The 72,089-nt window shown below is 34.2% G+C and overlaps 3 protein-coding genes across 4 annotated transcripts; all 3 read left to right on the forward strand.

Moving 5' to 3' along the window:
* The first annotated feature begins 2,448 nt into the window (after nucleotides 1–2,448).
* Nucleotides 2,449–2,766, forward strand: LOC148205022 (uncharacterized). Its single transcript, XM_088099385.1, has one exon. It carries the CDS (start codon nucleotides 2,449–2,451, stop codon nucleotides 2,764–2,766), a length of 318 nt encoding a protein of 105 aa, XP_087955511.1.
* Nucleotides 2,767–21,510: 18,744 nt separating this feature from the next.
* LOC124820362 (senescence-induced receptor-like serine/threonine-protein kinase) lies at nucleotides 21,511–38,392 on the forward strand. 2 transcript variants are annotated; one of them, XM_088102088.1, is made up of 13 exons: nucleotides 21,511–21,712; nucleotides 22,211–22,757; nucleotides 24,742–25,226; nucleotides 25,458–25,593; nucleotides 30,024–30,098; nucleotides 30,213–30,284; nucleotides 30,366–30,446; nucleotides 30,754–30,914; nucleotides 31,532–31,749; nucleotides 31,864–31,990; nucleotides 32,104–32,166; nucleotides 32,266–32,455; nucleotides 37,805–38,392. In XM_088102088.1, the coding sequence occupies exons 1-13, from the start codon at nucleotides 21,595–21,597 to the stop codon at nucleotides 38,193–38,195; spliced, it is 2,664 nt and encodes an 887-aa protein (XP_087958214.1). In that variant the 5' UTR covers nucleotides 21,511–21,594; the 3' UTR covers nucleotides 38,196–38,392. The 2 variants fall into 2 exon arrangements, with proteins under 2 accessions (XP_087958214.1, XP_047147987.1); XM_047292031.2 differs by having other exon boundaries at nucleotides 30,027–30,098.
* A 15,325-nt stretch (nucleotides 38,393–53,717) lies between these two features.
* LOC124820361 (WAT1-related protein At4g08290) lies at nucleotides 53,718–57,124 on the forward strand. Its single transcript, XM_047292030.2, has 7 exons — nucleotides 53,718–53,980; nucleotides 54,093–54,155; nucleotides 54,377–54,493; nucleotides 54,578–54,824; nucleotides 55,245–55,403; nucleotides 56,161–56,312; nucleotides 56,756–57,124. The coding sequence occupies exons 1-7, from the start codon at nucleotides 53,772–53,774 to the stop codon at nucleotides 56,904–56,906; spliced, it is 1,098 nt and encodes a 365-aa protein (XP_047147986.1). The 5' UTR covers nucleotides 53,718–53,771; the 3' UTR covers nucleotides 56,907–57,124.
* The last annotated feature ends 14,965 nt before the right edge of the window (nucleotides 57,125–72,089 follow it).

Below are 72,089 nucleotides of genomic sequence, written 5' to 3' on the forward strand. Positions count from 1 at the left end.
GCTTTTCACCACTTCAACAACTTTGTTTGGTGAATTAAAACATGTTAAAACTCAAATTTAACTCAAAACCAAACTGCTACTCAAAATCACCTTTCTACTTCCCAAAATTGACTCAAAATTGGTGGTTTTGGAAGTGATTTTGTGCCTAAGCCATTCTGACACTTTGCTAATCATTTTAGCAGTTTTAAGTCATCAAAATACACTTATTTGAACTCTAATTAGGCATAAAACAGAACTGCAACTCAGATTCACTTTGCAAGTTCCAAAAATGGCTCAAATATGATGGTTTGACATACTAAATTGCATATAGGTCATTCTAACTTCATATCAATGGTTCTAACAGCTTTAATACATCAATTTGTACTTGTTTAAACTTCCAAACATCACAGAATCAAAGCAGAACGAAATTTGACCTGTAATGACTCAATTAGGTACTTTTTACTACATTTTTTAAGGTTTTAAGTAGTGTCATTTTGAGTTTTAGGGAATTTTTTGCTTATGACCACTTTCCTACCATCATTTCACTACTTTAGACTTGTTAAGATGTTAACATTACTTAAAATTACTCTACTTTAGGTGAATTGGCAATTTGTCACCTTTTAAGTGAACTTTTTATGTTGAAACTACTCAAACTTTGAATTTTAGGTACTTGTTTGCTTTTGAGTAGTTTCCTACCTTCACTTGACTAATTTAGACTTATTAGGATATTAACATTAGTTAAAATTAGTCTACTTTAGGTGAATTGCAAATTTCTCACCTTTTTAGTATACTTTTTTAGGTTCTCACTACTCAAAATTTCAGTTTTAGGTACTTGTTTGCTTTTGAGTAGTTTCCTAGTGTCATTTCATTACTTTAGACTTGTTAGAATATTAACATTAGTTATTCTTAGTCTACTTTAGGTGAATTGCCACTTTCTCACCCTTTTAATACACTTTTTTGGGTTCTAACTACTCAAACTTTGAGTTTTAGATAGTTTATTGCTTTTGAGTAGTTTCCTAGCTTCATTTCACAACTTTAGACTTGTTAGGATGTGTAGAATACACATTCTTAGGTTCCTATAGGTGAATTCCTAATTTCTCACCTATTTAGTACACTTTTTTAGGTTTTAAGTACCCAAATTTTGATATTTAGCTACTTCATACAATTTGACATCTTTCTTAGCTTCATTTAAGTTCTTTAAACTTGTTAGGCTAAGAACATTACACATTGTTAGTTAGTTTAGGTCAATTTCGAAATTGTCACCTATTTACAACACTTTGTAGGTTTTAAGTACTTTAATTTTGAGATTTGTGTACTACTTTGAAATTGACATGTTTCTTAGTTTCATTTAAGTACTTTAAAGTTGTTAGGATATGAAGATTGTACATTCTTAGGTTACTTTAGGTGAATTCCCATTTTCTCACCTATTTAGTACACTTTTTAGGTTTTAAGTAGCCAAATTTTGATATTTAGCTACTTGATACAATTTGACATCTTTCTTAGCTTCATTTAACTACTTTACTCTTGTTAGGATAAGAACATTGCACATTCTTAGGTTACTTTAGTGCAATTTGCAACTTTTGACCTTTCTAGTGCATCTTTCCGGTTTTCATAAGCAGATTTTGATTTCTTTCCTATTTTCATTAGTTACCATAGTTTTCAATAGTCTTGTACCATTTAAAACATGTTTAGATAGTTACATTACAGTTTCATCCGTTAGTTTAGAGAATTTTTCATGATTTGAGAGTTCTAGCATAGTTTTAGGTTCTCAATAGTCAATTTTTGAGTTTTTGTACAGAGGTAGGTTTTAGGTTGTTTCTTAACTTGCTTATAACATTTAAAACTTGTTTACAAAGCTGCAGCGCATTTTACTGCACTGCAATTAGTGTAGTCTATTGGGAATAAATATTCACTACTGTCAACAAGAGACAGTAGTCTTGTAATTTACAGTTAGTTAGTCTGTTACGGTTGTTTTACAGTTTTGTTTGTTTACTGTTTTGGGTTTACAGAAGCTCTATAAATAGAGCTTCTCTGTTGCAGTTTCACAATACGATTGACAGAGCATGTAATATTTTCAGACACACCAAAATAATACAAGGAAGAGTTTTTCTTACCTCTCTCTTTATCCTCTCCATTTTCGTCTTCATCATCACCTCGAACAGTGGTCTCCTTCGTCGCCGGATCGCTCCTGAAGCAGCTCCCGAGGCGAAGCTTCTCGACGCCCTAATCTCGCTTCTCCCTCAGGTTTCTCGTGGTCTGTTTCTGCCACGCTGGAAGTCACAATGCTTGGCAAATACCAAGCCGCATCGGACTGGGCCACACACACTGGATTAAGTGCACAGTGTTGGGTCGTTTGTAAAATGGTATCAGAGCAGGTCTAGTACCTGCTCTGCTTCCGTTGGCTCTGATCTTGGCATCCTTACCCTTCTTGGTATCTTCTTGGTATCTTCTTGGACTGGTTCTTCCACCATGGATCAGATGGATCAATTTTCCAATCCATCCAGCCCCTATTATCTACATCCAGGTGAGAATCCAGGCCTCACACTGGTTACTCAGACGTTGAATGACAGCAACTACTCCTCTTGGAGCAGAAGTATGAGGAGAGCCTTGCTCTCTAAAAACAAGATAAAGTTCATTGATGGGTCTATAAAGAAACCCCAGAAGAATGACCCTTTGTTTGACGTATGGGAGAGATGCAATGTGATGATTTTGTCTTGGATAACAAAGACTCTATCACCACAGATTGCAGAAAGTGTCATATACATTGAAGAAGCCAAAGAATTGTAGGATGAACTGAAAGAAAGATTTTCCAAAGGTGACTACTTCAAGATTTCTGATTTACTTCAAGAAATACATTCCATTAGGCAAGGAGAGAGAGGAGTTAGCCAGTTCTTTACTGATCTAAAGATTCTATGGGAAGAGTTGGAGTCTTTAAGACCCATACCCACTTGTACATGCAAAGTTCCATGCAGCTGTGATCTGTCACGAGTCTCCTTGAAATATAGAGAAATGGAGCATGTGATGTGCTTTTTAAAAGGGTTAAATGATTCTTACAATACTGTTAAAACACAGATCCTTCTCATGGAACCCCTCCCAAATATCAACCGGGTTTTCTCACTCATTATGCAACAAGAAAGACAGAAAAAACACAACTCTACAGATACAAAAATCCTGGCAAGTGTGACTGACAAAAACAGTCAGTGGAAAGGCCAAGGAAGGGGTTCTGGATTTCGTGGCCAAGGAAGGGGAAGAGGTAGAAATCCTAACTATGGTAAACAGTGCTCATACTGTAACAAAATGAACCACACTATAGATGAGTGCTACTCTAAGCACGGATACTGATAATGCTAAATTTTACCATATTTTAAGCATAATTTTAGTAGCAAAATCAACTCCTTTCTAACTTATAACTTGCTTAGTCCTCTTGTTTTGTCTTGTTTTCTATATATTTGTGTTTTTGGCTACCTTGATGTACTTTCATCAATAATCCCTTATTTTGTAGCTAAAAATGAGCTTGGAAGACTCTCCAACAAACGATAGAACTGGACCAAGAAATTAGCACGAAGAAATGCCATCAGCAGTGCAAGAACGCTCGTCCCAGGAGAGCGGACGCTCGTCCAGAAGGCAGAAGAACGGACGCTCGTCCAGAGTGGAAGCACGAGCGAACGCTCGTCCCAGGACAGTGGACGTTCGTCCAGGAAGGAGGACGCTCGTCCAGGAGGACGCTTGTCCGAGGGCGCTCGTCCCAGAAGCGGGCGCTCGTCCAAGAAGCAGACGCTCGTCCAGCCAGGCAGAAGTGGACGCTCGTCCAGCCAGGCAGAGGACGTTCGTCCAGAAAGCTCGTCCAGAGGAGAGGACGTTCGTCCATGATAGGACGCTCGTCCCAGGCAGAGGACGCTCGTCCAAGCCAGAATAGGGCGCTCGTCCAGATGCGAGAGGCTCGCGCCCGGGCGCGAAACAGAGAGGGCGCCCGGGCGCGACTTTTCGCCAGTTTTGAATTTTTACGAGAGCTTCGCGCTCGGGCGCGACTGACAGAGGGCGCCCGGGCGCGATTTTTACTGATGTGGCAGACAGCTTATTTAACCCTAAAACGCGAAGGGGAAGGGATCTTTTGCTGCCCAGACACGATTTCTCTCAATTGGAGCTCTTGGAGGCGAGCTAGGAGCTGTGGAAACAGTCCTTCTTCATCCTTGGGTCTTCTTCCTTCTCCCATTTCCACCATTGTTGTAAGCTTGAGCTCTCCATTCATGGAGAGCTAGTTTCATTATTGTTGGGGGATTGATGTAGCCACTGAAATCTTATGTAAAATACTATGTTTTGAATGAATTTATGCCTCTTTCATTGATTGTTAGTGTTTAATTCCTTTTCTTAATGCTTGTTGTGAAATTGCTACCCATTACATGATTTTAGGGTTTGCTTGATATTGGAAAATGTTGGGTAAATCTGGACTTGGATTAAACACCTAAAGGAAATAGTATCTAGGGATAGAGCTAGGACTTTTGGTTGTCTTAAGATCTCAATTCTTAATGCAGAAATAATTGTTAGGTTTTCCAAGGAATTGGAGTCTAATAAGGAAGTCTAGGCTCTCTCTACCAAGGAATTGGGTTTGAGTAATTTAGTAGATTGACATTGGCTTTTGAATGAAGAGGAAGTGATGTTCTTTACATAAGAGTGAAGTAGGTGAAATCATACCCCCAACAATACCATTCCATATCATTTCTAATCTTTCCATTTCCAAGTGTTTGAGTATCTAAGATCACTTTTATTAATTATGTTTCATGTTTACTTTATTTGCATAAAAACACAAATTATGAAGCATTCTTTAGTCTAAGTTAGTTGGAAATTATACGATTGTTTGGTGACACGAGTCTCTTGGGAAACGATATCCGGTCTTACCGGTTTTATTACTTTGAACGATTTGGTACACTTGCCAAAGAGTTATCAAGTTTTTGGCGCCGTTGCCGGGGACTCGGTGTTAGTACTTTACTGTTGTGTAATTCTTAACCAACTTAGGCTTTATTCTTATATTCTTTATACTGTGAATAAATTTGTTTTTATTAATCTTAAAGTTAATCTTGTGCTCTAGTATTGTTGTTTTTAGTGAATGCAGACAAAAATTCGTACTAGAAGCACACCATCACTTGAACCTCTTCTATTGGATCCTGAAGTTGAAAAGACAGTAAGAAGAAACAATAGCCAAAGAAGAAGAGAAAACAGGACTTCAAGAGACATTTCTCCTACACCTGTAACCTCTGAGCTACCAAACTCTCCTACAGCTGATCAGGAAATGGGGGATATGGGTGACAATATGAATGACAATGGTGATAGACAAGCAAGGCGCACCTTGGAAGATTACTCTACTTTCGCAGGACCGCTCCACTTTAATAGTATTGCTCGACCACGGGTAAATGCTGTGAACATGGAAATGAAGCCTGCTCTCATCCATCTGGTGCAGAGTAATCAGTTCAATGGCCTATCACACGAGAACCCTTATAATCATTTGGCAACTTTCTTGGAAATTTGCAACACTGTAAAGATTCATCAAGTGCCGGATGAAGCGATAAGGCTCAGCTTATTTCCATTCTCCTTGGGAGGTAATGCGAAGATGTGGCTGAATTCTTTCCCTGAAAATAGCTTTACTACTTGGGAAGATGTTGTGGCAAAATTCCTCAACAAATTCTTTCCACAGTCCAAGGTTAACAAAGGGAAACAGGAGATTTCATCTTTTCAGCAGGATGTCAATGAGACTCTGAGTCAAGCCTGGGACAGATTCAAAGGGCTACTGAGAAAGACACCCACTCATGGGTTTGATGAGCCTACCGTTCTCAACATGTTTTTGGGAGGATTGAGATCTCAAACCAAATTGATGTTGGATGCCTCAGCAGGAGGAAATATCCGCTGGAAGACTCCAGACGAAGCCCATGAGCTGATAGAGAATATGGCTTCTAATGACAATGAAGTGCAAAATGAAAGGGCTCAACTCCAACAAAAAGGTGTTTTTCAACTACAATCTCAGGACGCCTTGTTAGCTCAAAACAAGATAATGACTCAACAACTTGAAGCTCTCATGAACAAACTCTCTCAGTTGCCAAAAGAGCTCCAAAATGTTTCTCAAGCTCAACATCAAGGTTGTGAGTTATGTGGTGGAGATCATGTGAATGGTCAGTGTGCCATGCAAGCAAAGTCCCAAGAAGAGGTGAACTATATGGGTAATCAAGGTAGACAAGGTAACTACAACCAAGGGTGGAGACCTCACCCAAGCATGGGTCAAGAACAAACTGGGCCATCAAATAGACCACCACAACAACAATATCAACAACATTCCTCTTTATTAGACAGGACCTCAAAGTTGGAGGATACTCTTCAGCAGTTTATGCAAGTGTCCATCTCCAACCATAAAAGCACGGAAGCTTCCATCAGGAATTTGGAGATACAAGTTGGTCAACTGGCCAAGAAGCTAGAGGAAAAGTCTAATAAGAGTTTTGGAGCCAATACTGAAACTAATCCGAAGGAAGAATGCAATGTAATCAGTACTAGAAGTGGAAAGGTATTAGCTCAGAGAGAGATGGAGGAAAAAGCAAAGAAAGATTATGAGATGGAACAAGTTAGTGGAGAGAATAATAAATTGAAAGAAGATGAGTCAGAAGAAAAGGAAAATGTTAGAGGAGAGAAAAAGAAAGAAGAGGGAGATGAGAGAAGAAAAGGAAAGGAAGTTGAGAAGCCTCTTCCCTATCCACAAATCTACTCAAGAAAGGAGAAAGAGAAGCAATTGGGGCGGTTTATGGATATCTTCAACCAGCTTGAGATCACCATACCCTTTACTGAAGCATTGCAACAAATTCCCGCCTATGCAAAGCACATGAAGCAATTCCTCAACAAGAAAAAGAGGTATTTAGATGAGGAAACAATTGAAGTGCAGGGAAATTGTAGTGCCATCATGCAGAAGACTCTCCCTCCAAAATTTAAAGATCCGGGAAGTTTCACCATCCCGTGCACCATTGGAGACCATGATATAGGGAAGGCTCTCATTGACTTGGGGGCTAGTATCAATCTGATACCCCTATCTATGCTTCAGAAGATTGGTGGTCTTGAAGTCAAGCCTACAAAAATGATGCTGCAGCTGGCGGACAGATCCATCAAGTATCCGTATGGTGTCGTGGAAGGTGTGGTGGTCAAAATAGATAAACTCCAATTCCCAGTGGATTTTGTAGTTATGGACATGGAAGAAGATGCAGAGATACCACTCATACTTGGAAGACCTTTCATGAAGACAGCAAAGGTTGTCATTCATGTGGAAGAAGGAACAGTGAAATTAAAGGACCAAGATGAGGAAGTAACTTTCAACGTCTTTGGGGTTGAGCAGCAAAATCATGAAAAAGAGACTAGTATTGAAGCCACTGATGAAATTTTATCAATCACTAGTCTAACAGAGCAAGCTGCCAAGTTGGTCAAGAGGAGCCTCAGCTGTTTATCCCCAAGAGTAAAGGGAGAGGAAGAAGAAAAGGAAGAAGAACTAGTTCACCAAAATTCTGTGAAAGCAAGCGATGAGCCCAAACATGGCAAACCAGTGAAATTCAAGAATAGGTTATGGGTCATCAAGAACATCAAGATAAATGGAGTACTTGAGATCGAGGCTCCATATTCTAGGAGAGTCAAGTTGGTGACTAGGAAATTACTGAGAGGATGTTGGTGTCATGACAAGAAGAGACACTGCAACATCAAGAATCAAACTTGAGCTTAATGATGTCAAGCTAATGACGTTAAACAAGCGCTTTTGGGAGGCAACCCAATTTTCTTACCCTTTTTACTTGTGGTTGTGTGATTTTTGTGTTTTGTGTATTAGTAGCTTATGTTTTGCATGTTTGTGTAGTTTTGAATTGTTGTGATTTTTGAGTTGTAATGTTGTTTTTGTGGTTTGTATAAGTTTTATGTTATTTGTAGCTTGGTTTGTGTGTAAGTGCATTGAATGAAGGTCTAGAACCAAAAATCACATGGTGAGTGGCCAATTTCGCAGAAATCTGCATTATGCAGAAAACTGATATGGCGCCCAAGCCCCCCCTGCTGAGGGGCGCCCGGGCGCGAGCTGCACCAGTGGCCTCTGCACCAGATTGACTGAGTGGCGCCCAAGCCCTCCTGCACCAGGGGCGCCCGGGCGTGAGCTGCACCAGGGGCGCCCAGCACCAAAAATTCTGGTTCTGCACTTTTGTTTTCTTGATTTATGATGAGTTTCCCATTCTTTTGCACTCTTTCACACACTCCTTTTGATGTGTTGTTATTCCTTTTTGTGTTGTTGTACCTTTGGGAAGCTTAATTCTAAGATTTCCCTCTTTGTTCTTGTACTTTTGTCTTTGTTTGTTTTGGCTTTCATTGTTTTGTTTTTTTTGCTTTCTTTTGCATATTTCTTTTAGTTTGTTTCATGGATTCTTCTCTCCAGTTGTTGACTATGAGATACTAAGTTTGCTTTGAGCTTTGTTGTTACAGGATAAGATCTTCCTAAGGACTTAACAAGTTTGAAACCACCATTGGCCAACCTATGACTTGAAAATTTTGCTGCTCGTGTAGCATGGCCTGGGGGCCAGGCCCCTACTGATGGGGGAGGTGGAGCAGTTGCGGAGTATACTCTACTGTTGGAGGAAGATGTTTCAGATGAAAGTGAAGCTAGTGTCCTACACTGCTGGAAATGCAAAGAGTCCATTTTAATTCGGTTTTTCAGTTTTAATTTCCAGTTCTTATTTGCTTTCAGTATTTGTGTTTTTGATTTCTTTTTGACTTGCCTTGTGGATAGTTCTTGTGCAATTGGTCTGGTGATTTGAGTGAATCATATGTTAAGCTTGAAATGAATGCAAATCTCTTGTGCTTGCTCTTTATCTATGAGAATTGTTTTGAAAATCTGATTTAGATTATGTGGTTGAGCTTGTTGAACAGAGATTGTGGTTGCTTGTATCTGTTTAGATAGATGCTTGGTTTTAATTGTGATCAATATTCTTGGCATGATGTTTATCAAACTTTGGAACTTTGAGTAAACCTGTGAGATGTTGTGCCTCAGAGTTTATTGCTGAATGTTATTACTTTGGAATCACAGTTGATTTTGCCTAAGTTTCTCTATTTGAACTATTTGCTTGCTTGTTACAAATGATCAAGGCCATCTTGTTCTTCCACCTCTTCTACATTTTGAACCTAAAAGCCAATGTATAACCTTTGAACCTTAAAGAAAACTTTCTCATTCCCGAAACCTTAAGCTTATTGAAAAATCCTTAACCTCCTTACCTTGAGTTGAGATGATCATATATATTAGAGTGAGGAGAATGGTCTAAGTTTGGGGGAGTGTAAAAAGGGGAGCATTGAGAAAACAATAAGTTGAGTTAAAAAGAAAGAAAAGGAAGAAAGAGGAAGAAAAACAAAAACATGAATTCAATGACCAAGAGTTGGGAAATAGGTTGAGAGTGGTTTATTCAATTTTGGAGAAAAAGAGATACTATGTTATATCATGAATTAAATTGTTTGGTCTCTTATCTCAAGGTACTTTGTTGTTGAGAAAAACCAATTTTTCTTCTTAGCCCAGCCACAATACAAGCTTCAAAAAGTCCTTGTGATGTAACTTGCTTGTAATGTGTTTGAAATTGTTGAAACGAAAGGCAAAGTTTATTTGTGTAACATTGTGATATTTGAGAGTTAGACACACATCCTTATACACCATTGTGCTTGAGTGAAACACTTTCCTTGGTGAGGATTGGTTCCATGCACTCATTGAAAACATCTTGCCATGTTTGTTGATCTATCATTTGCATCTATCTTGTGACTTTTAATTTGTGAGCACCATGATTGAAGTTTAGCTTGTTAAGACTATATTGTCTCTTGAATGTGATTTATAAGTTGAGCAAGCATGATTGATTTTGTTTATTTGATTGAAACTATGCTTGACCAGCTAGACCATTGTGATTGAATTGTTTGCTAGGAGAAGTACTTTTGCTTGAGGACAAGCAAAGTTGTAAGTTTGAGGGTATTTGATAATGCTAAATTTTACCATATTTTAAGCATCATTTTAGTAGCAAAATCAACTCCTTTCTAACTTATAACTTGCTTAGTCCTCTTGTTTTGTCTTGTTTTCTATATATTTGTGTTTTTGGCTACCTTGATGTACTTTCATCAATAATCCCTTATTTTGTAGCTAAAAATGAGCTTGGAAGACTCTCCAACAAACGATAGAACTGGACCAAGAAATTAGCACGAAGAAATGCCATCAGCAGTGCAAGAACGCTCGTCCCAGGAGAGCGGACGCTCGTCCAGAAGGCAGAAGAACGGACGCTCGTCCAGAGTGGAAGCACGAGCGAACGCTCGTCCCAGGACAGTGGACGTTCGTCCAGGAAGGAGGACGCTCGTCCAGGAGGACGCTTGTCCGAGGGCGCTCGTCCCAGAAGCGGGCGCTCGTCCAAGAAGCAGACGCTCGTCCAGCCAGGCAGAAGTGGACGCTCGTCCAGCCAGGCAGAGGACGTTCGTCCAGAAAGCTCGTCCAGAGGAGAGGACGTTCGTCCATGATAGGACGCTCGTCCCAGGCAGAGGACGCTCGTCCAAGCCAGAATAGGGCGCTCGTCCAGATGCGAGAGGCTCGCGCCCGGGCGCGAAACAGAGAGGGCGCCCGGGCGCGACTTTTCGCCAGTTTTGAATTTTTACGAGAGCTTCGCGCTCGGGCGCGACTGACAGAGGGCGCCCGGGCGCGATTTTTACTGATGTGGCAGACAGCTTATTTAACCCTAAAACGCGAAGGGGAAGGGATCTTTTGCTGCCCAGACACGATTTCTCTCAATTGGAGCTCTTGGAGGCGAGCTAGGAGCTGTGGAAACAGTCCTTCTTCATCCTTGGGTCTTCTTCCTTCTCCCATTTCCACCATTGTTGTAAGTTTGAGCTCTCCATTCATGGAGAGCTAGTTTCATTATTGTTGGGGGATTGATGTAGCCACTGAAATCTTATGTAAAATACTATGTTTTGAATGAATTTATGCCTCTTTCATTGATTGTTAGTGTTTAATTCCTTTTCTTAATGCTTGTTGTGAAATTGCTACCCATTACATGATTTTAGGGTTTGCTTGATATTGGAAAATGTTGGGTAAATCTGGACTTGGATTAAACACCTAAAGGAAATAGTATCTAGGGATAGAGCTAGGACTTTTGGTTGTCTTAAGATCTCAATTCTTAATGCAGAAATAATTGTTAGGTTTTCCAAGGAATTGGAGTCTAATAAGGAAGTCTAGGCTCTCTCTACCAAGGAATTGGGTTTGAGTAATTTAGTAGATTGACATTGGCTTTTGAATGAAGAGGAAGTGATGTTCTTTACATAAGAGTGAAGTAGGTGAAATCATACCCCCAACAATACCATTCCATATCATTTCTAATCTTTCCATTTCCAAGTGTTTGAGTATCTAAGATCACTTTTATTAATTATGTTTCATGTTTACTTTATTTGCATAAAAACACAAATTATGAAGCATTCTTTAGTCTAAGTTAGTTGGAAATTATACGATTGTTTGGTGACACGAGTCTCTTGGGAAACGATATCCGGTCTTACCGGTTTTATTACTTTGAACGATTTGGTACACTTGCCAAAGAGTTATCAGATACCCTCCTTGGTACAGAAAGGGTGACAACAATCAAGATAAAAAGGCTGACTGGAATTCTGTTAATGCATGCCAAAACAACACTGAAACAGAGGGGACTCCAAGCACACAACAGACTGCTAATGGTACTACTAATAGCAATATTTTAAACTCCTTTACAGCAGAACAGATGCAGAAACTTCTCCGAATCATGGATAAAATTGATGACCCTACCCACAAAGTCAATCAAGTTCAAAGGAATGACACTGAAAATAGAGAAGGTAATCTTTCCTGGATAATAGACACTGGGGCCACAGACCATGTGACCCATGATAGGACCAACTTTGTCACTTTCTTTAAAATTAAACCTATCTCTGTTAAATTACCAAACAACACTGCTCTCACTGCTGAGCATGCAGGAACAGTACAGTTCTCAAAAGATTTTATCATTTTTAATGTTCTTTATATACCTGAATTCTGTTTCAACTTGATCTCTGTCCAAAGTCTTATTAAAGATTTGGACTGCAGCCTAACCTTTACCTCTAAGACTTGTCAGATAAAGGAGAACCATACTTTGAAGATGATTGGATGTGCTAACTCTTGGAAGGGACTCTATTACCTACAAGCTTCGCCTAAACCTGACCAGAGATACATTGCTAATACTGCTTTCTCTTTTAAGAACACTGATGTAAATTTGTGGCATTGTAGGCTAGGTCACCCTGGAGACAGGGTTACAAAACAGATTTGTGAGAATTTTCCTTATGTTAAAATTGACACTAACATTGTTTGTGATACCTGCCACTTTGCTAAGCAACGAAAATTACCCTTTTCTAAGAGTGTTACTGTCACTGTTGAATCTTTTGAAATTGTGCACTGTGATATATGGGGCCCTCTTAGTACCATTTCGGTTCATGGTCATAGGTATTTTCTTACCATAGTAGATGACTATAGTAGGCACACATGGGTTTTCCTAATGAACAATAAAGGGCAAACTAGAGATTTATTACAAAATTTTGTTGTTAAGATTAAAAATCAGTTTAACAAGACCATCAAAACCATCAGATCTGATAATGGTCCTGAATTTAGTTGTGTAGATTTTTATAACTTGCATGGAATCAATCATCAGAAGAGTTGTGTTGAAACACCTGAACAAAATTCTGTTGTTGAAAGAAAACACCAACACATACTAAATGTCACCCGTGGTCTCATTTTCCAAGCTAATATCCCTAATGCCTACTGGTCTTATGCTATTGGTCATGCTGTTTATCTCATAAATAGGCTGCCTACCACCACTCTTAACAACAAAACTCCCCATGACCTTCTCTACAATCTGCCCCCCACATATTTAAACCTCAAAACATTTGGCTGTTTATGTTTTGCCTCTACTCTTACCAACAACAGAAGCAAACTTGACCCTAGAGCTAGAAAAGGAGTCTTTCTAGGGTACAAAAATGGTGTCAAAGGCTATATTGTGCTTGACATCAATACAAAGGAACTCATCATAAGCAGAAATGTCATCTTCCATGAAGATGTTTTTCCCTACAGAAATCTGCAGGTGAGCAGGGAAGACTGTCATACTGAAAAGGACAGGGCCAATACTCTCATTGATCTTCTAAAGGATCCCTATACCACTGATGCTGACAGACACACAGGGTCAGATATCACTGATCCAGAAGAGGTCCAACTGCCCTCTGATGATGAAGACAGCAGCAACAATACAGAAAACAGCCAAGAAAGTCAGAGATGTAGAAGATCTGACAGACCCAGAAAGACCCCTGGGTATTTGAAGGATTATGTTCACCAGGTTAACCATTCCTTGACTGAAAAGAATTCCTTTAAAACTCCATATCCAATCTCTGATCTCTTGTGCTGTGACAATTTTTCAGACAAACATTTAAGATACACTATGGCTGTTACTGGAAATAAGGAACCCAAATCCTACAGTGAGGCCAAAGGCATGAATGAATGGGTAGAGGCAATGCAGAGAGAAATCAAAGCCCTGCAAGACAATGACACTTGGGTTTTGACTTCACTACCTCCAGGAAAAACCGCTATAGGATGTAAATGGGTGTACAAAACAAAATACAAAAGTGATGGAAGCATTGAAAGGTATAAAGCCCGTTTGGTGGCAAAAGGATACACACAGCAGGAGGGCATAGACTACCTTGACACTTTCTCCCCTGTGGCTAAACTTACCACAGTACGGCTACTTATTGCTCTAGCTGCCTCAAACAACTGGTTCCTACACCAACTAGACGTTGACAATGCTTTTCTACATGGAGATCTTAATGAGGAAGTCTATATGGAGACACCCCCAGGTTTGAATGTCTCAAATAAGGGACAGGTTTGCAAACTAATCAAGTCATTATATGGTTTAAAGCAGGCCAGCAGACAATGGTTTGAAAAACTTTCTACTTTCCTTATAAATGCTAATTACACCCAATCCAAATCTGATCATTCATTGTTCATTAGAAAAACACCTACAAGTTTCACTGCTCTGCTTGTATATGTTGATGATATTGTGCTAGCAGGAAACTCCATGGTGGAAATCAATCACATAAAGAGGCTTCTACACAACAAGTTTCGAATAAAGAATCTTGGAGAGCTCAAATATTTCCTAGGAATGGAAGTGGCCAGATCTAAAAAGGGCATCCACCTATGTCAAAGAAAATATGCTTTGGACATACTTGAGGAAACAGGAATGTTGGGATGCAAACCTTCATCTACTCCCTTCCTAAGTGATACAAGTTCACTATACAAGCCCAACAACTATCTGGATGACCCAGGACCTTACAGAAGGCTAATAGGGAAGTTGCTGTATCTCACAAATACCAGACCCGATTTATGTTTTCCAATTAATCTGCTTAGTCAATTTGTACATTCACCTACTGATCACCATTATCGTGCTATACAGCACATTCTCAGGTATATAAAGTCCAAACCATCTGAGGGATTGTTCTTTGCAGCTGATTCTCCTATGCAGCTAAAAGCCTTTAACGATTCAGACTGGGCAACGTGCCCTGACACGAGATGATCCACAACTGGTTTCTGTGTCTTCCTTGGATCTTCCCTTATCTCCTGGAAATCTAAGAAGCAGAGGACCGTTTCTAGATCCTCCACTGAAGCCGAATATAGAGCCCTTGCAGCCACTGTATGTGAGATACAGTGGCTGAGTTATCTCCTAAAGGACCTTCAGATTGAAGAGACAGGAATCCCAGCCTTGTACTGCGACAACAAGTCTGCAAGGCACATAGCTCATAACCAGAGCTTTCACGAACGGACTAAACATATTGAACTTGACTGCCATGTCGTCCGTGAGAAAATCCAGGAGCGCCTTCTAAATCTTCTTCCCGTGCGATCTGACGAGCAGCTGGCCGATATCTTCACCAAGTTTCCTCACCGCGTCAGATTCAAGACTATTGTTCCCAAGCTTGGACTGATGACAATACATCGTCCAGCTTGAGGGGAGGCTATTGGGAATAAATATTCACTACTGTCAACAAGAGACAGTAGTCTTGTAATTTACAGTTAGTTAGTCTGTTACGGTTGTTTTACAGTTTTGTTTGTTTACTGTTTTGGGTTTACAGAAGCTCTATAAATAGAGCTTCTCTGTTGCAGTTTCACAATACGATTGACAGAGCATGTAATATTTTCAGACACACCAAAATAATACAAGGAAGAGTTTTTCTTACCTCTCTCTTTATCCTCTCCATTTTCGTCTTCATCATCACCTCGAACAGTGGTCTCCTTCGTCGCCGGATCGCTCCTGAAGCAGTTCCCGAGGCGAAGCTTCTCGACGCCCTAATCTCGCTTCTCCCTCAGGTTTCTCGTGGTCTGTTTCTGCCACGCTGGAAGTCACAATGCTTGGCAAATACCAAGCCGCATCGGACTGGGCCACACACACTGGATTAAGTGCACAGTGTTGGGCCGTTTGTAAAATAGTCCTCATTTCTATACTAGTTTGAGTGTACTTTTAGGCTTTCATTAGTGAGTTTTAGAATCTCTTAGAATTAGTGACTTTTGAAGTGTTCTTAGTTTTCTTTAGACATTTAAGACTTTATTAGGAAGTTTCTTTACAAGTTTCTTTCTGTTTTAGTTTAGTTCTTACTTTTACCTTGTTTAGCCTAGTTTTAGAGTGCTTTGGTAGGTTTTGAGTACTGAAATTTTTAGTTTCTTGAAGATTTTAATTTTTAAGTTGATTTATAGCTTTCTTTAGTCATTCAAAATTTGTTTAAATGGATTTTACCTCTGTTTTTGAATGATTTTTATAGATTTGTTTTTGAATTGATCTTAATAGCAGTTAAGTATCTAAAAATAAACTTTTATTCTCTTATTAAATAGTCCAAACAAATTAACAAATAGCTTTAACCCCATTACCTAAATATGATACATTCATGCATCGGTATTTAACATTCCTACATATTAACTTAGTCCCCAAAACCACATGCTCATGACCATATTACAAAAACTTCTCTGCATCTTTATTTCCTAAATATCCCTTGCAACTACAACATTTGCACTACTTGGTTACATTCAATCTTATCAGCACCATAACTAAGAGTATAACTAAATTCAATAATCACCAGCCATCATACAATATTCTAAACTCAAAAGATACAAATTTTATTTTTAGTTTCGTCCAACTCAAACCAGATTTCATCCATTACGTTTAATCCAAACAAGGAATTAATAGCTCCCCATACCTGGAAAATGTGTTCGCCCTCTCCGCAAAATGTTTCCTCCAAACTCTGTAACCTCACCCGTCTCGCACTCAACCCGAAATGCTTCCTAGCTTGCACTCGCTCCTTTCTTTACTCTACTCTTTAGTTTCTACAATCACTTGCATTAGTCTATTTCTAACCCTCTCTTCATGATTGAACTCCAATAGAGCCTCCCAACCCACCACGTTGCGATATACAGCCCAAAACCACACTGGCAGCTGGGACAGGGATGACTGCAAATCACTCCTCCAAGGTTTCGTGCTTAGGATTGATGCAAAGGACAAGGGTTTTGTGGGCGAAGGGTTTCGAGCAAAGGGGGAAGGGGGTTTTCGTGGCCAGCTTCGAGAGGAGACGAAGATTACTACTTTGGTGCGAAATGAATTCGAGAACGGGAATATCCTATTTTTGGCCCTAATTAATCGAACACATTACCGGCGGCTCACAAGCCTTCGGAAAACGTTATTTACCGACGACATAAAGGCCTTCGGTAATAATCCTTCGGTAATTAACGCATTTCTTGTAGTGTGTTATTGATTTTTCCAAATAATGTCAATAATTTCTTCTGGATATTGGTGATCTGCTTGTAACATGTATTGTGCTTTTAGGCCTCGTTCAATAAACCATGATTGTGTCCTCTCAAATTTTGTTTTTATTATAGCACAAATTGGTAATGAACGTGTTCCTTTTAGCATAGAGTCCATGCACTTAACAAGATTTGTGATCATATGTCCATATCTTCTGCTTGCATCAAAAGCCTGAGACTATTTCTTTAATGGAATTTTATTTATCCAAGCTACTTGTTGGGGAAATTGGTCTCTCATTATGGCAAGTTTTGCTGTCAGAATGAGTTGCTTCACCTCGTAAGCTGTAAGAACATAATAAAATTTAAATTATAAGACTTTAGTGTATGAAATTTAAAAAGTAATTTGGTAGTAAAAGTTAGTTAATTAGTACCCAAGTTTATGAATTGTCGCCTGAGTTCCTAATTTTTGAATTTATTATTGAAGTTGGAGGCTAGATGACATATGCAATAAATAGAGTTTATATCATCATCTTCCCAACCAACTTCTTTTCATCTTAAGGTTGATAAGATACCCTTCCCTCTATTAGTGGTGATGCAAAGATTTTGTTGAGGGGTAACATGTTCTCAAAGTAATTACAAAAACCATATCAATGCCTCCTTTGTCTCACCTTCAATAATACCAAATGACAATGGAAAAAGATTTTTATTGTCATCCTAAGCAATTTTAGTGAGCAAAGTTTCATGATATTTACCCGTTAGAAAGGTTCCATCTACTTGGAGAATGAGTTTACAATATTTGAACCCTTCTATGCATGGACCGAACGACCAAAACACTCTTTCCATAATATAACATGAGGTGTTTGATACTCCATCAACATCAACGGGAGATAATTGTACCTAGATTTACATCTTTGACAGCTTGTAACCACTTGGGAAGATGATTATAAGATTCTCCCCAGTCACCAAATTCCATTGTAACGACCTTTTGTTTTGCTATCTAAGTTCTTCTGTATGACATAGAATATCTGAAACGATTTTTAATTTATACAGTCAAACTTCTGATGGGAATGAAGGGGTTTGTCCTCATAAAATTGGACACGATGGAGGCAATGTGATTACTGTCAAAATTTGTGCGATCTTGAGAGAGTTTGGTTGAAAAACAGGTATGAGGTCTCTCGCTGTTCTTGACTTCCCATTGTTGATGGACTTTCCAATAGCCTACCCACAAACGCCATTGATAGTCGTTGTGATAATCTAGACATCGGGGTACTTATATGTTAGGCTTCGATTCAACAACGTTGAATTTATATCGATGTGATATTACTTGATTGTAGAAACTATTTTCTCCTTTGATATGAATTATATACATTCATGTAGTTCTGGCGAAACATGTTGAGATTACTGTATCAATTGATGATTATCATTTTGTTCATCGTGAAATATGCTACCCAACTCATCATTGTTGCTAAATTCGTGGACATTATTTAATATCAACATTTTTTCGTTGATGATTTGTTACGATGAAGATGCTCCAAAGTTCCAGTATGCCATTAGTAGGTAGTGGTTGTGAGTGGGGAAACATAATTGGAGAGCTGTGCAATAGGAATTTGGTAACAACTTTTGATTGAGCACAAGTATTTTTTATGGTAACGAAGCTTTCTTATATAAAGAGAATGCATTGAACGAGAATGCATTAAACTGAGCAAATTTTTTGGAATAACAGTAAAGAGAGTACAAATAATGAAGGTAGAGATGCAGTCCTACCCGAGTAGAGCATTGAAAAAATTTAACGAAAACAGTGCTGATTCTCGTTATGAAACACTGAAGTCGTAAGGGGGGGGTATACGACTTAAAATTTGATGTTTCTGATGGTATAACGAATATTTTTAATGTATGTTCTTGTTATTAGAAATGGTTTCAGGATTCATGGCACTTGGCCATCCAACTGAGACATCCAAGAACCTCTCTTCAGAATCCACCAACGCTTGAACCATCAAGCATCACTTTTCACGCAATAACGAATCATCAATTTTGAACCTAGCCAGCCCTAAAACCCCAAAACAATTGGGGAGAGAATTCAAATCGAAACCCATCACAACCCTTTCAAAACTAGTGCGAAGCTCAAAGAGATGTTCCAGGTTTTCGACAAATGCCTTGTAGACAACAAAGAAGCGCGGCAGGCCTTCGACGACATGATACCAAAGCGTCGAGTGATGGCAACGAATGAGGCGATGTGGGCTAGGCAGAAGAGCGAGGCGGCGAGATAGAAAGGAATGTGCTATGTGTGTGACTTGTGCAATTAACCCCATGGGTAAGAGTGAGATAAAGGAGTTTCAGAATTAAGGGTTAGTCCCATCCTAACCTAACCTCATTATACTTCTTATAAACTTTAGCACATAGAGTTTCAGAAAAATCTCCTGTTAAATGGACCAAAAATAAAATGCTTAATTTTAATTTTAAGGAAAATATTTTTTTAACAATTTTTTTTGACAATTTTTTTACAACAACTTATGTGATACTTTGTGATTGGTCCGTTTCAAATATACAAACCAATAAAATAATTACACATAATCTATTGTCAAAAATTTGTTAAAAATATTATTAAAATATCATAGTCTCAATTTTGAATAGGGTTAGAATAGATGATATTGAAATTACAGGTCTAATTATCACGACTTGTTGTGGGCCTTTGAATTGGATTAGATTTATCAAGTCAAGTTTTTATATGACTTTTTCTTTCTTTCCTGTCCACTATATGTCAATAATGAATTATCACTGTCTTTGTCTCTAGTTTCTTTAAAGCTATATCCGTTTATTTTATTAAAGATATGGACATTCTAATCTTTTTATATTGTTTTAATTTTCTACTTTACAGAAGCAGTTTTCTTCTTCTATATTTTTGTTAGACATTATTTAACGATTTGAAAGTCATATTCTATAAGTAGATGGGTAGCTCTACTCTTCATACAAGTTACTTAATTTTAATAAGAAAAAAAAGTCTCTTTAACAATTTTTTTTATAAAACATACGTGATAGTTTATGATTGATATGTTTCAAATAAACCAATCAATAAAATAATGATACATAATATATTGTTAAAAATAATTATTAAAATATCATGATCGTTTAATAAACATGCCATTTAACGTTTTTACCAGTAACAGATTATACGATATTGTTTAAACACTTTATGCAATAAAAAGTATATCTTACATTCAGAATTATTTAATGGATCGTTTGTGTAAAATATATAAAGAACTCAATAAGCATCTATACATTACAAATTATATTTATATGTCCTGAAGGTATTCAAATCGAGAGGGTTCGAATACTAAGATAAATAGATTAAAAAAAAATAAGAAATCAAAGAGAAAAATATAGAGAAATGATTATACATAATATTGAGACAATCATGGAATAATTGGACATTTCAAGGTTATCGAAAAAGACAAAATCAAAAGTTGCATGAAGGTCACAGGGAATACTAAGAAAGACCAACTGCTGCAAATATGTATATATCTAGTAGTCACTGATGCAATGTGAACGATTTTTAGATGATTATTTCGTTATGTAATTTTTCTTTATTTTATTTTGACTTAACTATCAAAAAATATGAAAAAATAAAAATAAATTATTTATATTAAAAAAGTGTGACAAATTATATTTACAACACAAACATTATAAAAACATTAAAACATGACAATAACAAATCAAATGGTGACGGTAGAAATTTGGATCCATAAATATTTTTTACTAGTTTATGTTTTATTTTTAGTAATTTATTTTCTTGCATTTACATTCTTTATAAATTGTATTCTAAGGTTTCTCAAACACCTTTACTTCAATCCATCTCTTTAATAGATTTTCATCTTACCTATTTTTATTCACATCATTCAATTTTCATTAACATCTTTCCGTCCAAAAAAAATCAATTAATGAAAAAAAACCGATAAATTCTTAGTTGATATTCAAATAAAGAAACAGATTAGTAAAATATATTTGTGAAATAAATTCACAATATAAATGATTTACTTATCAATTTTATATTTGTTTGTTAGTCTTTATTACAAAAATCAACACCAAATTGATTTGACTCACGAAATACATATTAAACACGTATTAACCTTAATTTTCGAGAAACAATTCCAAATAAAAAATAACATTATATGAATAAAACTAATAAATAATAAATCACACGGATTTAAGAATCAAGCCTACAGAAAAGATGTTTTTTTAAGAGTAAAGAAGAAAGCTCCTCATACGCTATATATTATTAATGAAAGTTTCAAATAGTATGGTAGTGTCGATATTGAAAGTTTCCAACCGAAGAGTGAGTCAAATTCTCATAAACAAATGGCTACCACAATTTTTATTTTGAAAAGACATATCCATAGAGGAAGAGAAAAAAATATTTATAAAATTGCTCTTATAATGTTGTCTCATAAAATACAGATACTTAAAACCTGTGTGTAAATTCTAATTCATAAAAATAATTATATTAAATATTAGGAAATACACAAAAAAAAAATACAGCTCACAAGAAGATGAGTATACTTAATAACTTAATAAATTAATATGGCCTACCATCTCTTTCGGGGAAGTTATTTAGTTTCCCTACCTACTACCTCTTTAATTAGCCATCATTTCTAAAAAAAAAAAAAAAGATAAAATATTTAGTATTTATAGTTTATAGCTTTCGAGTACTCTTCCTTCCAAAGAGTCTGGTTTTTCTACACAAAAGGGTACATTTATCAACTTATTCTATCTTTTTTATTAGCAGCATGGACAGAGAATTGCAATGGATCCTAGTCTTAGCAATTTGTGCTTCATCACTCATTAATATACTTGCTGAGAACTCTCAACTAACTTACTGGAACCTTGCCAATCTTGATTATTCAGGTATGAATCTACACCAAGCTTCTTCACCTTTCTATAATTTTGTAATTCAAGCTTTTAAGAATCTAGCTTAGGTTTAAATCAATATATAAATCAAATCAAAATAACTTACTCCTAAATTTAAGTTTATCAACCAAGCTTTCATTATTTTAATGCATTTATTCCAACATAATCTATGTTACGTTATCGCCCTTAATTTATAACACAACTTCATAAAATTTCGATCAAAACCTAAGTTGTAAGTTTGCATGTGTAATCATTAAAAAAAATCATATCATTTTCTTATCTAGAATTTAAGTATGAGTTAAGTCTCATACTACTACTATAAATGAAAAGTTAAGCAAATATAAAGAATTATTTTTTATAAATCCATTATTTTAAGATGAAATGATGTAAGTTTATCTTATGTAAGTTGAATCCATGTTTTATTGGTACTGAGTCTTTTTATAATAACATGGTTTTACTCTGAACATTTTTGTTTAATGTATTTACATTTTGTAGGTGTTATAAGCATTGATTGTGGGGTAGACGAGGGCTACACTGACAAAACAACCAACTTACAGTACGAAGCAGATGATATCCAATTTGGTGAAATCAATAATACATCCTCAATTTACAACATGGGACATATAAGTCAAATTCATAAGCAGTTGAACACATTGAGAAGTTTCCCTTATGGGAAGAGAAATTGCTATACCTTAACACCCAAACAGGGAAAGAATAAGAAATACATAATCAGGGCATATTTTGCATATGGCAACTATGACAACGAAAATAAGCCACCAGTTTTTGATTTGCATCTTGGAGTCAATTTCTTGAAGACAATAAACTCTTCTGGGGATGTGGTAATTCGAATCGAAGCTGTTCATTTTGCCTCCACAGAAAGAATCGATTTATGCCTTGTGAACATCGATCAAGGGGTGCCCTTCATCTCATTGTTGGAGCTATGGCCTTTGGACAATTCCATTTATCAAAGTTCCTCCACTTTGTTAACACTAGATCTTCTCACTCGACTAAACCTTGGTGCCTCTGAAGATAACTTCATCAGGTGACTTTCATATATCAAACTATGCATGTTTTGCTTACTTTGATATCTTTTCTAGCTGGCTAGTCAGTTCCAGAAATTAATTATATGATAGGTGATGGTAAGTGCGTTTTCTACTTGTTTGAATAAGTCTTTCCATAAATAAATTGTTTCTAAAGGAAATAATGAAATTACCAAATTAATTATATGGTGATGGTAAACGTGTTTTCTACTTGTTTGAACAAGTCTTCACATAAATTGTTTTTCAAAATATGAAATTAATCTTTTATTAAACTAAAATAAACTAAGGTTTAAATAATAGGAGTAAATAGTTACTTAAGTACAATAAGATCGATATAGTTTTGTTTTTTTACAATAAAAATGATATTAGTACAATAATTTTAATCATGTTAATTTTATTTAAGTTCGATCGATCGGAGATACGATTAAGCACGTGACTATTTTTAGTAATTAGTGTATGTTTTTATCAAAAACGAAATATGTAAATATTTGTTTTACTGATTTGTAAATACATTGAATTCAAGTGAAAAATCACCACGTGATCTTCTTAATAATTATATTTAATACTTTTCTTCATCAAATTTATTATTTTCTAAAATTTCTAAATATTAAATGTTATGACTGTGTTTATCATATGCGTGGACTCGTAATAAGTCTTCCAGAGAAAAAGACAGAACAAATTATAGTAAATGCAAACTGTTCACAGGGTTAATTCGAGAAAACCATTTACCACAATATTGAAAATTTCATGGAAAGGCAATATAATTTTATGAAATTAAACAAAAAAAGGAAATATAATCTTTTATTAAACTAAAATCAACGTAGGCCCAAAATAATAGGAGTAAATAGTTAGTTAATTACAGTAAGTACTTACATATTTTGTTTTTCGTCCACATAAAACTAATTTTATCATAATAATTTTAATTATATTAGTTTTGTATGAATTCGATTGATTGTTAATATGATTAGTACGTGTTTAATTTTTAGCATTTAATATGTTTTTTTAGTAAGAAGTAAAATATGTCAATAATTATTGTACTGAATCGATTATCTAATTAATAATTAAAATTTATACAATAAAGTTTTTATAAATTAATTTACATGTCAACTAATTTTAACCTTTAATTTAAATTTTATCTCTTGAAAAAAACCTAACTAATTTAGTTCATCGAAACATAGATTATTCATAATAATATATTAGCATTGAAATGATAATTAGGCTTTGATAACATGCTTTGAACTTATTTTCTCCTTTAACACAAATTACCTAATTACGAAAAATAAGCAACAAAAAACAATTTAACACAAATTCTAATGAATTAAAATTAAGACAAATTTATAATATATAACCAGATATAAATTTTATCTAGTTAAATTTATAGAATTGGATTAAATTTAAAAATCACTTTTTAATATAGTATTGAAGTTACGCAATAAAATTTATTTTAACCAAATTTATTAGGTGTTCTACTTATTATTAAATTATTATCTATTAATAGGCTTAAGATATATATATTAACAAAAGAAGAATTTAATTATTTTAATGTTTGTTATGGTACGAAAAGAGCGATATATACATTGAATCTAAGTGAACACTTGATCTCCTTAATAACCTTTTTTTAATGCAAATTTATTATTTTCTAAAGTTTCTAGAAATGTTATCATAATGTTTATCATATGCGTAGACTTATAATAAGGCTTACTGAAAAAAGGATAAAAGGGCAGAGCAATAAATGGAATTACTCACAGTTTAACTTAATGAGTTAATTAGAGAAAACAATTTAACATGATAATTAAAATTTCGTGGAAAGCAAATATAATTTTGTGAAATTAAGCAAAGAAAGCTAGCATTATCTACCTCGTACTCAAATGAAATTATACCACTGTTTTAGTTTCAATTGCAACATACTTTGGTTTCACTGCAGGGAGACAGTATCATTATGTGAAAACTAATCACTGTTGGTTGGATAATTTGTGTTTAAGTTAGGTACACAGATGATATATACGGAAGGTCATGGGAAGTTCCAAACAATTATAACAAGCGTCCGTTGAAAACCTCATCAGCTATTGATTTGGATAAATTTGATGATCCTTACAAACTGCCAGCAGAAGTTCTGAGTTCTGCAGTGGAGGCAAGAGATTCCAATTCCTTGGAATTCACACTCAATTATGGCACGCTTTCTGAATATTACGTTTATCTTCATTTTTTTGACTTTGAGGATCGGACCAATAAACAAAAACGAAGGTTGAATATTGTTATTAATGGTTTTGAAGATAACAATGTTACAGAATTTCATACTCTTTCGTACTGGAAGCCCTATACCATAATTCTACCTATAAAACAAGGGATGGGTATTCGGAAGATATTGATCGAAGCCAACTCTGATTCTGATGAGTTACCAGCAATGCTTAATGCTCTTGAGATTTACAGAGTACTACCTCAGTCAGATTCTTCCACACAAGAACAAGATGGTAGGTTTCTTTAATCTTTCTTCATTTGTTACCTTTTACTTCCTTGCCCATAAGTCACATAATTTGAATCAATTTGGATGCTATTCTGCTCAAATTCCTCTATTCTCTATCATTTTTTTTATTAAATTTCTCATTTATTATGTGCTGACCTATTGAAAATTTGTTTACTTCTAAAGTTCATAATCACAATCTTTAGCTGATATTCTTGTTAATACTGCACATTTACAACAGTTTATGCTATCCGGCACATCAAACATGTTTATATGATCAATAACATTAATTGGCAAGGAGACCCTTGTGGACCAAAGAATTTTACATGGGAAGGTGTGAAATGCAGCAATGGAGACACTCCAAGAATCATTTCATTGTAAGTATCTTGTGGAAATTTCTCATAATATCCAAGGTTGCTATGTTGAAATTTTATGTGTTGAGTAATATGTTATGTAATGGATTCGATTGGACTTAAATCATATAAAAACAAATTTATCCCTTATGTGATGGATTGGATTGGACTTAAATGATATAAAAACAATTTTTTTTATTGAGTAAACTTAAACGACGAGTCCAATTTAGAAGATAACAAATGCTAAATCTTTAAAAGAAGTGTGAGATATATAGGAAAAGACCTATAAAGGGGATAATCATGTTAATCATTCAGACTTCAAACTCTCATTGGTGACTTGAAATCATGAGGATGAAAGAGGCCAAAGGAGTTGTTTTGTTGAGTATGTCTTTTGTGTTGATACCACGATGAATGAGCTTGGAAGGAATGGAGAAACGTTGTCCACTTCCTAAGTGGAGCAAATCCTAAGGTTGTTAACCAACCACTTTGAAAAAATAACATGCACCATTAAGGAGGTCAATGACTTGTCAACGTTCTCAGTTAAAGAGTTTGTCGAGTCACTTGAGGTGCATGATCAATAGAGAAAAAAAAGAAGAAGAGGAGTCTTTCGATCAAGCACTTCAAGTAAAGACAACAATTAAGGAGAAAAAGGCACCTTATACTCATAACACTTAAGGTCCAGGTAGCCAGAGAAGGATATGAAAAAGGTAAAAAATAATATAAACAACAAAACTGACATGGTCAGGGATAAGGAAGAGACCGAATAGGTCGGTCAAGTAACTCAAAAGTTGAGTGCTTCAAATGTGCAAAGTAAAATAACTTTGCTAAGAATTGCAACTCGTATAAATGATATAATTGTGGGAAGGTCGGGCATTTCACAAAGGACTATCGGTCTAAGAGCAAGAAGGAAAAAGGAAACAAACTTCCTCTCTGAAGATGTCAAGGAAGAGGGAATGTTGATGTTGTTGAGGACTTTGGGTACTGAGCCATGTCTGAGTTGTTCTGACAACTCCATTTGGTATCTTGATATAAAAGCAAGTAATCACATGTGCGGGGACAAGAACCTTTTTAAGGAGCTATCTAAAGTTGAGGTCAAGAACGTGTCATTTAGAGATGCATCCAAGGTAGCAGTAAAAGGCTGAGGTACAATCTGTTACCTGCAAAAAAATGACTGATTTGGAGAAATCAAAGACGTGTACTATGTACTCAATCTAAAGAGCAATGTAATTGATCATGGGCCAACTAATGGAGAAAGGTTATTCGGTTTTGATGAAAGATCGAGTACTACACTTGAAGAACAATTTGATCATTTGATTGCCTGAGTAGAAATGAAGAAGAACAGGATATACAATTTAGACTTAAAGATAGTCCAAGAGAGATGCTTGAAACTTGACGTAAAGGATGAGGCCATGATGTGGCACTTTCAATTTGGTCACTTGCATTTTGGTGGCCTGACTAAGCTAGCTAAGAAAGGAATGGTGCATAGATTGCTAAGTATAACAATTGAAAAAATATTTTGTGAAGAGTATGTGCTCAGAAAGCATCCAAAGGCCTTGTTACCGAGGATAGCTAAGTACCGAGCAAAGGAACAACTCAAATTAATCCATACTACCTATGTGTGTTGATTACCCTCGAGTCTTTCAATGGAAAAAGGTACTTTATTTCATTTATAGGTGATTTTTCAAGGAAAACCTAGGTATACCTCTTCAAAGAAAAATTATTTAGAAGATTCAAAATGATGATTGAGAAAGAGAAAGGCAAACCAGCCAAGTCTATTCAATCTAACTGAGGAGGCAAGTTTGTTTTAACCAAACTCATGAAGTATTATGAAAAGAAAGGGATAAAGAGATTTCTTACAACATCATTCTCACCCTAACAAAACAAAGTTACCAAGAGGAAGTATTGAACCATCCTCTAACATGGTTCGAACAATGTTGAGAAGTAAGAACATTCCTAAGGAGTTATGGGCGAAAGTAGAGTAGTGCACTATTTATGTGCAAAATAGGTGTCCAAATGCTAAATGGAATGAGAAAACACCACAAGAAGTCTAGAATGGAAAGAAGTTGAGTTTGTCTCATCTTAAAGTGTTCAACAACATCACTTATGGTCATGTTCCAACTCAATAGAGAACCGAACTTGAAGATAGAAGTAAGAAGTATGTGTTCATTGGGTATGAAGAAAAAACTAAGTCCTACACTTTGTTTAACCCAATAACAAAGAAAGTGATATGGATCAATATGTTCAAATTGATGAAGTGAGTGAATGGAAGTAGAACAACTCAAAAAAGGAGTCTACTAGAACTAGAATCTTATAAATTGTTACACCATCTACAGAGATAATTCATGAAACTTTTGTGAAAAGGATCAACCTCTACAGCTTAGAGCACGAAGTTTGTAAGACATATACAACTCCACTAACGAAGTGCATTGTGTATGTTTTTTGGTAGATTAAGAAGACTTAAGCTTTAAGAAGGTCGTGTAGGAGGAGAAGTGGAAAAAGATAATGGATGAGGAGATCAGGGAAATCAAATGCAACAACACATGGGAATTGACCGAATTCCTCAAGGGAGCTTGACCTATTGGCGTAAAGTGAGTGAATAAGAAGAAGACAAATGTTGAAGGAGAAGTTGAATGATATAAATCATGGCTCGTAGTGAAGGGATATAAACAGAAGGAAGAAATATACTATGATGAGGTATTCCCCCGAGTGACGAGGATGGAAATAATTTGGCTTTTGATTTTCCTAACTGCTCAACACAAAATGGACGATCTTGCAAATGGATGTGAAGTCGGCATTTCTACATGGAGTCTTAGAGGATGAAGTATTTGTTGACCACCCTCTTGGATACACGCAAAGAGGATAAAAGAAGAAAGTGTTGAGATTGAAGAAGGCATTTTATGGCTTGAAACAAGCTCCTCGAGCATGGAATGAAAGAATTGATACTTACTTTAAAAAGAATGAGTATAAGCTTGCTCTATACATGAAAAAGAAAGGAGGAGATGTGATGTTTTACACTTGTATGTTGATGACCTAATCTTCATGGAAAACAAAGTTGAGCTGGTTGAAGAATTTAAAGAAGTGATCAGGATGGAGTTCGAGATGAATGACTTGGGTCTTGAGAGGGGAGGAAGTTGTTCAGGGGGAGGAAGACATCTTTATGTCCCTATATGCTAAGGAGGTTCTGAGAAAGTTTAAGATGACAAGTTGTAACCCGATATCCACCCCAATGGAATCTATGTTAGAATCACAGAGTGGAATAATCGCATTTGGACAAAACGAAGAGAAGGTGGATTGGTTTGTTAATAAAACTGTGCTTTTTTTAAAAAAAAAAATCTTTTAAAATTTGACTTAACAATAAAAAGGATTTCTTTAAGATAAGACTAGATAAATAAAGAGTGTAGGGAAAGAGGTATTTATAAAAGTAATTTTATATTGGTTCGAATCGAAAGACCATATGTCGAATTGTTAATCTCTCTAAAGAGGGATTAACTCAAACACTAAAAATAATTTGAGATTGCAAATAGGAACAAGAACACTTTAGGATAGAAAACACCTCTATTGAAGCCACAAGAGATGAAAGTCACCTCCCTTGAAATCCACAAGGGGTGAACACCTTCTTTGAGTCCCACGTCGGGATACATATTTTTCATGGGAAACACAATATTCACCTAACTTTTGAAGAAGCAACCCATTGTAACATTGTCAACTTGTGAAGCCGAGTACATTGCAACATCTTGTGGTATATGTTAGGTTGTTTGGCTCAAGAATCTTCTAAGTAAGTTGGAGATGAAGCAAGAAAAGGGACTATGATCCGAATTCAAAACAAGTCGGTCATTGAATTGGCGAAGGACCTAATAAATTATAAAAGAAGCAAACATATCGATATTCTATTTCACTTCATTTGAGAATAAGTGAAAGAATGAAATATGTAATTAGAGCACGTTGGAAGTTGAGCACAAGGTGCAAATATATTTACAAAGCCTTTGCCAACCACTTTGTTCGAGAATGGCAAGAAGATGATTGAAATGAAAGACAAGAAAAACATTTAAGTTTATGAGAGAATTTTGTTAGATAAACTTAAAAATAGGTAGTTGAATTTAATGATAAATTATGTTAATTATCTTAGGAGATTGGTGCTTCTAGTATTGGTTAAAGCACACAATAGAGCTTATTAATGGTGATAGTCATAATTAATGCATGTAGTTGAAGGGTCACACCAAAGTCTATAAATAGTTAAAATCTCACAAGTTATAATACTAAAGAGTGTTTATCTTCAGGCTTGTTGTCAACAATTTTAAGGTGACATTTATACATACTTATTGCTCTATTTTACTAATATATCTCGGAAATGTGAAAATCTTCATTGATAAAAATGAAATAATCTTGATGAATGTAATATGTTTTAGATCTCCACTTTTATTCGTTTTAATGGCAAAATTTTCTCAAAATTCAAGCAGAAACTTGAGCTCGAGCAAGTTGTCAGGAGAAATAGATGCCTCATTCTCCAACCTCACATGTTTGGTGACTTTGTAAGTTTTTCTTGTTAAATTTCACATAAATCTGTTTTCAATATTAATAGCAGAGCACTATGCTGTTGCAACTTGCAACTTAAAGGAACCAAAACCATAACTATTATGTTGTAGGGATTTGTCAGACAATGAATTGTCAGGGGAGGTTCCAGAATTTTTTGCAAAACTGCCACAATTGCATTTCCTGTGAGTTGTGACCTTGATACATTAAAATTTCTATCACACACACTCTCTAAATATATTTAACACATCATATCATCTTTGCAGTAACTTGTCCAGGAATAGGCTCACAGGTTCAGTTCCTGAGAGTCTAAAGGCAAAGTCATCTAACAACTCTTTACAATTGAGGTTTGTTCCTAGGCTATTGCTCACATAACTTTCTTGAAGTAAAATAAACATTTCTAAAGATGTAAATAAATCTTTGCTGACTCCCTCATAATCTTTGTTTTTCACCCTCTATATATTACTCCATATTTAAAAACAATAAGCAGGAACTAGCAATACCAAAATAATGAGAATTTTAGAGTTTGCCCCTCTTTCTTCTTCAACCTTTGATTTTCTTTAATTAAGAAGTACTAATACTTTTCATGATTATATAATTCCTCATCACAATTCTTCTCAATCTTATGATGACTAACACTTGCATACATTGTAGTTTTGATGGAAATCTCCGTCCTTATCGGACAGGGTCATGCAAGAGCAACCACAAGAAGTTTATTATTCCATTAGTGGCATCTATAACAGCATGTGTTGCAGTGGTCCTCACAATATCTACCATAGTTATGGTGATCTGGAGACTTAGAAAAAAGGGAAAAGGTAATCTAAAGAATAAGTTTTATAATGCTCCATATCTTGCTTATAGAAGGTCATTTTTATATTCAAATATATATTATCATTTTTAAATATTTGCATTGTATTAATCTGAGACCATTACCACAATTTTGCAAGTTCCATTGTTAATGAATTTGTAAATCAGATATCAAGTCATTAATAGTTTACATTCTATGTTAATTTCTGACCATTATGTGAATTATTTCTGTCCATTTCTGCCATTAAAGATGCACAGTCTTTGAACTGAAGCCTAATAATCAATACTAATATTTGAATACATTAAGTAATATAATTGCATTTACTCTTACTGGTTTTTCTTATCATTGTTAATTGTCTTAGACATAGTAACCATTAGTCCTTGAGTGAATGATTGCATTAAAACACTAGTTTTAAATTGTTCGCTTAAGTGATATTTTCCTTGATGATTTCCATCTAGTACAATCAAATTCAACTTTCCACGATAATTTTTTCTCATTTTCATTAGGGATACTGATTATAGTTTCACTGTCACAAAGCTCCCAAAGAAAATTAGAACCGAAGCCACACTTTTCAAACATATATATTCTGTGGAAAATGATTGTTGTTATTTACATTTGGTCCAGTGATTTCTTCAATTTCTGTGAAAGATGAGCCACTGAAATCAGCAAATCAAGTATTTTCTTACTCAGACATTCGTAGAATCACTAATAATTTCACAACAATGATTGGGAAAGGTGGATTTGGTAAGGTATACCTAGGTACTTTAGAGTGTGGCGAAAGAGTTGCTGTGAAGATACTTTCTTCACCATCAGCACAAGGGTATAAGGAATTTCAATCAGAGGTAATTAACTAAACTCTTTTGTATTCTTAAAAATGTTTATAATTCTTATAGACCAATCTATTTTTCATTCAGTCATGGTACTAATATATGTTATTTCTAAACTTGAAAATGCAGGCAAAACTGTTGATGCATGTTCATCACAGAAACGTGGTTTCTCTTGTGGGATACTGTGATGAAAGTGATACTAAAGCACTTATTTATGAATATCTTTCAGAAGGGAACCTCCAACAAAAATTATCAGGTTTCCACTTCACTCCATATTGGCATGTGCATTTAAAGTTGGTGAAAACAAACTGCATTATGATAAATGAATCATGAACATGCTTATGCTGAATATATTAGCTTCTTATGCAGATAAGAACCCCATTTTTTTGGAATGGACGCAAAGACTTAAAATTGCTATGGATGCAGCAAATGGTAACTCTAAGTTCATGATGTTCTATAGTTATTTTCTTTTCTTATTATGATTAGAACTATTGTGATTAACAAGTACGTGACTGATAATTTGAATAACAGGGTTGGACTATTTGCATAATGGATGTAAGCCACCCGTAATTCACAGAGATTTGAAAACATCCAACATCTTACTAGATGAAAATATGCATGCCAAAATTTCAGACTTTGGGGTGTCTAAAACTTTTGCCAATGATAATGACACTTATGTCACAACTTACCCTGCAGGCACACCAGGTTACCTTGATCCTGAGTAAGTAACGTTTAATTTTTCAGAGTGTTTATTGAATGGAATTGAAGCTCTAATATTAATGATCAATTTGAAAATGACGTCGTGTGTAGAATAGAATAAGTAATGTTAGAATAAACTTAAATTTAGGACTTATTTCACAATTGTGAACAATAATGTTTTAATGTTTTAAGAGAGCAAAAGCTAAGAAGTTAGTGTGTTATGTTTTGATATTAATGGTCTTTATAGTGCTCTGTTTTGTAATAATTGGAGACATTATTACTTGGAGATGAAAAGTCAAATGTTTATCTTATAAACTATAATGTTCACATGACATGAAAGACACATAGAATAAGAGCAAATAAGATTATACAAAGAGTTTGTCATTTGCTAATAAATTGGTATCAGAGTTTTGAGAGCTTTAGTGTCTAAATGGAAAAAGAAAAGGTTAGCTTTAAGTGTTTGAGGAAGAAAGAATGAGATGACCAACCTTGCAAACAGTGTATCTCTGCCTCAATTAACAAAGAAAGTCAACTATGATAATTAGAGTTTGCAGCTGAAGGCTCTTCTTGATTTACCAGACGTGTGGGATATAGTTGAGAATGGGTACCAAGAGCTAGCAAAAAATAAAGAATAGACGGTTGCCAAAATAATGCACTGCGAAAAATTTAGGTAAAGGACAAGAATTTTACGTGTCGTACCAAGCTGTGGATGAGTCGACTTTGAAAAGATAGTAAACACTACATCTTCAAGAGAGTGTGAGAGATCATGGAGAAGGCATATAAAGGAGACGATCGAGTAAAGCAGGTTCGACTTCAAACTCTTAGAGGAAAGTTTGAAAGCTTGAGAATGAAGGAGAGAAAATGGGTAGACAAGTACATAACTCGGGTGGAGATCGTGACAAATCAACTAGGTAGAAACAGAGAGGCATTGCCAACCAGCTAGGTCGTGGAGAAGATCTTAAGGTCGTTGTTAGAGGACTTTGAGAATATTGTTTATGCCATTAAGGAGTCTAAGGACTTGTTAATGCTCTTAGGTGAAGAGTTTGTTGGGTTCCTGGAGTCGCACGAGTAATGGAGAAGGAAGAAATGGGAGCAACTTGATCAAGCACTTCAAGCAAAGCTTGACGTGAAAGGAGAAGCTTGGAACAATCAAAGTCGAGCTCTTGATGGAATAGACCAAGAAAGTTGAGGATAAGGAGGTCAAATTTGAGGCGATTATTAAAACAACAAAGAGCAATCCAGTCTACAAAATTGGTGTGGTCAAGGACAAGGTAGAGGTCAAGGAGGTCGATCAAGCAACTAAAGAGTTTAATGATTTAAATGTGGAAAACATGTCCATTATGCAAATGAATATAGATAAGTCAAATGCTATAATTATGGGAAGGTCAGTCACATCACAAAGTATTATCAGTCTAAGAGAAAGAAGGAGACAAACTTCCTTATTGAAGAAGTTGAGGAAGAAATGAGGATATTGATGATGTCAAGCAGCTCGAACGTTGAGCTAAGTCCAAGCTGCAGACCAGATACTGAGCTGAGTCCGAGTTGTATAAGGTCGAAGAGATCAGAAACCAAGCTATGTTTGAACTGAAGATCAAGTGTCAAGTTAAGCCCAAGTTGTCCAAACAACTCAGTTTGATATCTTGATATAGAAGTGAGAAATCACAAGTGCGGTGATGAGAATTTGTTCAAAGAGCTCTCCAAAGTTGAGGCTGAGAATGTATCATTTGGAGATGACTCCAAGGTAGCAGTGAAGGGCGAGGAGCAATCTGGTACCTATAGAAGAATGACCAAGTTGGAGAAATTAGAGACATATACTATGTACACAATCTCAAAAGCAATATATTGAGCATGCGTCAAATGATAGAGAAGAACAACTCAACTATGATGAAAAACCAAGAAGTACTATACGTAAAAGTAAATTCAACCACTTTCGAGTAGAGATGAAGAAGACTAGGATGTACAAGCTAGAGTTGAAAATAATATAGAAGAAGTGCTTAAGCTCCACGTGAAGGATAAAGCTATGGTGTTGCAGTTTCCTTTTGGCCATGTGCATTTTGGCAGGCTAGCCGAGCTGGAAAAGAAAGGATTGATGCACAGACTGCCAAGTATGGAATTTGACAAAAACAATTGTGAGGAGTGTGTACTTGGAAAATATTTGGGGATCAAGTTTCCAAAGATAATCGAGTACCAAGCAAATGTATAACTCGAATTCATCCATACCTACTTGTGTGGGCTAATTACCCTTGAATCCTTTAGTGGTAAGAAGTTCTTTATCTCATTCGTCGATGACTTTTCACAAAAAGACATGTATATTTCTTACACGAAAATTTTGAGGTATTTGAGGTCTTTAAGAAGCCTAAAATGATGGTTGAAAAGGAAACCGACAAGCACATTAAAGTTCTTCGGTTTAACAAGGAAGGTGACTTCACATTAGGTGAGTTCATGAAATATTGTGAGGAGCATGACATAAAGAGATACTTGACAGCTTCGTACTCGCCACAACAAATTGGTGTAACTAAGAGGAAAAATTGAACCATTCTTGATATGGTTCGAACCATGCTAAAGAGTAAAAATATGTTAGAGAAGTTCCTAGGCAAAAGTAGTACAGTGTGCCATTTATGTGCAAAATAAGTGTCCACATGCTAAGTTAATCCAAGAGAAACCACAAGCATAGAAAAAAGTATAATGTAACTCACTTTAAAGTGTTCAACAACATAACTTATGTTCACGTTCCACCTCAGCACAAGAGCAAACATGAAGATAAGAATAAGAAGTATGTTTTTGTTTAAAGAATACATATCACAGATAAATAAGTGACAATAAGCTCATAATTCAATCTTTAAGGCTAATTTAATTTAAAAGTAATCATGTTATTTCTTCTGATAGACGGGCCCAAGCCCAATCTATCAGCCGAATAAACCTCCAAGATTAGGGTTCCTAGTTCTTCCGATGCTTCATCTGTTTCTCCGATACAGAACCTGGGGATTCACGGTTCAAATCGTTTCTTCAGTGGCTTTTCGGTTCTTCAGCTCAAGCTACTCTCAGATTTCCTGCTTCTCGCTGATGTGCCTCGAGCCGCCGTGTATCATCTTCATTTCAAGTAATAATCTTTTAATTATTTTTAAACTAACAATTCTTTCAATTTTGTTTAAAATAGCTTTTTCAATAATACCCTAGATAACTAATATCACTAATAAAAAACATACAAAAAAAGTAATTAAAAAGTTAAGGATAATTTCTCCTAATTTTGTATTAATATCACAAAAGAAGTATTATTTCGAAATGGAGGGAGCATAATTATCTCGTCATGAGATTACTACATTATATAAATTAATAGTGTCATTTTTCCTCTGCTCAAGTGTTCCTTGGTTTTTTAAAGCATGATGGAAAAAATGTATGGAAATTTGTAGAAATATGAAGTTCAAATGTTCACATAAGGTAATCCCCAGACACGCAGGTTACCATAGGTTTGAAAAATGAAATTTTATATAAATGTCATGACACATGTCATTTAGGCTACAATTTATTTATTTATTCTTTTTAAATAGGTTTCAACTTCCGATATTTAAAATTGTTTGGAGTTTTTTTAATCTTTGTCCTTGTTTTTACATGAGTTTGGTCTGACCCTTCATGTTACATGTATTTTCTTTACTGTTTTTAATCAATTTTACAATGACTTGTATGCTTTATATGATGTTTAACATAAAGGAAATGTATAATTCTCTTTTTATACATAACGGAAATGTATAATTCAAGTTTAATAGGATATTTTATTGTACAACTAAGACTTCCATCTTGAAACTAAGTGCTGATTAGTAAAATGTTAACTAGAGTACGTATACTAGATATGATACTTTAAGATTAAATGCATTAAACAAAGCTGGGATAATATTTTTTATATAAAATGATTAACCTTTGGTGGATCATTGTAAAAGTGTTAATAGAGAGAAAAAGGAGGAGATGAAAAGTAATGAGTATTCTGTATTTTAAGATTCTAAATCAGTTTATCTTTCAAGTTTACTTGTAAAATGATATACATAAATTTATTTTAAGATTTTAGAAAACTAAAACTAAAGTTTTATTTATCTATTATGATTTATTAATGTTGAACTTTTTAATTTTTTCTCATTTAAAAATTATAAATTAAATATGTTTTTATCCTTAAATTATTACGAAATTTTAGTTTTAGTTTCTCTTTTAAATTTGGTTTAATTAGATTCTCATTGTTTCAAAGTGTATGGAATTAATCCTCAATAACTAATCGTGTTAGTTTTTTCTTTAATATGGAAAACGGTAATTCAAGTGAGTAATTTTGTTTGGGACACGTGGAAAATTATTTAATTCAAAACATATTTTTTATTTTCCACTTAGTCGTCTTCTTCTTTCTTAAGCTTAGATTTCTCTCCCAAATATCATAGCAAAAGCATTTATTATCCAACATCATCTTTTTCACCCTCCACCCATGCAAATCAACACCCACACTAACCTTCCAAATCCCCTTCCCAATTTGAAAAGAAAATTGAAAACGAAGGTATGAGGCTTTTTTGAATTAAATAACTTTTCACGTGTCAAACAAAATGCTGACATGGATTACTTTGGTCACGTCAAAGAAAACATTAATGCTAGCCATTAAGAACTTATTCCATTAATTTTAAAAGAACGTGAATCTAGTTAGACCAAACTTAAAAAAAAGAACTAAAATCAAAATCTTTTAATAATTTAAAGATAAAAATATATTTAACCCTAAAGTTATCAATAAAATTTAAATGTATTATAGAAAATTATTTATAACAAGAGAGAGTTTAGTTTTTGTTGTATATATGCCATGGAAAAGCAAATATTGGAGTCATGGTTGGGTTAGTTATTCTAATGTTGAACCGCCTCTACTAACATTTTAATAAAGACAACTTTTTAATAAGTTAAATTTAGACTTACTTTAATTGTACAAACAAACTTATAAGTATTTATTTATATATAATGTAAATTTATTTAATTTCTAATATCCCTTATGTCAATACATATATACGTATAAGTTATAAAATTAAATATTAATAGGTATGGTAAGAGTAACCTCATAGTGAGTGGTAGAATAATCTAACAAACAATAAATATTTATTAGGATGAATTTTTTATGATTATGATATTATTGTAGACTTTAAATTTAACTGAACACTACAAAATTAGTATTAGTTCGTAAGATGAAATTTATATCTTATTATATATTTTAAATTATGGTTTCATCCTTGTTATGCTTTCATTAACACTTTAAAAGTTGCCTCCAAGATAAATTTTTATTAAATGACTGTATAATAATATCTTTATGAATACATTTATGACTAAATGTGATATATAACCATATTGTACCTTACAGATTTTATTGCTCTGGGACACTCAACAAAAAGAGTGATGTTTATAGTTTTGGGATAATCCTACTAGAGTTAATCACTGGTCAACCAGCACTAACAGGAACTTCAGAGAATCTCAGTTACATACTTCCTTGGGTTAACAACAAACTGAGAACAGGAAATATCCAAGAAATTGTTGATCGAAGGTTACATGGGAAATACAATGGTGCTTCAGCATGGAAATTTGTAGGGATAGCCATGTCATGTCTCCCTCAAGTTCCAATTCACAGGCCTGACATAGGGCACATAGCCTTAGAATTAAAGGACTGTTTGTCTCTTGAATTATCACTTGAAAGGACTGTGAGCAACGTGAGAGAGTCATTGGCCATGAGTTCTAGGCAAATTGAATTCCATTAATTAATCATAGATGGGTTCAAACCCTAGCTAGGGTTGTATAATTTCATCATGATTTAGATCCACATGAATGATTGATGGATTTTTTTTTTAAAATACGTGTGTTTGCTTTATAGTAATTATTGGACCCTGCTTAAGCTAGGGATATGTTCAACGGTCAAATAAAGGTAATGCCATATAGAAGTAGTTTGTTTTATGCACTTTTTCTTTTTTGATAATTTGTCACCCCACTTTGGATTATATTTTGATTATATTCACTTTGATTTCATACGCTGATGAGTGCAAACTTTTAGGGAATAATTGTGTGTGTGTGTGTTTTTTTACTCCTTTAAGTTTGGATTAAGCGGGCCCCTCAAGTTTTTTTTTTTTTTTTAATTTACTTAAGTTTTCTTAGTTTGAAAATAACCAAATTTATTTTTTAACGTATTTTATTTTATCCTTGAAATGTATTATTTCTCTGTTCAATATTTGGGGATTTATATTAGAATTGGGACATGAAATAATTTTTAAAATATATAGAGAAAAATTGATAATTTATTGAATTAAACGCTTAATGGAATTTGAGGGAATTCAAAATATGCGTATTAGGATTTGAAGAGAGAAGATATTAAAATGTGTTTCATCTTGAGTGAATCTGATCTTTCGATTATGAGTAAAAGAAAATTTAATCAATTTAATTTATGAAAAGTTTGAGTGGAAAAGTAGAAATTATTTATAACTAAAAATAATAATGAGGACCAGATTTATATATTTTTAAGATAAAAAACTAATTGATTCTAAAAGGCTTAAAGAACTAATGAAACATAATCCAAATAAAAGGGATTAAAGATGCATTCAAAGCAACTTTTAGTAATGGATTTATAGGAGGCCACTTTGTTCTTGATCTGCGCGATTCTAGGAGAATAACTCCATCTTCGCTAATCCATTAGTGTTTATCTTTTTTAATCATTTTTTATAATGGAAAATTACACTAGATTTTATATTTATAGTAGGTTGAGTTGACGGTGGATTAGAGACAATAAAACTTTGACCCAATCCAGATTGTGAATTCAATTGGCATTTTTATGGCATCAATGATTTGGATGTGGGAATGATAATAGTTTTTGGGTTTTAGGGGCACATCGCTTAAATTTGAAGGGGTTGACCTTTTCGTTGGTGTTACAGGTTGATAATGTGTCGATTTTTTTCTTCCTGATTTATATTTCATAGTATTTTTAATTCAAAATTTAAAAAAAATTATGCTTTTACATTAAAAAGATTAATATAAAAATATAAACTTTTATTCTAAATTAATCATTTTATAACAAAAAGGATTAGATTTTATACCAAAAAGGATTAGATTTTATACCAAAAAGGATTAGATTTTATAAAATAATTGGTGCAAGGTAGCCTTTCAATTTATTGGTTATTTTAGTGAAAAAATAGTGATATTAGTACAAAATATAAGACCAGTAGTAACAAAATCAACTTAATTTAAAATACAATGATAATTTTGTAAATACTGAAAAATATTTTAAATTGATTATCGTGGAAACTAATCTAATATGTGCATATTAAATCGATTAAATAGAAAATCGATATGGTCAATGACTTAAAAAGAACCTCCACACTTTTTTCTTAATCCTCTCTTATTTCTAAACCCCCTAAAACATTCTCTTTCAATGCATCCCTTTCTTCATAATGTTTGTTCGCCACCAGAGTAAGCTTCAACCACTTTCAAATCACCGATGATCACCATCCATGTACCCTGCTCATTGTCATATCTCTATCACTGCAATGACATTAACTTTGTCCTCAACACTGTGACTACCGACAACCATTGTGCCTTACAACCATAAATATCGCTAGAGTTGCACACGTAAACACTAGCAACATTAGAAAATACAGCTTGCAAACCAGATATGTAATTAGCGACTACAACACCATTCGAACGTCACCTCAACAATAACAAACGTCGAGCCAAAATGCAACAAACTAATGTCACGCCACTGTCAACCTTCGTTGGCGTAAACACAAACATCATTGTCAGTCACTACAAACCATTGCAGCAAATCTACCAATGAGGACTTTTTTCTAACATAGCACAAGTTAGATTCTAAATTACCAGCATAGCATATTGTGTCTTAAATTTACACAAATATGGCATGATTTTTGCTTAGGTTAGAATTCAGTTTCTGAAAAACCGAATTATAACTTTGTTATGCATTATTTTTCAAAAAAGTTTAAGTTGGAATTCGATTTCTGAAAAACCGAATTCTGACTTATATTTTAATTTTTTTTATAAATTTTGGTTAGAATTCGATGTGGAAAATCGATTTCTGACTTTTATTTTCTAAAGATTTTTACGAAAAGTAAAATTGAATTTGGTTTCCAGCAAACCGAATTCTGACTTATATTTGGAATTTCTTTATGAACATAGGTTTGAATTTGGGTTTTGAAAAACTGAATTATGAGTATTTTCTAGGAATTCTTATGAAAAGTATTTTGGAATTCAGTTTCCACCAAATCGAATTCTATGTTTTTTTTGCTATATATTTGTGAAAATGTATATTGTAATTTGTTTTCCGATAAATTTGTTTTGAGTGAATTTTACGAAAAGGTAGGTTTGAATTTGGTTATCATGAAACCGAATTTTGACTTTTGTTAGTAGTGATCCAGATAATTGATTTGAGAGGTAATTTATTATTTAATTTTTATTTTATTGAAATGAAGAAGGAGAAGGATTTTTTTTGTAAGACAAATATAAGTTTTATTCATTGAATTACAATAGAAATATAAGTTTTTTATGCAATAGTATCTGCATTAATCTGGACAACGTAAAACTTTTGTGAATTCGAATCATGATTTTGGTGTCCGATGTAAACAGAACACCACTTTCAGGATGAGGAACAATGTCGCCATTATCATAGATGTATGCATAGAAATAATATAGCTTATAAATTAAAAATAATATATGAGAAATACTATTAAGAATGACAAAAATAATAAAAAATTAAATATTTATAAGAATAATAATAACAATAATATAAAAAATAATAATAATATCAATGTACCTCATGAAGAGATGGGCAACATATAGAGAGAAAATAACTACATGTGAAGGTTCTCTTTGCCGCAAAATTAGAAAAAGATTTCAAAAGGAATTGTGCATGACTATATATTGGATACCTAGGTATGTGCACATGACTACACCATAATATGGACTTCTTTATTTTTATATTTGTTTACTTTAAATACTAAATTAAATTGTTATCATTGCAGTTGGTTATGACTGAAAATTTTTGAGGTCAGACACACTTTAACCATTGGTGAAAAGTTTGTGATTGACATAGATAAACTTGAATGCAGTTGTAGAAAGTGGACTATATCAGGAATCACATGTTATCATGCACTAGCTGTCATGAAATTTCTCAACATTAATGGAGAAGACTACATCCCACATTGGTTTACAAGGTCAACATATCAAGAAACATACATTCCAATGATATACCCTGTCAACGGTCCTCACCTATGGAAAATGACTTCAAATCTTAATGTTTTGCCTCCAACTAAAAGTGTGTTGCCTGGTAGACCGAAAAAGAAAAGAAGACTAGAGCCTTGGGAGCTAAAGAAGGATGACACATAACTAAAACAAGCTGAAACTCGTAAGAGATGTGCCATATGTATATAGCTTGGTCATAAAAGAAATACTTGTCCACAAGCTGCTCCAATAAACCCAAGTCAGCTTACTCAATGCCAACTTCAACAAAGTCAGCCAAGTACAACAGGAGTTTAAAAGTTATTTAGAAGTCACAAAATGTTTAGCTAAAGTCTGTTAGAGCCAAGTATTGGCTATTTTGTAAACTTTGATATGTATTTTGAACTTCATTTTGAATCCTGGTTCAGTATCTATTTTGCCATCAAGAACAATGTTGTAGATTTGAATGATTTTAATCTGAATTTCAATTCCAGTTTCTCTTTCCAATGTGCATTTGAAGTCCAGTTTTTTATTATAATGATGAGTTCTTTGATGACTTGTAATGATTTATATTGAAGTCTACTTTTTGTTTTTGCCTCTGTACCAAAGATCATCCACTTCACACTGATATTTAGCCTTATGCTTGTATTCAAGTCCACTTTCTAATCTTATTGTCATTTTCAATGATGTATATTCATTGTGCATTTCAAGTTCAATATAAATGAGTTGTATGATGATGAATTATGTGACGAGTTATGTACCACAGATCATTTGGGGGAATGTCCAATTCAAGTCCAGTTTCTGATTTCAATCTAAACTTCAATGTGCTTATGTTGTATATTCAATGTGCATTTGAAGCACAATTTTTATTCTCATTTGATTATTCACACGAATATCACACGAAATGTATAATGTATATTGAAAGCATAAATTCATATGCAAAAATTGACATTTCTCATTCATTTCAAAACATCATATTGCAATATAGCCAATGTGCTCATCACAACAACTGTGTAATACAACACATCATGGACTTTTAAACAAAATACAAACAAGGATGAGGATAATGAACCCCATAAAACATAGGATCCATATTAACATCTTCTCCCTTTTCTGACAACCTATAACAAATTTCTACAGGCTATTAATCTTTCTTCTTTGCCTAGCAATAGTACTACTACCATAATCTACATTATCTTCATTACGCCATTTAAAGAAATTGCATCCTTGAAGTTATTCATTTCTTGCCCGTTGTTCAAAATATCCAACCATAAACATTTCCTTAATCATCAAAATAATCTATCACAAAAATTAAACTACAAACCTTGTAATTAGGACAACCCCAAAATTACTTCCCCTCGTTCTTAACTATTTTTGCCACTCTCAACACAGCAACCTCCCCACAATGGCATATTTGGCTTCCAACGAATCCTCTGGATGAACCACCACGAGAGCTCTCCCATGAGTAAGATAAACAACATTGATTGAAAGACATTGCCACTTCCTAAGCCAACACCAAAACGAGACAACCACAAACCACGAACCACCACGCTACTGCCAATAAACAACAATAAAATCCAAACCCTAAACAACAACAACAGAAAGGAGAAGAAGACAAACAAGAAGAAAAACACCCACCACTGTACTGTCTTAACACGATTCTCTGTTCTCTCTCTCCCAATTGCCCATATTTCATCTCATTGAAAAATCCCTAATTGGATGAACTTCAATTTTTCCCCAATTTAAAACTCCCAACCTTTACTTTTTACCTCAATCTCTAATTACATAACACTTCACACATACAACTAAACAATGACACTTTAATATTATCTTCTGCCATATCATCAATCCATTAAATCCGTTTGTTTCTATTTAACGAAAGGAACGTAGTTGACGCAATATTTATTAGGTGAGAACGTATTTGACACACTTTTAAAGGGTTGGACCTAATTGACACAGTTCAAAAGACAATAAAAACAATTAAACCTTGATTCAACTATAATATAGAAATCAAAATATAATTTAGCCCTTGACGAAACGCATACTTATAGGGGTACACAAATTCTAGCATTTATTTAATTTTATAAATATAATAAAAAGCCTTGATCACATATATTACTTACTACTTCTCCCCTTTTAATTTTTTTTAGTTTTCTTTATCGTGAATAAGCACTTTAAACAAAAGTCGGTGAGTCTAAAAATCTAAACAAAATAAATGAAGCAATGATACCTATTTTTTTTAAAATAATAATATCTATGATACGACTCCAACACATGAAACTAATATATGACTAGCATCGTCAGCCTGTTGACCATTTTCAACAATGCACAGTTGCTTACGTGGAGAGAGGTCTCTTTCACGATTTTATCACTTAAAATTAGACCAATAGTTTTTTTTTTAATTACACTAAAGTCATGTCTCAAAAATTAAAAAGATAAAATACATTAAATTTTCTACAATATAAAATAAATTTATGTATTAATTTTTAATATAAAAAAAATAAAAAATTCAATACATTTTAGTTTCTTGTATTTTTCTATGTTGAAACTTATCCATACTTTAATGTTTGATAAGTTCATTTTCATTACATTACGAATATAGATAAGGACCGATGGTGCATGTTGGCCTCAAACATGCACAAAAAGGGATTCCACCCACCCACAATATATATATATATATATATATATATATATATATATATATATATATTACTACTACCCCTTGCTTAGTATATCAATCAAACGCGATATGTCTTTGTTCAGCCTTTTAATAACGTGAACCATTATTTTCGTGTGTTCACTTCATACAGAATGCCATGAAATTGCTTTTTAAAAGAATTGATGTTTTCTTTTATTAATTTATACGTCAATAGTTAAAAGAATTGTCCAAAAGATAGATATTTGAGCGTTTTTGCGTAAACTTTTTTTGTATTGTACAACTCTTTTCCGATTGTTATGGAATATTTTTATCCAAACTAGTTAGCTTTGATCAGTTTGATTGCGATTGAAAATTTCTTTGTTTGTAATCTTTAACATGAATAAAACCGAAACCCTAAACCAATTTGATTATGATTATAAAATTTATTAAATAATGAAAAATATAATGAAAGTTGAATAAAATAGAAATTTATTCGTGAAGTATATCGTGAATTGAGTAGTTAACTGTAAATAATGGAAAAATAAATAAATGGACTAGGCTAAAGTTCTATCTCTCAAGAATATAGAAAATAATAATAGATATTACGTCATCAAATACTTCAAAAACATTCAAAATTAATATTTGAGATCCTAATCAAATTCATAAGATATCCATTTCTATTTACGGGTTTTCATAGTGAATTGATTGTAACTCAGTTAATGAATTAACCTATATTTGTAGTTACTCTCACAATTTTATTTATTTTTTTCTATTTAATAAAATTGGATTGCTTCTTTTACTTGCCCAGTATGCATGGAGTGGAAACTCTTCTAGTTGAAAGTATAGAGACCCCAAAGATTTGTTGTAGGGTTTCTTTTGTGTCACTGAAAAGGGAAAACAAATAACTAATAGATATTAAAAGAAAAGAAGAACTTTTTAAGAAGTTGAAAAGAATCAATGAATAAATTAATTGAATTTCCTTGACCATATGTATGGACCACAATAATGCAACACATTAGTGATGTTGTATTCATTTTCCAACAAGATAGAATATCACTGTTACGTTCGTATGGGAATCTGGCTCCTATTTGCATTGTTGTTTATATGGAATGGGAACTCTTCGTATTCTTCACGACGTTCTTCCCATTATTTTTAATTGTCCCTTTTGTTTTTCTTTTCTTTTCTCTGATTTGATCATGTTGTCATGGTTCTGCTTTTCTCTATGTTTTGCTGTCTGATCTTAAATGTTGAGCTATGTAATGGGCATTACCTTTAGAATATACTGTATGACTACATTCCCTTTCTCCCTTTAACTAATAATTATATTAATTTTAATTACTGAAATCAAAATATCCTATTTAAAATTGATTAAATTTAGATTAGTATTTAGTTTAAAATATGAGTTTTGGACTCATTATTTTATAGTTTAACTCCGATTATAAAACTACAAAAATAATTAACTTATTTAGTGTGTGTATATATATATATATATATATATATATATATATTACTATAATTATTATAATTTAGATATTTTTGAACAAGTTATTAAGTAAGACCTTCGGGTGTTGTAGGCAGAGTCGTTGATATGATGAAGAGGATAGACTTTTAATGAAATTGACCAAACATCGAAAAATACAAATAATTATATGACGCCTGCCCAAGTCAATAAACAAGTAAAAAAAAGTTAAAAAGATGATATTATTACTGATATAGATTTTATGCATATAGGTGAGATAATAAAATAAATACAACCTTCTTTTGCACTAACTGGCCAAACCAAAATCGGCATCGTGGCAGCAGCTTAGAGACTTGAACATGGCATATTAAGTCTCGAGAGCTAGTATACTATATATTCCGTACATCTCTCGGTCACTTGGGTTAAGATATAGTTAGCCTAAGTGTATCATGTTATAGTAACACCATATTATACACTTTTCCATATTATACACTTTTTTAACATCAAGAAAATAAAATTAAGGTAAAGACTAAAGCATATTAGCCTAAGTGTATCATGTTATAGTAACACCATATTATACACTTTTCCATATTATACACTTTTTTAACATCAAGAAAATAAAATTAAGGTAAAGACTAAAGCATACTAGTAGGTTGTTAGACAAAATAATTAAGGTAATTATGCCACGAAAACTAGGTCCATCTAGATAAAAGTCCATAAATATAGTATAAATAATATGAAATAAATTAATTACGTTTCAGTTTTACTATATTTAGTAGTATGTGACGCACTTTGTTGACTTGAATATCAAAATGTCTTTTGTAAGCATAATCCCCTTTCTGCTTTGCATATTCGAGTACCTAGAACATCCTAGCTTGAAGGTGTGAAGTAATAGTGATGGAGAAAATCCTTTTAAAATTATTGATGAAGCTCCATGGAGATGAGATAACATAGCAGAAGCATGAAGAAGAGATGAAGGAGTGGCTTGAGGTTGCGGTTTAGTGAAGTTCCTTGAAGGAGGTTGGGCCAACTTTGAAGGGAAAAAAGGAAGAAGAAGTCTATAATAGGGACTACTCCAATGAGAACTGAGAAGAGAGGATATGACCGCTAAATGCTACACTCAAATAGCCTTTGATAAAACATTTAATGTATTACACCATCTGATAATCAAATACATGTATAATTTTTCAAATGATGCGTTTATTAATGACATGACAAATGATAACATGTTTTGAATACGCAATATGGCCTAACGTTTATCAACGTTCAAAATATTAAATGTATGTACGATAAAGTGTTTCGATGCTTGTATACATTGTTCTTGATATTTGTGCAGATCATTAAAGTAGAAAGATATGATCAAAATCACTACACGCAAGACTTTGGGAGAGATGAAGAACATTTTGGGAATGTTTTCCCTGAAGCCTTATACTCTATCACATCATACAAGCTTGGTTTTGTTAAAGGCTATGATAAAGCTCTAAACCTCTACAAAGTAGAATAAAGTCTGACTTCCCACCTAAAGGTTACCTACTCTCCCGAAGTCAACTTCTTTTTCTAACGATCATCTTTCATTAAAAGTTATATATACAAACAAAAGCTTGAAGAGAAGACAAGAAGAATAAGATAATGAATTCGTTAAAACTAAGCCTACTATGCTCATATATCGTATGAAGTTGAATATTTTTCTAGAAGAGAAAAACCTTAGCAAATCACAATATTCTTTGTATTATTTTATCCTCTCTTTGAGATTATCAATTTTTTCCTTTGCTCATAACATTGTTTGTGTTGTAAATTATGAATAGAATTAAAACACTTGGTGTTTAGCTCAGTTGAGTTAAATAGTCTAGACTTATTGTTTATGGTTGATATCAAAAGCGGTTAGAATACTTGTAAACTAGGAGTGACTAAACTCGGACGAGTTGTGTTGACTAAGTGAACCATGAGTGGTGAGAATACTTGTTGTAAACTTAGAAATGTAAAACTTGTGTATCAATTACAGTGTGCTTACCCTTTTTGCTAATACCTAAAGGGGGAGATTGTTGAGATTGTTGATAGGGTGAGCACAAGTTTAGCTTAACCCATTATCTCAGTGATATCTAAGTTTTTGATGATGACAATACATAATTAATAACACATGTATATTATGTGTTACATGTTCTATGTTTACATGTCATATGCTTTTCTCTAATGTGTTAAATCTGTTAAAGCATATCTGAGAACATGTTTGAGCTATGTTTGTGTTGTTCATTGCATATCACTATGTGAAATATGTGATTTTATATGTGTATGCATGACATATGTTTTCAGGAAAAGAAAAATCACAAGCACTATGGTTGAACTTTAAATGTGTGGCAAAACAACAGTTTTAAGTCGATTACATTATGGGGTGAATCGATTGAAACTCGTGTGTTTGCACAAACTCTTTTGAAGTGTGTTGTGAGTTTTTTCAAAGAGAAAAGTTTTCAAAACTGTACAAAAAGATTTCACTTAATCGAATGCATGCACTATATATTCGAATAAGTTAGTTGATGTTTTGAAAATTTGTTAAATGATGGTAACAACTAACATAACAGTCATATTTTTAAATATGTTGACCTAACATTAAATGATAGTCGATTGCATTAATTGTACATTCAATTATTTGTTTGACTGCTGCTAATTCTGTTATAACTGATTGTTATATTCGATTACGTTAGTAGCTCAATCGATTAAAATGCGTGTGATATGTGTTATACTATAAACTAATGTAGATTTGAATTCTGTAAGAACTTTTGGTGATTCTAACAATTTCATATCATTTATAGAAAGTTGTGATCATACAGAAAGAGAGGAAAATCTCCAAGAAACAAGATTGAACGTGGTGATCAACAACTTGTGATTTCTTGAAGAGCAAGACTGTTGTGTTTCAAAGACTGATCAAATATGCACACTTGGGTGTTACTGCGTGATCAAATTCTGCAATCTCTTGAAGATTGGTTTGAGTTCCCTGTTGTGACTAAGGAAGAAGAACATGTGTGTTCTTGACTTTGAGGGTGCCTCAAAGGGGTTAGACGGCAGAAGAGGGGATTCTTGTTACTGGTCTTGTTGGTGATTGCCTATATTAGATTAGAGGGTTAAAGAGGTGTTTTATATTTTTGACGTGAGGTCTCTATAAAAACCTTGTTGTAAAAACCTTGATCTTTATAGTGCATTGGCTTCCTGTGGTTGGAAAGACATTGGATGTAGGCTTGGCCGAACTAGTATAAAAACTCAGTATTTGAATTTTCTAATCCCTACTCTCTTTTATTCAATCGATTACTTTATGTACTTATTTGATTAAGTTTCCGTTGCATTGAAAATATTTTACTGTGCAATTCAAGAAAAGTATAAAGGCATCAATTTTTGTGAAAAAGATTTTAAAAGCTTTTGCTTTTTACACTTCGCCAATTCCCCCCTTCCCCCTCTTGGTGTGAGAAATTGAGCCATTCTATTTTAACAAAAAACTTCATTGTGAAGAAGATATCGTAGACCAAGTTGTGTTAATTAACATCTTGTATTGGAAAACATACAAGAAGCTATAGTTTCCTAAGGAGGTTATGACCCTATGACGAGCCCATATTTGGCTTCTCAAAAGAAAGGTGAGCACTAAGGGCTATATTGACTTGTACCCCACCTTTGGGGAAGGAGAATTGATGACGATGATACATATTAGATATTTAGTGGTAGATGCTAACATGTCAGACAATATCTTATTGGGATTACCATCTCTTAACTAGGTGTGTGAATGTGTTTACTCCCCACCTGGCTATGAATGTCACCTCGGCTTTAAGTGACATCATCATGGTCCATGTGGACCAAAAGGACAGCTTGTTAGCGACATCATCACGATCAATGTGGACCAAAGGACGACTCGTGAATGTTACATTATCAGTCTTCAATTAGCTATCCTACATCTTCGCACAATCAACATCAAAAAAGTAGAACCTGCTAAGTTTGTTTTAGGAGGAGAAACCTAGACCCTAGAGTGACAAGTGATGTAAATGTGGAACCCATAAGAGAAACTAAGTTATTTCTTTTGAAAAAAAGGTCGAGGTCTCAACATAAGGGTATCTCTAGAAGAAGAAGGTAATAAGGTTGTCGTTGACACGATCAAATTAATATTATACTACACTATAGGAACTTTAATATTGCTAAGATAGTAGCTAACAAAATAGAAAGTGTAAGTTCAACCCTAAGTCGTCTCCCAACAAACACGAAATTGATTATTAACAAATTAGTTCTTATAAAAATTACAATAAAGAGTTTGTAAAATAGAAGTAATAAAGAAGATAAAGATATATTAAAGTTCAAAAGATAGAAAGAAATAAATTTTTAAAAAGATTTAAAAAGATGAAAATAATGATAAAGAAAATAGGTTGATTTCATTCCTTTTTCAAAATAGGATTGATAATTAGTTATCTAAAGGTTATTGTTCAATTAATTATTATCTTAGATTTTTAAATTAATTAATGTAATTTCTCAATTATTTTGTTGGTGTTTTTACTATTAACCAAGTACATTTTCCATTAAAAACAAGAACTTTGTAGATTAATAATAGTATATTTAACCAAAGTAAATTCTCAATTAAATATTACTATGCCTAGTCATGTGTATTTTTTTACCTCTTATATCAAGTAAAAAGCTAATTAACCAAAGTACATTCATGATTAATTCTTGTTGAAGTTTTACCATTAATCAAAGTACATTCTCAATTATTGCCAAAAACTCATTCAATCACATGAAAGTTTCTAACTTTAATCAAAGTAAATTCTTAGTTAAAATTAAAAACCCTTGGACTCATATAATGTTTATGTTATGTAGATTTAACACCATGCTAACTTGCTACAATGTAAAAATCATTACTTTCACTTGATTAAGAATCAAAAGACATAGATAACAATAAATCACAAAGAATCAAAAGAACACAAAATTTGTTCATCTAATCTCAGAAGCTAGTTAAGAAATTACAACAGAATCAATCTTAAAGGCTTAACACTCCACAAAATGTGGAAATAACATAAAAATAGAAGAAGAAAGAAAAAATGTTTGAAGATAAAATCTTGTTGATGAAAAAATGCATAATAACATAAGAAGAGTAGCAACCACAAAAGAGAGAAAAGCTTAAAGTATTCTTACATCATCTGACACTCAATATCTTTTGAGAGAAAAATCTTTGTAAAAGGAAAAACACTTTCAATTGTTAGAGATTTTATTGCATTTCAACACATCCTCTCGTTGAGAGTCATTTATTTGTACCATGTAGAGAATTCATTTGTGGATTTGTTGCAAGTTCTAGAGAGAACTCAAATACTTGGTTATTTAGCTTAGGTTAAGTTGAAAGTCTAGACAGTTGTTTAGGGTTGGATCCTAGAGAGGCTAAACTCGGTCTAGTCATATTGACTAGGAAACTAAAAGTGGTACTAATACTTGTTATAACCAGAAGCAGTGAGAATACTCGATGAGATCCTGAAGAGGAAAAACTCGTATAATCTTGGAAAAGATTAGTGAAACCCTTTAAGAGTTCTTAAGGGAGAATTAGACGTAACTCAGGTTGAGCGAACCAGTATAAAAAATTATGGTGTATTGTTTTTGTATTAAAATGTTTTCCATTTACTTATATCATTAAAACCTAACATATAATCATCTTAAAACTCTTGCACACAGTCTTTGTAAACTATTCGACACTAATTTATGAAATTTTTTTGAAAACACTATTCACTCCCTCCCTAACCATATAAAATAAATCCTCTTTGTGAATACACTATTGTCATAATGTCTTCATACATATTTAATGAGTGATTGTAATAATGATGCATAATCATGTCTTATTTATTCTAATCCAACTCATCAATTTATAAATCTATATTAGATCAATATTGATTATGAAAGATCAAGCGAGAAAAACATAACCTTTTAAGAACCTATCATTTGACATCAATAATTCTTGAACTTGTAAAAAACATGTAATTCAACATCCTCCATTCGAAGAGCTAGAAAAATATATTGAATGATATGAACATTCAATGATATGATTAAATTTGATATACAAGTAAATACAAATACAGTACTTGAAAAGTTGAACTCCTTTCTTTTTTATATAGAACTCCATCTAATTGTAAATTCTAAGTAGAATTCCAAATTATGTTTGGGCATTGTATTCATTATTAACAAAGTAACAAATTTTTTAAGTTCATTTCTAGAAGCAATTTCTTCTTTTATTGCATCAATGAATTCTCTATCATCTATTATCTCAAAGCATAGCAAGCTTATTGGTATATTTTTTAAGATTAATATAATTCTTTTGAATTGTCAATAATATCCTTAGGTAATACAACTCGTCATATCCTAGATAAAGATAACTAAGTCTACCAAGGTTGCATCTTGCTTCCTTGGTTTTCATTCTCTTTGTTGAAACATCCAAGCAAACTTGTTTGAAATTAAAAATATGTCAAATTCCTTCCATCAACATTGTATTTATTTTTGTCTTTAATTTATATAGATTTCAGGGACTCTTGTTTCTCTTGTTTAATCCATTTTCTTTTTTAGATTCTTGTTTTTAAATTCATTTCTTAATTTTCTTCCCTGATTCGATCTTAATTGTTTGTTTAAATCCATTACAGAATAGTTAACTTTATCTTCTATATTTAATTATGCTTTCTGTTTTCTAATTTTAGTGGTCCACTGTTTGAAAGTTTACATCATCTACACATTATCTTTTGATTTAGTTGACTGATTTGTTAATTCAATTACTTTATTTTTTTTTGCTTTAATACCATTTATGTTGTATTAAACAATAATTTTTCATCATCTACACATTTCTTTTCTTCGTGAAATGGTGGTCTCTTAAATGTACTTTTTTCTTCTCTATTTAATTCCCTGACATGCTAGCATCTAAAAAATGAAAATATTAACCAAGTTATTTTGCATATTTTGAAAACACCTTGGAGCAAAATAAACACTTTTAATGGTCAACACATTATTATTCTCAAAATACTAATGCTTACTCTCTTAAAATACTTACGAAAACAAGTTATATATATATATATATATATATATATATATATATATATATATATATATATATATATATATATATATATATATATATATATATATGATGATTTGTCCATACACATTGGAGGATGGTGTCAAAAACTCTACAAGATCCAACAATTTGCACACAGCAATTTTAAACATGAAAATGTTTCCAATCAAATGATGACCATAAGAAACTGATCCCTTTTATGATGCGAGAATCATACGTGGCTACGAAGGATGTTTCCACTCATTAATGGAACCCATAGATTAATTGTTTATCGATTGGATACTGCCAGTGACAACTTGAATCCACAGCTTTAATCTTGAGTTTTGCCAGTTTATGCACTAAATATTTTTAAAATTACTGGAGGGTTAATCACTGCTTACTTCTCTAGAAGGACAAACAGTATTAGGAACTTTCACCTAGATATTAATTCTTTTAGAACTTTATTTTTCACTATTTCTACATATTAATTAACAATGTAACGTATTCAACTATTCATCACTTTCTAGTTGCTACCAGAGCAAGATAAAAAATCGAAAACGCTAATATATGTTTGATCAGAAAATGGATAAACGGTAGTAACACAACCCAGAAAAAAAAAAGAAAAAAAAAACTGTGGGTGTAAAACTACACTGTTGCTGAAGTGTGTTCTGACTCATTATAATTGATCAAGTTGGTGATGAAGCAAGCGAGTCTAAGGGTATACGTTCCACTAAATAATAGAGCTTTTCCTTTAGTTGGTGGGTGGAACTTTACGTGAGAAATTGGATGGGATGATCTAAATTAAAGGAAAACGTTAAACAGTGGTTTACGACACTTATCTACATGCTATGCGTAGTGGGTTTTAATTGTTTTGTCTTAATCATTAGTCATGGTGTTATATAAGGAAGACCATTTCATGCACATAATAGCAACTAACCCTGCCAACCCTTTTTAGCAAATATAGCAAGCTTTGCGAAACCATGGAAGACTTATGTGGAGCCAAGGTTGGCAACATGGTACATAAGGCAAAGCCATATGTGTTAACTGTGGGGTTGCAATTTGGGATGGCAGGGACATACCTCTTCACCATGGCAAGTCTCAACCATGGAATGAGTCGTTTCGTGTTCATTGTGTATCGCAATGCCATTGCTGCATTGGCCCTTGCTCCCTTTGCCTTGATATTTGAAAGGTCTTAGTTTATCACCTTCTCCTTCTTTTTAATCTGTTAATTTATATTCTTTAATGTGATTTTAATGTGGAGTTACCTCGTTTAACTAACAATTTTACTGAATTTCTTGCAGGAAAGTTAGGCCAAAGATGACATGGACCGTGTTCCTGCAGATACTAGTACTTGGATTTCTTGAGTAATCACCTTAATCTTATCTGTTAGTGTATTCGTAACGTGTAACATGCTTGACAAATTGGAGAAAAACTGGTTAGCAAATTCGAACACGGCATGAACTTAAGAATAATTACTTCGTAAAGAAATCAAGAGAAGCAACGTTAAACATTCACATGACTAAATCCAGACAAGGACAAACTTTTGTGCATGTTGATAATTTGTTCCATATGTTTTATGTTGTAGGCCAGTGGTTGACCAAGGTTTTACTTTCTTGGGGATGCAATACACTTCTGCTTCCTTTGCATCTGCTGTTATGAATGCCGTACCCTCTGTAACCTTTGTGCTTGCACTATTTCTCAGGTGAATATTTTACTCATTTCAACGTTGTCTTTATTTGCTTGTCGCCCCCTATAGAAACTATAATACTGTTTTGTGTTGTATAAGGTTAGAGCGGGTAAACATGAGGGAACTACGTAGCCAGGCGAAAGTGGTGGGAACCTTGGTGACATTTGCTGGGGCTTTGTTAATGACACTATACAAAGGCCCTCAATTTGACCTATTTCATCACTCAAACACAACTCACCAACAAAGTGGAAGCCAATCCTCTCAGAATAATCACTCTCACTGGGTCTCAGGAACTCTCTTCATTTGCCTGGGTTGTCTCGCTTGGTCTTCTTTCTACATATTGCAGGTAAACTACCTTATTACAGATGCATAAACTATGTTAGTTACCAAATGATAAAATTAGTATGTTATCCTTGGAAGTCCCACGTCCACCAGAAATAAAATCAATTTAACGATATTTGTTGTGTGTTGGACATATTGTTTTACCTATTATCGGACGATTATCAATTAATCTCTAATTCCACGTTTGAGATGTATATATATCTTAACTTGAAAGAGTGTTGAAAATCTCACGTCAACTAGAAATAAGGTCAATTTAAAATATATAAAGAAGTACAAATCTCACCTTAGAAAGGTAGTTTTCTAAGTTAAGTTAATCTTTTAAAATCCATTCCTTAACCCTTGTCTATGTTAACAAAAGTTATTATGCATGTGATTGGAGAGTTTTGTTTTGGTCTAACGAAAAAGAAAAAATGTGATTGTGCAGTCCATAACGGTGAAAAGGTACCCTGCGGAACTGTCACTGTCATCGTTGATATGCTTGGGAGGTGCATTGCAAAGTGCTGTGGTTGCTGTGATTGCAGATCGCAACCCTCGTGCATGGGCTATCGGTTTCGACTACACCCTCTATGGCCCTCTATACACTGTTTGTTCCACAATCTTTAACTTTATTCAAATTTCAGCTCAACTTTATAAATTATCTCATTCAATTTAACACAGTTTTCAAGTATTTTTGTTCTGAAACCAATTTTTTCTTTTAACGTAGTTGAATATTCTGAATCATGTATGGTCAAACGTAGCTTCTATATTTTGGACTTGTTGAAATGGTCCTATTTTTAATTTAACGACTTTCTTAATAAACATTGTATATGAAATAATTGTTTCCACAGTCTTAGATACTAAAGGTAATTGGGACACCTTTTCTTTTCTCCTTTTTCTTTGCAGGGTTGCATTTACATGTAACCACATCTGTGAACGTAAAGTACTCTTTATAAAAGAAACTGGTCACACAATCCTGATAAACAAGTTTTCAATATTAATAAATATATAGTACCTCTGTACGTGTCATAATAGTTTTTTTTTATACAGATACATCCGATAGGAATTGTAAGAACTAAGATAGGAAAATTTTGGAACCAATTTGGAATGAATAGAAAGTATTTTTATTTTAATTTTTATAAATTATTATGACCATACTATTTTATTTCTTATTTTTTAATATTTTTATCAGAAAGTATTAATAATATCAGTTTCATTATTATCTATAAAATAGGAAATTTGTTTCAAACCAAATATGTTGTTATTTGAACTTGGAATGAAAAATCTTTCATGTTTCTCTTTCCAAACTAACAAATATCAAAATTACAGGGAATAATGAGGTTTTTTTTTATTATTTATTACAGGGAATAATGAGTTCAGGAATAGCATATTATATACAGGGGTTGGTAATGCAAAGCAGAGGTCCAGTATTTGTGACATCCTTCAATCCTCTTTGCATGATTATTGTTACTGCTTTGGGCTCCCTTCTTCTTGGAGAGCACCTCTACCTTGGAAGGTATCTTCCTATTTCATTTGGGCCTGGCCCATACTTGTGTTTTTCTCCATGTATTTCTGTAATCCACTTTTTTCTTTTCTGCTTGCTACATTTATTAGTGTATTTCAACAAAGTACACTTTCAATATTTATTAACCAAAAAATAAACAAAAATGAAATGAAAATTTTTTTACGACATCATCCAAAAGCCTAACTGTCTATACCCACATGAGTTGAAGTGTTTTATCATTTCACTCAAATTTGTCTGCATTTTTTCTTTTTCTCCTTTTTATATAAAGTAATTGTCTTCTTCAGAAAAAAAAACTAAAACAAAATTAATGGTCAATAGTACGATTAAATAGAACTCTATCACCTTTATATCTCCTTTTATATTCATTCTTAAATATTATTTTATATGGGCTAAAAATAAATTGAATTAAATATTATTGTGAACATTGATTTCAGTATCATTGGAGGCATGATTATCGCAGTGGGTCTTTACTCTGTGGTGTGGGGTAAAGGCAAAGATTATGGAGATGAGACGTCATCATCAGCAGGAAGAATAAAAGAAACAGAAACAATGCAGCTCCCAGTTAGCTCAATAAATAACAAATGAAAGAGAAAAATAGAAAGTGTGTGTTGACATAGAAGAGAAAATTGCATAAAGCTAGTTCCAGTGTTCGATTTATGTTGGCAAAAGTGACCAGTGATATAGTGATTTGGGGTGCTTGTGTGGGCACTATATTTAGCCATCTTAAGTTCAAGAAACACCACTTTGTTTAATGTTTAATATACTAATTGCTACAAATGTTTCAATTGTGAGTTAATGTGCAATTCAACTGTCTTCTTTGCTCTATTTCGATAAACTAGTTTTTTTAAGCGTCTTGAAATTAAGTTAACTCTTAAAGGTTTTCTCATATATCAAGATTTAATTATAGCTTTGATCTTTAGATTTTTCTAAAATTTATAATTTTAGTTTTTAACTATTTTTTCGACTAATTTCAGGTTACATTCCATTCTTAAATTTTTAATTGTATGTGACATTCTTCAATTTTTAATTCAATTATTCATGTTTTTTTTAGGGTTAAATATGTTTTTAGTCCCTAAACTATTGACCGTTTCTGGTTTTCGTCCCTCTTCCAAACTAAGGTACAATTTGGTCCTCAATCTTTAAAAACGTTCGTTTTAGTCGAAAAAACGAACGTTTTGAGGACTAAAAACAAAATTTTGAGGACTAAAACGAACGTTTTTCTAAAGAATGAGGATCAAATTGTACCTTAATTTGGAAGAGGGACGAAAACCAGAAACGGCCAATAGTTTAGGGACTAAAAACATATTTAACCCTTTTTTTTATTATTTTGGAGATAAAAACGTGAAATAAAGAAAAAAAAACGCTTAACCTTTTTTGATTAAAAATAGTAGGACAACTTGTTATCAAATATAATTTGTTATTAATTAAAATTAAATTAAAAATTAAGACCAAGATTACATAGTTGAGAAATTAAATTTGTGAATTTTTTAAATTATTGATACTAAAATTACAATAAAATGTATTTTTGCTCAAAAGATGGCTTTTAAGTTGTACATAATAATAGCTTTTAATTTGTAAATAAATGAAAATAATTCCTTGTCTTAAAAGTCTTTACGAATAATTTTATGGAATGGTAGCTGACTTTTGTTCTTGTAGCATATCTTGAGGAGAATCTTAAATTTGCGGATCTCCTTTATGGTATTTTTCTACGTAAAATATTTCTCCATAATTACGTAAATTGAATCTTATTCCTTTTTCACCAACTAGTTCTGATCCGATCCATTATAAAAGAATATGGAATGCTAGATCTGATTTCCATTTACAAGACAGAGATCAATAAAAACGCAATAATGCATCAACAATTGTTTTATTCCAACTTTCCCAAAGTTAAAAAAGGAACCACGTGATTGAATTGTCGCATCCACACTCTCCTTACATATCACTTAAAAAAGACAATAAAAAATTTTAAACGATAAAGGGGTAATAGTTTTATATACAAGATTGTTTTCATAATTTATTTGTCATAAAATAATTAATAATCAATCATACGAAAAAAAACTGAATTGGAAAGTATCTATCTAAATTTTTTATCTAAATTTTTTTGACAAGAAAAAATTTATTGATAATATTTTTGTTAAAGACAATTATCGTTAGATCTATTGGTAATTACCGATGATCATTTTTCATCAATAAATAAATGACATAATGTTCTATATTATCAATGAATATATCCATCAATAATGTTTGTCAATAAATAAGTTACTAAATTCAAGTGTAATGAATTTCTTATCCAATATCAATGAATTTGGACATAAAACAATTTTCAAATAAACTAGATTATTCATATAATCAAGACAATCCAAACAACCAAATAGTGTCCTAAAAATGAAATTCATGGCATTAAAAACATGTTTATAATGCCATTAATACAAACATGAAAGTTTGAAAAGTAAATGTCTATAAACTAACAAAAGTCCTAACAATTAGCATAGTCATCCGAATCATTGTTGTTGTTGTGGATGTGGCTGGACTAAGGTGCACTAGACTAAAGAGCATTGTTGTTGCGATGGTGTTAGGGTGGACTACGACCATTCTACCATAGTTTGTGTGTCTGGGACAAAAAATCTCATCGCTTGATTTTGGAGATTCATAGACTGTTGTCCGAGATCATCAAAAGCCTAGTCACGAGCTTGTAGTTGCTGGGTGAGTTAGACAACAACCTCCTCAGCACTATCGAATGTAGATGGTTGGTACTTCAATGTACCTCTTCCAGTTGTGTAATTGGCAACAAGTTGTCTTGATGGAGATGCTCCTTCAACCTTGTTGATGGCTCCATGGAGATAAGATGATGTAGCGGAAGCAATCTGGAAGATTTGAGGAATGCTTGAAGGTTGGGGTTTGGTGAGGTTTCCTTGAAGGAGGTTGGGCCAACCTTAAATGAAAAGGAAGAAGAAGTCTAGAATAGAAGACAATTCCAATAAGATCCAAGAAGAAAGGCTTGCAATTTTTCCAAAGTTTCTCTAATATCATTCAAGTTCTGAAAAAATACAAGACAAGTGCTTCTCCTTTTGTAGTTGAAGGAGAGAGTTAGAGTACTGTCGCAACCGGAATCGCGACGGGACGACGATCCAAAAAGAAACGGGTTTTAAAAAGAGATTTGGAGTCGCCACCATAGTTTATTATGGAAAACTACGGAAAAACCTCAAAACGATAAAGCACGGTCCACGAAAACCAAAGATTGGGTTCGGGAGTCGGTTACGCGTGGGGAAGGTGTTAGCACCCCACAACGCCTGCCCTAAGGCAGTACCTTTAACTAAATGCACGAATATGATGTGGTTTTCAAAATGCTTAATTATCCCCTAAAATAAAATTCTAAATAAACAAAACATATATATTTTTTTAGTTTTTTGGGCCCGACAAGGATTGACCTTGCTCCTACGTATTCTCATTCAAAATGAGAAATCAGGGTTACGTAGTTCTAGTTAAGAGATTGTTTGTTGTTTGGAAAAGGATTGTTTTTAATTTTTGGAGATTTTATGTTTTTAATATTTTCGAGAAAAAGAAGGTAATGAGTACTAGGCCAACGCGAACGGTCGCACGAGTACTCATACTTTTAAAACGATATTTTAATATGTTTAATTATTTTTTAAAAAGAGAAATAACGATATTAAGCACTAGGACGATGCGGACGATCACACGAGCACTCATACCGTTATTTACTTATTTAGGAAAACTTGAGAGTATTGAGTGCTAGGCTGATGCGGACGATCGCACGAGCACTCATACCCTCGTTTAATATTACGTAAATAAGAGAGAAAAGTATTGAACACTAGGACGATGCGAACGATCACACGAGTGTTCAACCTTTAAACGTATTTTTAAAATTTTATTTAAGAAAAGAAGAAAAAGGTTTTTAGCACAAGGACGACGCGAGCGGTCACACGTGCGCTTAAACCTTTAAATATTTTTGTAATAATTTTTTATAAGAAAGAAGAAGAGGTTTTTAGCACAAGGACGACGCGAGCGGTCACACGTGCGCTTAAACCTTTAAATATTTTTGTAATAATTTTTATAAGAAAGAAGAAGAGGTTTTTAGCACAAGGACGACGCGAGCGGTCACACGTGTGCTTAAACCTTTAAAAATATTCTTGTAAATTCTTTTATTTAACCTATAAATATTATATATTTCAGGATAAGTACATGTCTAAAATAAATAGATAGAACAAAATAAGATAAGAGAATAATAAATATATATAAAAAAAATATAAAAAAAAAAATAAGCAAAAGAAATCAAAGTGGCCGAACGAGCGTTCGTTGGGGATAGGACGAACGTTCACTGGTAAAGGACACTAAATGACGAGTGTTCGTCGAGAGAGATAACGAACGGACGTTTAAAAATGTGGGATGAATGACGAGCGTTCGTCGAGAGAGATAATGCACGGACGTCGGGAACGAAGGCTGAATGACGAACGCTCATTGAAGACATGACGAACGGACGTTGAGAAATTGAGGTTGAGAGACGAGCGTTCGTTGGGGAGATAATGAACGAACGTTTGGTCAGGAAGCTTAATGACAAACGCTCATTGAAGACATGACGAACGGACGTTGAAAAATTGAGGTTGAGAGACGAGCGTTCGTTGGGGAGATAATGAACGAACGTTTGGTCAGGAAGCTTAATGACGAACGCTCGTTGAAGACATGACGAACGGACGTTGAGAAATTGAGGCTAAGAGACGAGCGTTCATTGGGGAGATGACGAATGGACATTCATAAATGGAAGCCTAATGACGAACACTCGTTATTGAACGGACGTTTAAACAGTGACTTAATGACGAACGTTCATTATTGAAATAACGAACGGACGTTCAAAAATGGAAGCTTAAGGACGAACGTTCGTTATTGAAATGACGAACGGACGTTTAGACAGGGAAACCTAATGACGAACGTTCGTTATTGGAATGACGAACGGACGTTTAGACAGGTAAGCGTAAGGACGAACGTTCATTATTGACGAACGGACGTTCAAAAATGTAAGCTAAAGAACGAACGTTTCGTTATTGAAATGAGGAACGGACGTTTAGACAGGGAAACCTAATGACGAACGTTCGTTATTGGAATGACGAACGGACGTTTAGACAGGTAAGTTTAAATGACGAACGTTCGTTATTGAAACGAACGATCGTGTAGACAGGAAAGCCCAAGGACGAACGCTCACTATTGAAATGACAAGCGAACGTTTGGACAATGAAGCTCAATGACGAACGCTCGTTATCGAAATGACGAACGGACGTTCGTTGGGGAGATGGCTGTCAAACAGTCCGTCCAAGAAATGTCCGAACGGACGTTTGGATAAGAGGCTAAATAACGAACGCACCAAAAAAAGGCCCAAGGTTCCTGGACGTACGCTTAATTCTGGGCCTGGCCCAGTTGAATGGTTTCTAACCTAGAATTTCCTAGGGGTTCAGGAGGTTCATCCTCATTCTTCACTTCACGCCGGCTCGTGCCCTCTCCAGAGATCCAAGATCTCCTACTCAGCACCACGACTCACTGCCATCTTCGTCAGAGCCGGCCACCGTTGCTTCAACCAGAACACGTCTTGGGCTCGCCGGCGACGACTCGCGCTCCCATAACCACCGCCAGCCACGACACCACCGTCTCCATTCTTCTCTCTTCGAAAACCAGCGATTCTCATGTAGGGTTTTGCTCCGCCTTCATCTCCGATCCGCTCGCGTCATCATCACCCATCAACATCAACTTCACCATTACTAAACCTTCCACGACGACCACGACCACTGCCACGATAAGGCTCCCCGTGCCTATCCTCGTCTACCTCCTCGGTCACCTCCACGGCCACCGGATTCCTTCTCAACAGCCCCAGGCCACCGGGACTCAATGCCATCGCGCCATTAACCTCACCGGTGCCACTGGCGCCACTCTTCTCCTTCCCCATTCGAGGATTTTCTCGAATGCCAAATGATCCCGCAACCCCACTTTTCCCTCTCTGCCTCCCCTAATTTCTTACTGTTTATTGATTGGTTTAATTGATTGATTCTCGTTAATTTGGTACTGGAAGAGATGAGTGTGTTGTGTGCATATGAGCGTGAAGGGGATAATTGATTCTGTGATAATGGTATATGGGCTGGCGAGAATGGGGTGAATGGAGTTTAAGCAGTAAGCATACACGATGAATCTGGATGCACAAGTGAACAGAAACTTACCTGCTGCTATGGTTGCTGCTATCACTCTGTATCCGGTGACCTCCCCTAGCCTTTCGTTTTCTCTGCCGGTGCCAATGATGAATATGGATGATGATTCCCCCAAATGATGGTCCCCGTGTGTGTCCTCCCTCTCCCTTTTTCTCTCCCTGATCCAACCAAAATCCTCTCCCCCAAAATCTTGGAAAATATTCTCCTGTAACCACCTTGTCCCCCTCCTTCAGACACGTCCCACATATCCCCTTTTCCACGTTTTTTTTATTTCCCTTTTTTTTTAATTTTATTTTATTTTTTAATTATTTTCAGTTTTAATTTTATTTTTCAATTTTTTAATTATTTTGATTAATTAACTCTATTAAAACAAATTGAAGATAAGAAAAATAGAAATTGAATTAAAAGCAAAAATCTAAATACATAAAAATAGAATAAAACAAAAAGGTAAAATAAAATAAAATAACAAAACCAAAAAAAACACATTTTTTCAACCCGGACAAAATTGAGTGTTGACAAGTACATACATTGGAAAATAGCCTAGAAGCTTCTTTGGCTAAGGAGGAATGAATGAGAGCCTCTTGCCTCTTGCCTCTTTTTCATCCAATCACATCTTGTCTTTCCTTCATCCAATCACATCTTGTCTTTCCTTCATCTAATCACATGCAAGGGAGCCTTTCTCTGAGTACCTTATGGCTTAAGCAAGCCAAAAACAAGTTGGATCACGTCTCATGCAAGCCCAACTTAAGAAACAAGCCTAAAACTTGTTCAAGACATCATATTGTCAACTCTGACCTTTGCTGCATGTTTTACCCATAAATTTCTCCACAAAACTCCAAATGAGATGATTCTTTTTTTTGTTGAGAATTAGACTCAAAGATCTTTCCATTGACTATAAGCACATATCTTTTAGACCTCTAAGCTGGTTGCAGTTGAACTTTGAAAATGGTTGACATGAAAGCAAGTCTAGAAATGACAAGATATTTTGGCCAAACTTCAAGGCCCAAAAACAAAGACTTATGTTCATATTTACAAGGCTTAAGAGAAAGAAAAAACTAGATTGAAAACATTATCTTCCACAATAGTGAAGTCCTTGAAGTCCTCCTTCTTCCATTCTCCTAGCCTTATCTTAATTTGTAGCTTCCTCGATGGATCTCCATCAAGCTCCCAAGATAGTTTCAATCATACCCTCTTTCTTGATAAATGATTTGTCCTAAGACAGAGAAGATATGTAAGGAAGCACAACTTTGGTTGTTGATATGCTCCTAAATCAAACATGTACCTGCAACAAATAGAAAATAGGATTTGAACAAATTGTTGTAGTAATGGAAGAATGTACCTAAATAAAACAACAAAGAAGTAAGACCTTTTAATTTTGAAAAAGATTTTATAAGAAATATTTTTGGCCTTTATTTCAAAATCCTTTTATTCTTCATGTTGTTTTGGCCATTGCCCTATGTTTTGCAAAAAAACAAAGTGATGTTTTTGTTGTGAAGAAAAATCAAGATGATTACCTTTTGGTAATGAAGAGTTTGAAAGCGTGCATACCTTCTTTTCTTTTCTAACATCTTCTTTGGAAGGTTGTTTGTTTAACTCTTCTTATTTTTTTTCTCTCTTTTTCAGTTTTTATCTTCACTTTTATTTCATCATCTCTCACATGTTGAAGTGTTAGAGAAATCAAAACTATTTTACATCCTTTATGAAAGAAAGTTATTTTATTGGTGTAGCCATCATGAGTGGATCTATGATCATATTTCCGAGGTCTACCAAGTAAAATATGCCCAACCTCTATTAGTACAATCTCACATAAAACTTTATCTTCATAGTTTCCAATGGAGATAGGTATACTTACTTATTCCTTGACTATTGTCCCTTCATCCTTTTTTATTCATTGAAGCTTGTAAGGTTTAAGATGAGGAGTAGTAGTTAGGCAAATTTTTCCCTTAATCTAAAGCTACAAAAATTATAACAGGAACCACTATCCACAATCACTAAACATGTATTTTCAAAAACTTCACATATGGTATGAAATAGATTTTCCCTTTGTGATTTTTTTAACTCTTACATGTTGATTTTCAAGAAGTCTTCTCACCAATAATAACTCTCCCTCAGAAGGAAGAATTTCCTCTACAGAATTTAAAACTTCTTCACTAAGTGAAGAATGAGAGTCATGAAAGCTTCCAGTATGTCGATCTTTCAAAACCATTTCTCTTTTGCAAGGACATTCAGAAGAAATGTGCCCTCTTTCATAACACTTGAAGCACTTAACACCTCTTGTCTTAGTTTCTGTATACTTTTCCTTTTCTTTATTTTTATCCTATGACCCTTCATATTTATATTTGAAGGGGTAACCCTTTCTCTTAGAATCCTCCTTAGGGTCACATGTTGTGGAGTACTTCTTTCTAGTGGTAAACTTTCTTTTCAATTATTGCTCTACCTTAATACTTAGTTGGACTAGCTCATTAAGGTCCCTATAAGGTAAAAGCTCTATCCTATCCCTTATCTCATAATTCAACCCACTTTGGAACCTAGCAATTGTCAACCTTGGTTCCTCTCTAATCCCAGCCCTCAACATCAACAACCCTATTTTCCCTCAACACTCATATTCTTTTGTTGGAGTCTTTAAAGTTTATCCATCAACTCCCTATCACAATAAAAAGGTATATGCCTATTTCTAAGGGCATTTATGAGCTTATTCGAATAATGGATTTGAGGAAAGTTATTAAGGTGTAGATCCTAATCCAAGGTAGTCCACCAATACAATGTAGAACTTTGGAAGCTAAGGGTGGCTAAGGTTACCTTCCTTTCTTCACTAATATGGTGGCAATCCAACAATTGTTCTACCATCATTTCCCAATCTAAATACTCTTCAACACTATCTCTAGCATAGAATGAGGGAAGGTCAAATTTAGGTTCTCTAGGAGGATGATCTCTATGCTATAAGTTCTCCTAAGTGGAATTGATAAATGTCATCATGGTATTGTTCACTATTACTAGGAGACGGGGACCTATTGTATCTTCTTCTTTAGGATGACTCAGCTTGTTGTTTCCCTTTATTTTTGTCTATCATGAATTTGGTAAACAAGTTCCTTTAGCTCACTTATTTCTCTTCTTTATTGTTGAAGTTCATCCCTAAGATGTAAGCCTTCTTGGTTATCTCTCACACTACCATGAACACTTGAATGATGTGAGTAGTCACTCATGTTGTAAAGTTTTAAAAGTTTATCACAATGGTTTTCAAAACACTTCACAACTATGAATGAAAAAGGTTTTCACAAATGATGTTTTATCTTTTTGGATGAAGGATTTCTAGAAAGAAACAATAGAGTAAGGATGCTCTAAGTAAATCCTAGGAAGAAGAGGTGACTTGCAATGAACAAGCTTAGAAACCAAGTCTTTTCTAGACAGATTTTTCTTAGATTAACCTTACCTAAGCTTATAGGTAAAAATCTTCCAAAGAAAGGTTTATCTAAGATGCTTACAAACAACCTAAATATCACGGAGACTTAAAAGGAAACAAAGAAAAGTATAGAAGGAAAGTAAATGCTATGTAAGAATGGCAAAAGCTAACGACCTATTGTGAAGATGCAAGTGACAGTTAGGAGCCTCTTGACACACCTTCACTTCTAAGATGGAAATTAAGCTATTACATAAGTTTAGCTATGGAGATAGGATATTACCAATGACATTTTCCCAAGACAACAAGCAAAGAACAAAATGAAACAAAAATTACAATGAAGTCAAAGGTTTCATGATATGTATACAAGTAAAGAATGCACATAAGTGGTCCTAAAAGCTTGGTTTCTTCAAGTGTTTTGTCCTCTCGTGGTGTGTCTCTCAAAGTCCTGAATGTCTCCTCTTTTCCAAGTTTAAAGGAGTGCTTTTAGTAGCCTTCTTTCAAGCTTTTAAAATGTTCCCTTCAATGTAAGTCAAACTCGAAAAAGGAAGCACAAACCACAAGATGTTTTTAATCACTCAAGAGGCCAAAGAAAGAAAGCAACAAAGCACAATTTGGAAGCTAAACTCAAATGGAATTAGATGAGACAAGACGTAAGGAAAACAAAGAAATGACAAGAAAAAAATTAAGGCACGCAATCAAGTAGGTACTCAAAAGGAAATCCTAAAGAAAGGTGCTAGAATAGATGAAGAAAACCAAAACAAACTAAAGAATCAAAGTTCAAAAGACTTAGCCAGTGTAGGACAATTTTCAGCAATCACCAAAATACAATAATTTTCAAGTCCAAAATGGATTTCCTAGTTGTTGTTGTCACCCTTTTTTATTTTGAATCTTTATACTACTTCTTTTGTCCTTTTTTCTTTTCTTCTTTTTTTTTTTACTTTTATCAACTTTTCTTTTCTTTACTACAATTTTCAGACAATAACAACCAACATATATTCATTAACATTTATACCTATAATTAAGGCTAAAACAATCAATATATGTAGAAAATATAAGGAAGCAAATAGTAATTTGATAATTTGAAAAAAAGACTCTATGGAAACCTAATACTAGGAACTTGTTTAGGAACTAAACACAAGCATCAAACCTATACGAAACTCAATGTACATACCAAAACCCATATCTGACGTTATTCTTTGGAAAGTGGTAGCTTTCACTTTTGCAAAGAAATTCAAATGTTTAACATGGAAGTGATGACAATTTTGGATTCACAAGACTTGGACAAAACTTAGGATCCTAAAATCAAAGAAAAAGACTAAAAACGTAACCCAAACCCATGACCCATTACACAAAAGTCTGTACATATTCATAGAGAAAATGGAAATTCTAAGGAACAAACATGGATTGATTCAAGAAGAACAAGTAGTTTGAATCAAAATTTCAAATCATATAACATATATACATGGATTAAAACAACACACAAAACAAGGTGGGTCACATGAGTCAACACGAAAATGACAACAAAAATGGATAAGAACTATTACACTTATATCTTGTAGACCTCCAAGATAGTGACCATAGCCCTATACCAAATGATGAAGGTGCTTCTTCAACCTTGTTGATGAAGCTCCAAGGAGATTAGATGATGTAACACAAGAAATTTAGAAGTGATGAAGAATTCTTGAAGGTTGTGGTTTGGTGAGGTTTCTTTGAAGGAAGTTGGGCCAACCTTGTAGGGAAAGGAAGAAGAAGTCAAGAATATAAGACAACTCCAATGAGAACCAAGAAGATAGACTTGCAATTTTGGAAAAGTTTCTCTAATATCATTCAAGTTCTAAAAAAATACTAGAGGGGTGTTTCTCCCTTTATAGTTGAAGGAAAGACCTAGAGTACATGCATTTAAAAATAGTCTAGAAGCTTCTTTGGCCAAGGGGGAACGAATGAGATCCTCTTACCTCTTTTTCATCCAATCACATCTTGCCCTTTCTTCATTCAATCACATCTTACCTTTCCTTTATCTAATCACATGCAAGGGAGCCTTTCTCCAAGTACCTTAAGACTTAAGCAAGCCAAAAATAAGCTGGATCATGTCCCATGCATTCCAACTCAAGAAACAAGCCCAAAACTCGTTCAGGACATCATTTTGTCAACTTTGACCTTTGTTGAGTTTTTACACATAAATTTCTTCATAAAGCTACAAATGAGATTATTCTTTCTTTTCAGAAACTAGACTTAGAGATCGTTCCATTGACGAAAAACATATATCTTTTGGACCTCTGAGCTGGTTGTAGTTGAACTTCAGAAATCATTAACGTGAAAGCAAGTCTGGAGTTGACAAGATATCTTGGCAAAAATACAAGGCCTAAAACAAAGACTTATGTCCATATTTACATGGCTTAAAAGAAACCAAGAACAAGCTTGAAAGTACCATATTCTACAAGAGTGGAAGTCCTTGAAGTCCTTTTTTTTCTTCCATTCTCCTAGCCCTAGCTTAAGTTGTAGCTTCCTGGATGGATCTTCATCAAGCTCCAAGGATGGTTTCCATCATGTCCTGCCCTATACAATCATCATTTTTTCTTTCCACACACAATGACTGATCGAGATTGTACCCGAATCAAATTAATATGCAATAAAGTGAAGTATATACTAGGAAATGACTCCTAGGTCATCTCTCAAGGACCAAAATTGGTTCAGTCATTAGATCAAACACATGGTGGGGGTGGTTTTTGGACAGGTTCATGGCTCTCTTTAAAAAGTTAGAAATCACAATTCCCTTTTCAGAAGCACTCCAACAAATGCCTTCTTATACCAGATTTATGAAGGATTTGTTGACCAAGAAGAGAAAGTACATTGAAGAAGAAACAATTGAGGTGCAAGGGAATTGTAGTGCAATCATCCAAAAACTTCTACCACCAAAATTCAAAGATCCTAGTAGTTTTACTATTCCATGCACAATTGGAAAACTCCCCATTGGAAAAGCATTGATAGACTTAGGTGCAAGTATTAATTTGATGCTTTTGTCTATGTTAAAGAAAATAGGGGACATGGAAGTAAAACCAACAAGGATGACACTTCAACTTGCAGAGAAGTCTGTCAAGTACCCATATGAAGTTATTGAAGATGTTTTAGTGAAAGTGGACAAATTCACTTTTCCAGTGGATTTTGTTATTTTAGATATGGAGGAGGATACTAAAGTCCCCCTTATACTTGGTAGACCTTTTATGAAAACTGCTAGGGTGATAACTGATGTTGATGATGGCCATCTTAAGGTGAGGTTGCATGATGAGACAATAACTTTCAATGTTGTGGAAGCAATGCAACACCCAAGAGATAAAGAAAATTGTTTCAGAGTAGAAGTTTTGGATGATGTGGTTGAGAAGGTAAAGAGTCAGATGTATGTGAAATCTCCTTTAGAGCGTGTTTTGATAAATTCATGTGAGGAACTTACTTTAGAAGAGGAATATGAAGTAGAGGATATTTCACAACATCTAGAAAGATTGAAAGAAGAGAAATCCACTGATGTGAGAGTGGAAAAATTAGAAAAGGCTAACTTAGATGATCAAGAAAAGATGAAATTGAAAATATTGCCTGATCATCTTAAGTATGTGTTTTTAGAGAAAAATTCCAAGAAGCCAGTTATCATTAGCAATTCTCTGTCAAAAAATGATGAAGCAAAATTGGTTAAAATCTTAAAAGAGAATAAAAAGGCAATAGGTTGGCATATTTTTTATCTGAAAGGTATAAGTTCAACTTATTGCATGCATAAGATTATGATGGAAGAGGACTATAAACTCATAGCACAACCACAAAGGAGATTGAATCCAACTTTGAAAGAGGTAGTGAGAAAGGAAGTACTTAAATTACTTGAAGTAGGAATGATATATCCTATCTCTGATAGTGCTTGGGTGAGTCCTGTGCATGTTGTTCCTAAGAAAGGGGTATGACTGTTGTTCAGAATGATAAGAATGAATTAATTCCTACAAGAACAATCACAGGGTGGAGAATGTGTATTGATTATAGGAAATTAAATCAAGCCACCAGGAAAGACCATTTTCCTCTCTCTTTTATGGATCAAATGTTGGAAAGGCTGGCAGAACAAGCCTACTATTGTTTCCTGGATGGCTATTCCGGGTACAATCAAATAGTAGTGAATCTTGAAAACCAAGAAACAACTGCTTTCACTTGTCCCTTTGGTGTGTTTGCATACCGAAGGATGCCATTTGGTCTATGTAATGCTCCTACCACTTTCCAACGTTGCATGCTAACCATTTTTGTTGATCTTGTTGAGAATTGCATAGAATTTTTCATGGATGATTTCTCAGTCTTTGGCAAATCATATGATTTATGCTTGCAGAACCTGGATGTAGTCTTGAAAAGATGCATTGCCACAAACCTTGTGTTGAATTGGGAAAAATGTCATTTTATGGTTCGTGAGGGAATTGTGTTAGGACATAAGATCTCATCCAAGGGGATAGGTGTAGATCAAGCTAAGGTTGATGTGATAGAAAAGCTACCACCTCCAACAAATGTCAAAGGGGTAAGAAGTTTTCTTGAACATGTGGGATTTTATAGGAGATTTATAAAAGACTTCTCCAAGATTGCTAAACCCCTTTGCGATTTGCTTGTGCAAGACATTTAGTTTGAGTTTGATGAGGAGTGTCTAAATGCTTTTGAAATATTGAAAGAGAAGCTAGTCTCAGCCCCTGTTGTAGTCACACCAAATTGGACTCAAGATTTTGAGTTAATATGTGATGCTAGTGACTATGCCATTGGGGCTGTGTTAGGAAAAAGATGTGGCAAAGTTTTTCACGTTATTCATTATGCCAGTAAAGTTCAGTTGGGGCTGTGTTGGGTCATGTTGTTTTTGAGTTCAGTTGTTATTATTTGGAACTTTGTTTAGTTGATTTATGTTTGTGGTTGTAAAGACAATTGTGTTTTGATTTAATGATTATGCAGTATTGTTAACTGCAAAACAAACGGCAAGTGCACCTGCCGCAGCGTAGCAAGTGATAAATATCGTTCTCCCCCAAGGGACTTGTGCAACACATGATAATTCTTCCATTCATAAATCACTTAGACATCAAAGTACACAAAATAACACAAGAAACTCTTTTTGGTATTTTATCAAACAGTTGGTGTGCAAGGAATTTAACATAGAGTATTTACAATGGTTGGACTTTGGTGTTGAACACACTTAGAAATGAATAGACTAGAAATGATATGAAAACACATTGTTAAGGTTAGGTTTCACCAATTTACTCTTGTGCAAACACAATTTCATCTCTTTTCCATCAATTAAGTAAAGTCAACCCACAAAATTACTCTAGCCCTAATCCCTTAGGTGAAAGAGCCTAACTTTTACCTATTAACTATCAATCTCTTGACTAATTAACAAGCAAAACCTGCATTAAGAACTGGATCTAAGACAACATGTGAATCATCTTCCATCCCTAGAATCAATGAACCACAAGGACTCCTGTTTCAGTTCTAGGTTCCATCTTACGTCCCCATAACCCATGAAACCCCAAAATCAAGTCATGAACGTCTCCATTACATGCAAGCTTTAAGATTGGAAACAAGAATACTAGCAATTGATAGAAAAGGCATATATATATATATATATTCAAATCATTCAACAATTACACAAGATTCAAAGGCTATAACTAACCCCAACAAGATGGGTTTAGCTCTCCATTTCCATGGAGAGCCTTTAAGCTTACAAAATGGCCATGGAAGAAGAAGAAGAAGAACCCGAAGAAGAACCCAAAGAGGAAGAAGGAAGTGCTCCCACAACCCTTAGCAGCCCTTCAAGCTCTCCTTTGAGTGAAATCGCGCCTCCAAACTACAAAAGACCCAAACTCCTTTGCGTTTTAGGGTTAAATGAGCTCAAATCTGCCACATCAGCGAGAATGGCGCCCAGCCCCCCTCCTGGGCGGCCGGGCGCGACCAGTGCGCAGAAACTGGCGCCCGGCCCCCCTCCTAGGGCGCGACTGGTGCGTAGAAATTGGCGCCCAGCCCCCCTCCTGGGTGCGACTGGTGCGCAAAAACTTGCGCCCGACCCCCCTCTTGGGGCGCGACTAGTGCGCAGAAACTGGCGCTCAGCCCCCTTTCTGGGGCGCCCAGCTCGAGCACACCAGAAATCAGCTTCTCTGCAGGTGGCGC

This window comes from Vigna umbellata, chromosome 1, assembly GCF_029865625.1.
Source record: "Vigna umbellata cultivar VRB3 chromosome 1, Vumbellata_1.0, whole genome shotgun sequence".
NCBI classification, from domain to species: domain Eukaryota; kingdom Viridiplantae; phylum Streptophyta; class Magnoliopsida; order Fabales; family Fabaceae; genus Vigna; species Vigna umbellata.

Bases quoted from the DNA above. Each gene is read 5' to 3' on its own strand.
- LOC124820361 (XM_047292030.2), top strand. From the start codon at position 53,772: ATGGAAGACTTATGTGGAGCCAAGGTTGGCAACATGGTACATAAGGCA. The intron at 54,494-54,577 runs GTGAATATTTTA...GTGTTGTATAAG, and splicing joins GTGCTTGCACTATTTCTCAG to GTTAGAGCGGGTAAACATGA. The intron at 54,825-55,244 runs GTAAACTACCTT...GTGATTGTGCAG, and splicing joins CTTCTTTCTACATATTGCAG to TCCATAACGGTGAAAAGGTA.
- LOC148205022 (XM_088099385.1), top strand. From the start codon at position 2,449: ATGGATCAGATGGATCAATTTTCCAATCCATCCAGCCCCTATTATCTA.
- LOC124820362 (XM_088102088.1), top strand. From the start codon at position 21,595: ATGGACAGAGAATTGCAATGGATCCTAGTCTTAGCAATTTGTGCTTCA. The intron at 30,099-30,212 runs GTAAGTTTTTCT...ATTATGTTGTAG, and splicing joins CTCACATGTTTGGTGACTTT to GGATTTGTCAGACAATGAAT. The intron at 32,167-32,265 runs GTAACTCTAAGT...TTTGAATAACAG, and splicing joins TGCTATGGATGCAGCAAATG to GGTTGGACTATTTGCATAAT.